Consider the following 72,089-nt stretch of genomic DNA (forward strand, 5'->3'; position numbering starts at 1 on the left):
ATCCTGCGCAGGGCCAGAGGCATGTTCATGGCCCACGACCTGCGCTAGGGGACTCCCCACAGTCATGCAGCCTCTCCCCAGGCTTGCCATCAGCCCTTCTCTAAGATTTGAGCCTCTGAGTTCCAATTCCCTGCCCCTTCCCGCTCCACTGAGAGGCTTGGTGAGGTGCTTCCAGGTTGCTGGAGCTCTGCCATTGAAATCAAGGCTGGTTAGGGTTTAAACAAAAAAAGAAAAAGAGAGGAGACACAAATTACTGGTATCAGAAATGAAAGAGGAATCAGCTCTCCTAATCCCATGGACAGTAAAATGATAATAGAATACAGTAGACCCTTGAACAACACAGGTTTGAACTACAGAAGTCCATTTATACACAGGTTTTTTTTTTTTCAATAAATACTACAACACTACATGATCCACAGTTGGTTGAGTCCTTGGATGCAGAACCATGGATACGGAGGGCCTACTATAAAGTTATGCGTGGATTTTTTACTGCACAAGGAGTCTGTGCCCCTAACCACCACATTGTTTAAGCGTCAACTGTATTTTGAACTCTACACCCACAAATTTGATAAAAGGTGAAATGGACCAATTCTTTGAAAGACACAATCTACCAAAACTCACACAAGGGGAAATAGGCAATCTGAATAGACTTACAACTATTAAAGAAATTGAAATCAATAATTAATAACCTTCCAAAATAGCAAGGACCAGGTCCAAATGGTTTCACTATTGAATTTCACCAAACATCTAAGAAACAAATGATACCAGTTCTCTACAATCTGTTCTAAAAAATAGATGCAGTGTGAACACCTCGTAACTCATTTTATGAGGTCAGCATTATCTAATACCAAACCCAGGCAAAGACATTACAGGAAAGGAAAACTACCAATCAATATCTCTCATGAACATAGATTCAAAAATCCTCAGCAAAATATTAGGAAATAAAATTCAATGATGTATAAAAAGGATTATACACCACAACCAAATGTGTATTCCAGGTATCCAAGGGTAGTTCAAAATTTTAAAGTCAATTAATGTAATTCATTACATCAACAGGCTGAAGCAGAAAAATCATACGATCATATTAGTGGATGCAATAAGAACATTCAACAAGATACAACACCCTTTCATGATAAACTCTCAGTAAACTAGAAATGGAGGGGAAATTTTTTCAACTTGATAAAGAACATCTTCAAAAAGACTACAATTAATATCATAATGGTGAAAAACTAGATACTTCCCCCCCCTAAGATGGGGAACAAGGCAAGGACGTCCCCTCTCACTACTCTTTATCAAAATTGTACAGTACAATTATAAATTGTACTGTAAACCCTATGTAATGTAATGAAAAAACACAAGAAAAGGAAGGAAAATTTAGAAGAGGGAGTAAAACTGTCTTTGTTTGCAGGTGATTTATTGTCTATATAGAAAAATCTCAAAAAATTGACCAAAAAACCCCTTCTGGAACTAATAAGCAATTATTGCACAGATGCAGGATTCAGGGTTAATATATGAAATTCTATTGTTTCCTATATATCGGCAGCGAACATTTGGAATTTGAGTATAAAAAGTAAAATACCATTTACATTAGAAGCAAAAAAAAATACTTAGGTATGAATCTAACAAAATTTTATAAGGTCTATATAAGGAGAACTACAAAACTGATGAAAGAAATCAAAGATCTAAATAAATGGAGAGATATTCCATGTTCTTGGATAGGAAGACTCGATATTGTTGAGATGTTAGTTATTCCTAACATAATCTATAGGTTCAACACAATCCCAGTGAAAATCCCAGAAGTTTATGTTGTGGATACCAACAAACTGGTTCTAAAGTTTATATGGAAAAGGAAAAGTTCCAGAGTAACCAATTCAGCACTGTAAAGGAACACAGTTGGGGGACTGGCAGTACTCTAGTTCAAGACTTACTCTAAAGCCACAGTAATCATGACAGTGTGGTGTGTTAAAAGAATAGACAAATCAACTTAATGGACCAAAAACCCCAGAAATAAACCCACACAAATATGAGCAACTAATTGTTGACAAAGGAGCAAAGGCAATCCAGTGGAAAAGGATAGTCTTTTCAACAAATGGGGCTTAACAACTGCCATTCATATTCAAGAAAATGAATCTAGACACTGACCTTATATCTTTTAAGAAAAGTGACTCAAAATCAATCATAGACCAAAATGTAAAATGCAAAAATATAAAACTTATTAAAATATAAAACGATAACAGAAGAGAAAATCTAGGTGACCTTGTGTTTGACAATGAGTTTTTAGATACAATACTAAAAGCATGCTCCATGAAAGAAAAAATAGCTAGGTTAGAGGTCATTGAAGTGAAAAACTTCTGCTCTACAAAAGACACTCTGTTAAGAGAATGCAAAGACAAGGCACAGCCAGGGAGAAAATATTTACAAAAGCATATCTGATAGAGGACTTGTATCCAAAACATATAAAGAGCACTTAAACCTCAACAACAACAACAACAAATGAACAACCCAATTTAAAAGCTGGCAGATCTAATCAGCTCACCAAAGTAGACATACAGATAGCAAATATGGCACATATGAAAAGATGCTGCACATCATACGTCATTAGAGAATTGTAAATTAAAACATCAATAAGATACTACTACACACCTATTAGAATGGCCAGAATCCAAAACTCTGACAGCATCAAATGCTGGTGAGGATATGGAGCAACGGGAGTTCTCACTCATTGCTGGTGGAGATATAAAATGGTACAGCCACTTTGGAAGATAGTTTGGAAATTTCTTACAAAGCTAAACATAGTCTTGCCATATTTTAGCATTCGTGCTCTTTGGGATTTATCCAAATGCATTGAAAATTGTGTCCACATAAAAACCTACACAGGAATGTTTATACAAGATTTATTCATAAATGTCAAAATTGGAAGGAACCAAGATGTCTTTCAGTAGGTGAATGGATAAATTGTGATGCAGTCATGCATGCAATAGAATATTATTCTGTGATAACAGGAAATGAGGTATCAAGCCATGAAAAAAAATGGCAGAAACAAGCATAGTGTTACCTGAAAGAAGCCAATCTGAGGGAATTTCCTGGTGGTCCAGTGGTTAAGACTCCGTGCTTCCACTGCAGGGAGTCCAGGTTCAATCCCTGGTCGAGGAAGTAATCCTGCAAGCCACACAGCGCAGCCAAACAAAACAAAACAAAGCAGAAGAAGCCAATCTGTAAAGGCTATATATACTGTATAATTCCACCTGCAGTTAAGTCCCCTACATATGAACAAGTTCCATTCCGAGAGCACGTTGTAAGTCCAGTTTGTTCCTAAGTCCAACAAAGTTGGCCTAGGTACCCAACTAACAGAATCGGCTATATAGTGCTGTACTGTAATAGGTTTATAATACGTTTGCATCTTTGGAAGTTCGCAACTTGAAGGTTCGTATGTAGGGGACTTACTGTATATGACATTCTGGAAAAGGCAAAACTATGGAAACAAAAAGATCAGTGGTTGCCAGGTGCTGAAGAAAGGGGGAAGGAGGAATAGTTGGAGCATAGGGAATTTTTTTAGAGCAGTGAAACGCTTCTGTATCAGAGAGAGAGAGGAAGGGGAGGGAGGAAGGAAGGAGAAACAATTTGTATAGATCAGCATTTTCTAATAGCATTTCCTACATTAATGGACATGTTCTATATCTGTGCTGTCCAGTATGAGAGCCACATGTGACTACTGAACATTCGAGATGTGGATAGTGCAGCTAAAGAACTGAATTTTAAATTTTATTTAATTTTTATTCATTTAAATTTAAATAGTCACATGTGGCTAATGGCTACTGTGTTGAACAGCACAAGTATATATACTTTTCTCAATTGAGAAAATTCAGTGTTGAAAAACATCTTTTGGGTAAGTCATTTTTGAGAGTCTACTACACTTAAAATACTAACTTTAAATATTCTGCATATTAAAAGAAGTAAAATCTGTGCTCCTCCTCCTGGAAATTTATTTGAGGGGAAATGCATGAACAATTAAGTAACAACAGAAATGTGACCTATGAAATGTAACCTCTACACATAACCTACAGACACTACTTTCTTTTTTTTTTTTTTTTTTTTTTTAGGTTGGCTGTTTTTTTTTTTTTTTAACATCTTTATTGGGGTATAATTGCTTTACAATGGTGTGTTAGTTTCTGCTTTATAACAAAGTGAATCAGCTATACATATACATATGCTCCCATGCAGACACTACTTTCAACTGTAAGTGTGAGGCTATAAAGAAACTTAATTATAAGGATAGAAGTGAAAAGAGGTTAATAAATAAATGAAGTCTTTAAAAGGAATGGAAGAAGAATATTATATGTGACCTAAAACCTGTTTTTATTCTCACCTACCAAAAAATTCTAGATATTAATAGTGCCCTAGGAGGGTTTCAAGTAACATTTTGAGACATTCTTATTTTATTCATCCTGTCACAATTTGGACAGTTTGAGGCCTGTATTTTAATAAATGTCCATAGCTAGCTTAAAAATGTTCATTACTGGAGGAAAACTCAGCACTTGAATATGATCATCAAAAAATTTCAGAGAAGTTCCAGAATATCTATAGACTTCCCATTAATATGTTTAAATTTAAATGAAAAACACCTCATCTTCTGGGAAAACCTTAATTTCTAAAAGTTTAACACTTCTTAATGAAGTGCTAACAAGACATCAGTGTGGGTAACAGTGTGGCTCCAAAGTCGGCTTCTCATCAGAATCACTTGAGGCTAAAAAAAATGGTTCTGAAGAACCTAGGGGCAGGACAGGAATAAAGACGCAGACATAGAGAATGGACTTGAGGACACGAGGTGGGAGAAGGGTAAGCTGAGACAAAGTGAGAGAGTGGCATGGACATATATACATTACGAAATGTAAAATAGACAGCTAGTGGGAAGCAGCCACATAGCACAAGGAGATCAGCTTGGTGCTTTGTGTCCACCTAGAGGGATGGGACAGGGAGGGTGGGAGGGAGACGCAAGAGAGAAGAGATATGGGGATATATGTATAGGTATAGCTGATTCACTTTGTTATACAGCAGAAACTAACACAAAAATGTAAAGCAATTATACTCCAATAAAGATGTTAAAAAAATAAAAAATAGGGCTTCCCTGGTGGCTCAGTGGTTGAGAGTCCGCCTGCCGATGCAGGGGACGCGGGTTTGTGCCCCGGTCTGGGAGGATCCCACATGCTGCGGAGCGGCTGGGCCCGTGAGCCATGGCCGCTGAGCCTGCACGTCCGGAGCCTGTGCTCCGCAATGGGAGAGGCCACAACAGTGAGAGGCCCGCATACCGCAAAAAATAAATAAATAAAATAAAAAATAACAAAAATTTTCTCTGTGAAGAAAAAAAAAAACAAAAAATCTCGATTCCAAGGCTGCTCTTGGGTTACAGTGGGCCTAGAAATCTGTATTCTCAGTAACTCACCAAGTGATTTCAATTATGGGGGTATGGTACCCATTCTTTTTAAGGGCTCACAATTTCTGTTGCCCATTGCTTTGCCTCAGCTAATGCTGAGAGACTGGAAAGAACCCACCGCTTCCCCAGTATCCTGTCATTTTGTTTTACTTCCAGTGTTCCCGTTTCCCATCCCACTCGCTGCAAAACACACAAATCCACTTTCCCCCTACATCACTTGTATGACTCTCAGCAGCATGATTGTGCATTCTAGATATGTGAATGGACTCTGAATTTAACAAAGATCTCCTTTAATTTAAACAGAGCTCTAATTTAAAACAGTGCTCTTTAATTTCAACAGCTATTCATTTATATTGTAATATCTTTGTACCTTTTATTTATCATTTGATATTGATCTGGATTTTGAATCCTTAGTGTTTTTTTGTCATTACTCTTAGTGTGGAGTCCATTTTGTTCTTTAAACAACTTACCTATGTCTTCACCTTCTGTGGAGTACTGAAAGCCAGGGAAGTCTTGGTTCTATCGATTTGGACTTGGATGCACATTTGATAAAATCCAGAACTTAAGGCCCCTTTTTTTAAGATCACAGACAGTTGATCTAGACTTCTAGCTTTCAGTCGCAAATGTCACATTAAGTCCAACTCATTAACCAAATATCTAACAAATGTAGGCCACTTGGTCATTGGGTGTTTAGTAGATATTAAAGTCTGGAGAAAAATTACATTCTACATTCTACACGTCAATCGCTGACGAAGCCTGAAATTCAAATCCTGACGGTGGATTTTTGTTTCCGTTTATTCTTGCTCTCTGAATATCCTATGCAATTTTTAAGCTATTTTCTCTGTAGGGTTCTTCTTTTAAAAGAAAAATCATTGTCAATGGCTTAAACAAAGTCCTGCAGTAATCAAAGCAGTATATAGTCATTCGATGAAGAAAAGTAGGGAGGAATAATTAAAAGAGCAGCATTCTTTTCTTGGGGCTGAGTTTCTTTACCCATCTGCAAACTGAAAAGAACTAACTAGGTGGTAGGAGTCTGCCATTGTTCACTAGGTGGTTTGTGTATGCCAAGCTGAGATTTTTTCAGAGTCTTCCAAAATTGCCTAGTAACTAATAGAAAGAATAGTTTGATAACAGCAGATGTCTCTGAGTAGTGGAGATTATATTGTTATTGTTGTTTTTCTTTGTGCTGTTCCTACTTCCCTCCCTCTCTGTAACGATCACTTTAAACATTAATATTTTTGAATAGATTTTTACAATGAAATGGAAAAACCAGTTAGAAGAAACATAAGAATGATTTTCTAAAACTAAACTGGAATTTTGAAAAACTGATAATCCTCTTAAACATTGATTGAGTTTTTAATTTTTTTTTGCGGTATGCGGGCCTCTCACTGTTGTGGCCTCTCCTGCTGCAGAGTTTTAGTTTATGCCAAATGTCTCTCAAAGGTGAACTCGCTAAACACCAGTACTTCTGACTCTATGTAATGTATTATCCTTAATTGACATTGATATTCTATAGAAGAGTTTTATGCTTTCATGATTTCCTGAAAATGAAAGTAAGTTTTTCACCTTTCTGTAAGCAAAAAGTTCTTCTAATTCCTTGGATTTTTAAAAGCTACCACCTAAAGAAAGCATAGAAGTTATCTTTTTTTTTTTTTTTTTTTTTTTGGTGGTACACGGGCCTCTCACTGCTGTGGCCTCTCCCGCTGCAGAGCACAGGCTCCGGACGCGCAGGCTCAGCGGCCGTGGCTCACGGGCCCAGCCGCTCCGCGGCATGTGGGATCTTCCCAGAACGGGGCACGCACGAACCCATGTCCCCTGCATCGGCAGGCAGACTCTCAACCACTGCACCACCAGGGAAGCCCCTGATGGAGATGTTTTTATTTTGACCTGGGTTTCTTGCTCTATAATGAAAGAATGGTATTTGGTAGCACCTAATTATAAAACTTGAAGTTGTCTCCCAATATCAGTGGGTACTCTAAAGGTGTGTTTTCAAATGAAAAGATTTTTAGTAAAGTCACAAAGCCCTGTTACAGTTCCCTGATGAATAATTTTATAATATTTTAAAATCATATACATATCCAAATATCATAGAGGGAAATATTTAAGTACTAAAATCCCATTGAAGAGGCATTGCTAAAATACATGCCGGAGGCACAGGTTTCAGAAATGGTTATATTTAATATCTTTATTAATTAGCTAGTACATGACTAAAACAGTATTTTAACGACAGTCATGAGTTTTGTTCCACTGAGAGATGAAGACACTAATGAATACTAAAATTACCCAGGAGATGCACTAATATAGCTCTAAATATGTTACTTATATGCTGTTTTTTTTTAATGTCCGCTATCTTGAGCCACCATCTTGTTTCTCTTTTATTTGAAATCCTTTGAAATACAGCATTTAAGAAAGTAACTTGCTCAGATCAACATACTTCTAATTATCTGTATACCCTAAGTCCAAATCACAAGATAAAGGCTGGGTTTGCATTATAGCTTTGCCTAGGAAATTGCTTTAGTTTTTAAATTTATTTGAACTATAAAGAGGAAAACGGATGTGTGTTTTTAGCTGTACTCCTCTAGACTTCTGCAGGCATCTCTGGGTCATTGCTCTCAGCCCCTGTCTCTATTCCCTGCCTTTGTCTTTCCCAGATCAACTATGTGTGTCTTCTGCAGGAACATGGCCTGCACCAGTTTCTGAACTAAACACTGTAAGGATAGCAGAAAGAATACCAATAACCTCAATCCTAACATCTGGAGAAGTCCAGAATCAGGTCTTTTGAAAGACACAGTACCCTGTACCACTTGGATGAATTGCAGGCACTTGTGTAGCTTCCTTATTACTGTGTTCCCCTGCCACTTCCACTATGTAAAACCAGTTTATAAGATAGAATTCTCCCTTGTGGTTTCCAAACATTCCCATTCTCCACTGAGCCTGAATACCTACCCTGTAGTCACACCTTTATTTATTTATTTTTTTTTAATTTTTATATTTTTGCGTTACGCAGGCCTCTTACTGTTGTGGCCTCTGCCGTTGCGGAGCACAGGCTCCGGACGCGCAGGCTCAGCGGCCATGGCTCACGGGCCTAGCTGCTCTGCGGCATGTGGGATCTTCCCGGACCGGGGCACGAACCCATGTGCCCTGCATCGGCAGGCGGACTCTCAACCACTGCACCACCAGGGAAGCCCCACACCTTTTTTGATTAGGTCCCCTACAGCTGGGCTAGCTCTAGCATATTTTCCCCCTGGAGGTTTGGGTACTTACAAAATATGCATCTACTCTCCTTTAAGTAGCTGTAACATAGTAGTATTCTTTGGGAAATTTAGGATGCCCTATATTTAACATGACCCTTAGAGTATGTCTCTCAATGATCCGGCATCTCAAGCAAGTTTTGGGTGTGGTTGCATCCTATTGACTCTAAATTGAAATTTTGGAAAAGTATCAAGAGTTGATATTTCATGTCACTTATTAAGGTCTTTGTGCTTTATATATCATCTTTATTGGCACTAAAGCAGCCATTTTGTTTTGAAAATGTGCCTGGCCAGTCTTCTTGCCCCAGGATGGGCCACTATACTGTAACTGAAAACATTCAGAAAAACATAAGCTGAGGATCTGCCAGGAACATCATAGACAGCATCTCCAAAATGTTCTGTGTTGAAGTCCTGAGATTCGATGTGAAAAAAAAAATGGCAGGAGGACATGCTTTTCATGGTCAAATATGTTAAGAAAACTCATCATGTTGTATTATCCCTCTTGGAGTTTCTCAGTGCATATTGGCATATTGAGGGCTTTGGGAAGTCTTGCAGTGAAAACAAAACCGGAAACTAAAACTTACTCAACTTTATTTAAATAATTTGCCTTTTTTGGAAGAGCACCTATTATTACTTCACAGGCCCTGTTTTTGAAAATACTGATGTAAACACCACTCCAGCACTGATTAGGGGGTATATTTGATTTCCTGTAACAATGTCTCAGCAAGACATGCAGGCACAGTCTGACGTTCCACCTGTCATTTTTGTCACTCTCTCCCCAATAGGTCCCTAGCACGCCCTCAAACTTGCTTTTCACTGAGTACCATGATTTCTCCAAATACCTCCCATATGAACTGAGAATAATATAACTCCAGAAGAGAGGAACCTCAGAGGCCTGCTGCACCCCTGCCCTGAGACCTGGGAGGCCCAGACAGTTTCAAGCTAAGGACCCTCACTTCGCCCTCAGGTAGGTTTGCCAGACATCCTGTTAATAAAAAAACAGGTCCTATATTTCTTTGTCCAGTGTTATTTTCTCCTCAGACGACTCAAGGAAGTGAGGCCTGAAGGGGGTGAATGACCCCAGTTAGGCAGAGGGAGGAATTCCATACTCTGTCAGGAGTCAAGGTGAAGAACCGGCATGAGCGGTGAGGGGACTACTTACCCCAGAAGAGAGGGTGTCCCCCAGAGTCAAGGCCCTGCTGTCAACCTTGGGAGGACCCAGACAGAGGTGACTCCTCCTTGTAGGAGTCTCAGAGAGATGAAGGCCTCGATCTGAAGGGAGATGGCCTCAGGTCAGTTGACTGAGTGTCCCAGGAACTGCTAGGAGTCACAGTGAGGACCCTGAGTGAGGACTGAGGGGAATACTCTAATACCAGTGCACCTAATAGAGCCCATTTCTCCCTGCCCTACTGTGAGCCCTGGGAGGTCTCCAACTGGGTTGGCCGGCTGAGCTGTGAAATGCCTTCTCAGTTCCTTCTTCAAGTACTTGTGGAACAAACAGGACAGGAGACTTGTGAGGCCCTAGAACACTGCCCTTAGGAAAAGTCTGGTGGAGTTGGCCTTCATCAGAGCAAATAAAATTGAGTTTACCAGCTGACACCACTTATATCTTCCTCCTCTTCCTTAGCCTGTGGTGGCCCATTGCCATGCCTCCTACCCACACTCCTGCCTACTGGTACCAACAAGAGCTGTCATGCCTCAGTATCAGAAGCAGTGGTGCTGCACGCATGAGCAGTGCTTTCAGGCCCTCAAGGAGACCCAAAGACTCAAAGTCAGGAGTGTTCATAGGCATCTCATCAAGCAGGACTCCAGTGGTCAAATAGAGGAACAAAGTCAGAGAACCATACACTTTGCCAGACACTAACAAGTTGCCCAACACACTCTTGACTAGAAAGTGGTTTTGGTGGTGAATTCCCTGGTTCTCAGTTATCAAGTTAAAGAGCCCATCACAAAGGCAGACCTGGTGAATAATGCCCTAAAAAATGATGAGGAGCACTTCACTTCCTGGGATCCTTAGGGGAGCCTCTGAGCACATGGAGCTGGTCTTTGAGGTTGATGTGAAAGAAGTGCACCACTCCTATGTCCGTCTCAGAAAACTGGACCTCACCTAAGATGAGAGGCTGAGTTATGTAAAGGGCATGCAGAAGATCAGCCCCCTTGTGACTGTTCTGAGCCTATTCATGAAGGACAAGTATATCACTGTGCGAGGGATGGGATGTGTCCTGTGCTCTTGTGCCAGAGCAGGAGAACACAGTATGCAAATTAAATGTTTCATTCACATCGTCTTCAGGGAGTTTCTGAGAAATAAGTGTAATTCTCCTTTGAGGCAAGATGGTAAGAAGCCAGTGGGCACCTTTGCACTGGGCTGGGAGGGTCAGAGCCCTCTCCATCAAAAGGGCATTCAAATTAAGTTATCATGTGTTTAATCTGATAAACTCTATACGAGTTCTGGGTTTTTGGTGATGGTTAAATTAATGAAAACAAGGGTAGTTTAGATGGAAGGGCTGCTTGTAGGGAGGGAAGTTGGTGATCCTTGACACAGACTTAGGGGGTTTGTGTTGTATCTAACTGGGAAAGTATATCTTGTACTCATATTGAATAATTTATCATGTAATAGGGAAATATTACTTAGTTTTTCTTGCTAATTGGCATTTTGGATGATTGGGTTTTCTTTGTTCTAGGTTGCCACATATTTTCTGGCTTCTCCTGGAGTTAAAAAAAAAAAAAACCAACCCCAGCAGAGTGGGTGGTATCATGGGGTCCAAATTAATCATAGTAATAAATGCAACGTTGAAGTCTCAACACAGGCCAGTCACTGTGCCAGACACTTAACACATATTAACCACCTTTCACTAGTTCTACAAGACTGAGCTTGCCAAACCCACTTCATAGATGCAGAGCCCGGTGCTCACAGAGTTTTAGTAATGCACCCAAATTCATATGGCTGTTAAGGGACAGGTTTGAAACTAGATCCTGGGTCTGGATTAATCAAGAACCCACACTATTCCAGTTCTCCAAGGCTGAGGCCCACCTTGTGTTTCTTATATTCAGTTTTCCTCTTTCTTCTTAAAAATGCATCTCAGGCAATAAGTAAAAGAAAAACTGTGCTCATGCTACTGGGTTGGAATACATTCCCAGAGCAATATGGATACCAAAGTAAATGACAGGCATGAATAAAGATCAGTGACTGATCATCTTCATGTGCAGTGTCAGATAACCTCAGGAGATCAGGGGCTCACAAAACCGTCCTGATCTACATCTGTCAAAATAGAATTTACACGAGTCTCTGAGTCTGGCTGGTGAAGAGAAGGAAAATATCAGTGTATTTTTCCCCTGATACAATACCACCTGTCTGGAACTCCTGCCTTATGCTTTAGCTTCCCCATCTCACATCGCTCCTAAGGCAGGGACCAAGGTTTGCAGAGGGGAAACTGCTCAGGTGTTTGCAAGGATGAGGTATTTCTCAGGAAACCTTTAATCCAAGAGCCAGGAGCCAAGCGGATTGCCTCAATATTAGAGGGCTTAGAAGACCAACACCCCAGAATACAGGGAGTCACACCTAGACAGGCTTCCACCTGCTGTCGGATTTAGAGAGCCTCAGATAGAGCTGTCAGGCTGAGCATGCCCTCACGTATTCTTCAGACTTCTCAGGGACTTAAGAGCCTTGGCCTAAAAACAATGGAAGGGGATAAGCAGAAAGAGTCCCAGTCTTTGATAGATATGAAGGTAGGGACCCTGAATGAGGAATGATGGAAGGAACCAGCCAGAACAGGGGGGTTTCTGTAAAGTCTGACTCAGGCCATCAACCCTTGGAAGTCCAGAACAGTCCTGGCTGGATGCGGCTCATCCTGGCTTCCAGCTGGAGGTCTCCAGAACAGGAGTACCTTGATTTGATGGGAGCAGCCTCAAGTTAGCAGACAGTGGAGTCCCTAGGCTGGGCAGGTATCTGACCAGACTTGGAATAAGAATGAGGGAACCACACACCCCAGAACAGAAAAGTCCCACAAATCCCCCGAATGCTGTCAGCCCCGGGATGCCCAGGACAGATGTTTGAGGTAGAAGAACCCCCTCAGTCTCCCTGAGGAGTCTCATGGAGTTGAGGACCCAACTCAACTCCAGTGGGACAGCCACTGATCTACAGAGAGAAAACTCAGGCCTAAACAAGAGTCAAAAAAATTACCTGGCTGTTATGAGGGAACCCCCAAAAGCAGAGGGGGCCAAAGAGAATTCTGTACAGGTCTTAGCCCTGGGAGACCCAGAAGAGCTACCGCTGAGTCATCCGCTCATTCCACCCGTGTGTTGTAGTTTACCTTATGACAGGGCCGAAAGTAAGCTCATCACACGAGATGAATTGTGCCGAAGTACAGCAGTAGAGGGCTGCCGCTCGCTCAGGCAAAACAGCGCCGTCTGTCCTGCTGTGGTAGCTTTTATTAAAGCATTATCTAGGTTTACACTTTAAGACTTGTTTTCTTAACGTTTCAGAAATGCCAAAGCAGCAACCTGTGTTTTTATTAATTATACAAGCAATAATTGGCTTTCTTGAGAACCTGCCGTGCTTCGTCCTTGAGCGCAAAAGCAGCACAAAGTTCCCACCATTATTTTGATTATACTGAAGTAGCACAAGGACATTTCCTTGTGTTCCCACCACTCTGATTATACTGAGGACATCTCATGGATTAGTGCCCAAAGCACTCAATGCTTCTTCGCAGGCCCCCGGTTTGCCGGGAGGGCGGGGGAGGGGGGCTCAAAGCATTCAGGACTGTTCACAGCTCTGGCTTATTCGCATGCCCCCGGTTTGCCGGGGGGGCTCAAAGCAATCAGCACTGTTTGCAGTTCTGGCTTATTCTCCAGTGCCCAGTTTGCTGGGGGCGGGCTCATGGGGCACGTCTCCTTTCCATGTCCTCAGTTATTCCACTACACCGTGTGATCTCAGGGAGGGGAGGGCCTCATCTAGCAGGATCGGACTCCAGTTCTGCAGAGGGGGACGTCTTGGCCATAACCAGAGTCAAGGTGAGGACCCTCATTGCTAATGAGGGGGTCTCTTCCCCAAGGAGGGAGGCTCACAGGGTGGCGCCCGTCTTCTCAGGCAGAGATGGTGGGAGCAGCGCCCTGACTTCCCCCAGCTAGGGCCTCGGGGAGGTGAGGGCTTGGTTCGGAGGCTGGAGGACCCGGGACCATAGAGGGAGGGGTCCCGGGCTCTGATAGACGGCACCGGCAGGACGCAGGGACCGCTGAACCCCGAACAGTGGCTGTCCCCGCAGAGTCCCGCCCCTACCGTCAGCCCTCGGAGACCCCACGCAGCGCCGGATGCGGCTCCCCCGACTTCCGCTTCGGAAGCTAGGAGCCCGAGCGGGAGCCGAGCGTGTGTTTTCAGGACTCGTCCGGAGCCACGGTGAGGACCTGAATGTAGCCTGCAGGGACCTTCCCTCCCCCCTCCCCCCATAACAAAGGTGACCCCCCGCCTCCCGCCCCTGCCTGCCATCAGCAGCGTGGGACCCTGATCTGACCTATATGCCAGAGGAGTTGCCGTCTGGAGGGCCTCAGAGAGTGGAGGGCCTTTGTCTAGAGGGGGCGGCTTCTTAGGCAAAGGGTGTAGTCTTGTCCCCAGCAGGTGAAAAGTGGGACCTTCAGAGCTGACGAGGGTCCCTCCTTCCGAAAGGCGTGACTGCACGGGGCCCCCTCCCGCCTTCACTCGTGCGATGCTCTAGAGGAATTCAGGCTGAGAGAACCCCTCATTTCTGCCTGGGGTGGGAAGTGGGGTTGGGGGCTAGGGGACGTTCGGGTAGAGAAAGGCCTTTATGGAAAGGGGGCAGGACTTCCCTGGCGGTCCAGTGGTTAAGACTCCTCGCTTCCACTGCAGGGGGCGCACCTTCGATCCCTGGTAGGGGAGCTAAGATCCCACATGCCACATGGTGCAGCCAAAAAGAAAGGGCGGGGGCGTGGACCAAGAGGGTGTTATGTACGCTAAGTGAAATAAGTCAGACAGAGAAAAACTGTATGATTACTGTATGATTTCACTTACACGTGGAAGCTGAAAAACAAAACAAATGAACAAACAACAGAACAGAGACAGTTATAGATACAGAGAGCAAACGTGGTTGGGGGGAGGAGAGAAATTAGGTGAGGACAATTAAGAGATACAAACTACCAGTTACAAGTAAATGCGTAATGGGTGTGAAATGTAAAACAACAGGTAGTTGGATGGATGGATGGATGGATGGATGGATGGATGGAGAGATAGATAAGGCAACCCCATTAAGCTTAGGGAGGAGACTTGGCCCTAAAAGAAGCAGAGGTAGGCCCATCAGTGTTAGTAAGCAGACCTCTCGTGAAAACAGGGAACTGCACAAGTCAGCAGCCCTGCTCTCAGACCTGGGAGTCCCCAGATAAGGTAGCCGGGATGAGGAGCCCCCGACTTCTCTTCTAGCTACTCAAGGAGGTGAGTGCTTCGGCCTGAGGCATGTAGGTTCGGGTCAGTGGAGGGAGGAATCCCAAACCCTACCCGGACTGGATGCCAGAGTCCTGAATGAGGACTGAGGGAGCCACCAACTCCAGAACAGTGGGGTCGGAGAGTCCCACCCTTGCTGTTACCAGGCGTAGCCGAGCCCCAGATCAGCTTTGGCAGAATGAGGCTCACTCTGACTGTAAGCTCAGGTCCCAGGAAGATGAGGACCTTTTCTGACGGTCATGGGCTCACGCCAGCAGAGGGCAAAGTCCCAGGCAGGGTGCAGAGTCAAGGTGAAGATCCTGAGTGAGGAAATGGAGACTGCTCCATACACAGTGGAGAGAGCTGCATCTCATGCCACCCCTGCCGTTAGCCCCGGGAGGCCCAGGGCAGAGCTGGCAGGCTCAGGTGCCCCCTAACTTCTGCCTGTGGGGTCTGAGGGAGATGAGGGCCTTGGTTTAAGGGCTGGCTGCCCGGTTCAGCAGAAGAAGAGGAGTCCCAGGCCACGATCGATGTCAAGGCACAAATTCTATGTGAGGAATGAGACAGCCGACTCGCCCAGAACAGAGGAGACCCCACAAAGTGCCACCTCTGCCTTCGCCCTGGGAAGCCAGGTTTAGAGCTCTCAGGCTGAATTGCCCTCTCAGTTCCTCCAAGGGTGGTCTCAGGGACGTCAGGGTTTGGGTCTAATGAGAGAGGCCTCATTCAACATAGGGAAGAAGCCTGGTTCCTAACGAGAGTCAAGGTGGTAACACCGAGTGAACATGAGGGAGCCCCACCCAGAAAGAAGTGAACCACATAGAATCTCATCCCTACTCTCAGACCTGGGAGGGAGACTCAGGCATGGTGACCTGATGAATATCACTCACGTTTTCCCGGACCATGGCAGGGAGGTGAGGAACCTCCTTGATGGGAGTATGGGCTCAGGTGAGCAGCCGGAGGATTTCCAGGTGATGCCAGGAAGCAAGGAGAGGACCCTGAGAATGGAGGGGACCACCTACACCACCATAGTGAGGGCCACAGAATCTCTTCCTGCCTGTCAGCATTGCAAGTCCACACACAGCTGTAGCTAGAGAGACAAAGTTTTCTTTCTAGCGGGTCTCGGGGAGTTGGGGGCCTTCGTATGAGGGGATAGACGTCAAGTCAAGACACAGAGGATGTCCAAGTCCTGCTGTGCGTCAGGGTGAGGACACTGAGGGATGATGTAGATGCACACCCACCCAAAGCAGTGGGGGCCCACAAACTCCCACCCCCCTCAGCCCTGGGAAACCCCAGGTAGAGGTAGCCTGATGTGTCACCCCTCACTTCGGGCCCCAGGGACCCAGGCAGATGTGGGCCTTGATCTGAGGCCAGAAGACTCGGGTGGGCTGAGGGAGGAGCGTAGATGCCGTCTGAGTGAGGGCGAAAGAGGCCAACGATGCCGCAACAGTGGGGTCCCGCGGAGTCCAGCCCCTGCTACCAACCCAGGGAGGGCATGGACGGGGGTGACTGGCAGTGGCTCACCCTTTCTTTCATCTCGGGGATCTCAGGAAGGTGAGGATCTTAATGTAATGCAAGCGAACTCAGATCAGCGGAGGGAGGATTTCCGGGATTTGCCAGGACTCAAGGAGAAGATGCTGAGGACTGTGGGGGGGAAGTCCACCCCGTGCCAGCGGGGTCGGCGCGGAGTCCCTCTCCATTGTCGTTCCTAGAGGCGCCCCCGGGCACAGATGTGAGGCAGAAGTGCCCATCAGTTCCCCACTCGGAACTCACAGGGAAGTCAGCATCTTGGTGTGATGGGTCAGCAGAGGGAGGAACCGTAGACCCTCCCCTGAGTGAGAAATGGGGACCGTGAGGGAGGACCACACGTTATAGGGCCTCAGCCTGCCTGTGCGGCTTTCAGCCTCTGGAGACTAGGGGCGCTGTGGCCAGGTAAGGCCATCCTCACTTCCACTGTTCGGTCTCAGGGAGCTGTGGGCCTTACTGGGAGGAAATGTCCTCAAGTCAAGAGAGAAAGGCGCCCCCAGATCCTCCCAGGAGACCCAGTGGGGACTGTGAATGACGACCCCCCTTCCACCGAATCAAAGGCATAATAAAGAGTCCTGCCCAGGCCTCTGCTCAGCCCTTGAAGGCCCAGAGCATGGTTGTCAGGTGGAGGCTCCTCATTTCTTTGTATCATTTCTAAGGGAGACGAGATCCTTCGTCTGAAGGTGCCACACCAGGGGCAGCAGGAGGGGTCCCAGACCCTTGGTATCGACAAGATGAGGACGCTGAATGGTTGAGGACCAACGAGTTCAGGACAGAGCAGGCCCCACACAACTGTCAGCGCTGTGCACCCCGACAGTGTCCATGACGCAGTTCCTTTTCGTGGGCCCCAGGGGGCTTTGAGGTGTCACCTTTAGAGCAGCACAGGAAAGAGGCCCCGGCCCTACCAAGAGTCGATGTGGCAATCCTGTTTGTGAACGAAAGGGACCCTTGGAACCCAGAGAGGGCCTACCCTACCAGGATCCGTGGTCACCGCCGTCAGCCACAGGCAGGGCTGGCAGGCTGTAGCCTGAGGCTCGCTCACTCTCGCTTCATACGCTGGGTTCTCAGGGGACAGGCTGACCAAGAACAAGAGCCTAGTGGTTCCTAGAGCAGTGCCCTCAAGGAAACGTGCAGAGCGGCGTTCTTCAAGTCAGGGTGGGACCTCCCTGCTGAAGGTGCTCACACCCTCTCACCTTCCCTCCTCCAGGTTCCAGCATCACCTGCTCTCCTGCCCACTCCCCCGCTTGCTGTCCCTGCCCATAGTCATGCCTCGGGGGCAGAAGAGTAAGCTCCATGCCCGTGAGAAGCGCCGCCAGGCCCGGAGGGAGACCCAGAATCACAGGGGTGCTCAGGTCACTGCAGCACAGAGAGAAGAGTCGCCCTCATCCCCTCTTCTCTTTCTCGGGGTATTCCCCCGAGCTCCCCTGCTCCTGGCACTCGCCAGGAGCCTCAGGGAGCCCAAGCCACTAGCTCTCGTGCTGCAGGGGTTTCAGGCCCAGGATCTGATGTGCATGCCAAGGGCCAGGTACAGGCGAGGAAAAGTTCCTGCCGGGCCTCAGCCTCCGGTGAGAGCTCTCAGAGAGATCCTCTAATGAAGACGGTGGGAACGTTGATAGAATTCCTGCTGGAGAAGTATACAATGGAAGAGCCCATTATAAAGGCAGACTTGCTGAAGCTTGTGAACAAAAGGTACAAGGGGAAGTTCCCTGAGATCCTCAGGAGAGCTGCTGAGTCCGTTCAGCTGGTCTTTGGTCTTGAGTTGAAGGAAGTCAAGCCGGGTGGTGATTCCTATGCCCTTGTCAGCAAGCTACATGTCAGCGATGATGGGTGTCAGAGCAGTGGCGGGAGGTTTCAGAAGAATGGGCTTCTGATGCTTCTCCTCGGTGTGATCTTCTTGCATGGCGACCGCGCCTCTGAGGAGGAGATCTGGAAATACCTGAATGTTTTGGGGGTTTATGTTGGAAGGTGTCACATAATCTTTGGGGAGCCCAGGAAGCTTATCACAGAAGATCTGGTGCAGGAAAATTACCTGGTGTATCGTCAGGTGCGTGACGGCGATCCCCCGCGCTATGAGTTCCTGTGGGGCCGGAGAGCCTGCGCTGAAACCACCAAGATGAAAGTCCTGGAGTTTGTGGCCAGGGTCACTGGTACCGTCCCCAGTGCCTTTCCAGCCCATTATGAAAAGGCTTTGAGAGATGACGAAGAGAGAGCCCAAGCCCAAGCCCGAGCCAGAGCTGCAGCCAGGGCTGGTACTCGTGTCAAGGCCAGTGCGCCTTCCAAGGTGATGTCTAGCAGTTCCTCCCACCCTTAGTGAGGTCTGAGGCAGCTTCTTCACTTTGTGTTTGACCAACGCTGCCAACCTTTTCAGTAGTGAGAGGCTAAGCTGGGGCTGGAAAGATCATAATATATATCTTCTTTGTGTTCCTGTTTTACACTAGTATCTTTCAAATGTTGTTTCTTTTACTAGAATGTTTCTTTAGATTCAGAATCCAAGTTTATAAATGACATGGATCACATATTTGTTGTTGTTTATCAGGTTTAAGCGTAAGAGTTTAGGTAGTGTGTAGTACGATGTGAAAACTCCTTGCATCTTTCTGGCGTTCCGGACTGAGATAATATGGCTTTGGAATAGGAATTTTCTTGGAAATGTGAAAGAATGCTGTGGTTTTAAAATGAAAAGTAAAGTTTAGTCAAATTTTGGTTTGTCTCATTCACCTTTGTCTTTCTCTTTGTAAAATTCAAAGATATACACCTAGATGTCCTTAGCTTATTCAAGAATGCCGACAAAATTAGATAGTAATAAATTACATTCCTCACCCAGTGCCTCATTGATTCCCATCTGTAATTGAGCATCTGCTCTTTGGAAGGTTCTGTGCTGGTAGTGATGATGCTAAGATAAAAAAGACCCTGCACCTGCCTGTAGATGTTGAGAGTATAAGAGCAGCTGTTATATAAGGAAGGTGGTGTGATGAAAAAACCCAGTGAGGATGGTGGGGAGAGAGTCCAGATGAGAGCAGTGAAGTATAAATTCTCTTAGCCAGAGCACTTTGAGGTTTGGTTATTTTGCAAATCCCTCCTTGGGAGGTAATTTTAAGTTGGCTGCATGGCGGGCTAGATGAGGCTGTGATAATGGTGAGCAGGGGTCCAGTGCTTTTGCCCCGGTGCAGGTGAACACAGTGCCCAAACAAACCAGGTGTTTTATGCATATTGTCTCCTTTGGGGTGGGATGCTGAGAAGCCCCTGTGCTGGCACGCTGTGCCCTGGGCTGGAGGAGCCCCAGCCCGCTCCATTAATTAGTTATCGGGGTTTTTTAATTGGAGTGTAACTGCTTTACAATGTTGTGTTAGTTTCTGCTGTGCAACGAAGTGAATCAGCTCCACGTATACATATATCCCCTCCCTGCTGGACTTCCCCCCACCCATCTAGGTGGTCACAGAGCACCAAGCTGAGCTCCCTGTGCTGTACAGCACGTTCCCACTAGCTATCTATTTGTCACATGGTAGTGTACATAGGTCAATCCTAATCTCCCAATTCATCCCACCCCCCCTTCCCCCGTGTCCACGTGTCCGTTCTCTATGTCTGCGTCTCTGTTCCCACCCTGCAAAGAGGTTCAACTGTACCAGTTATCTAGATTCCACATATATGCGTTAATATATGAGATTTGTTTGTCTTGAGTGTAATCTGGCAGAACTCCTAAATGGGCCCAGATTTTGGTGGTGATGAAACACGTGAAAATCGGTGGGGGGGGGGCGCGGGTTTGGGAGGCAGGGGAATTATTGGTCCTTGACACAGATTCTATAAGGTTTGATTTGCATCCTGGTGAAACCCCTGCCTCCACAAATGAAACAACATACTCTCTGATAGGGAAAATGTGCTCAGGGTTACTTGCTAAGGACCACTTTGGTTAATTCAGCTTTCTTTGTCCTAGAGGCCCGCATAGTCTCTGACATCTCCTGGATAAAATGAAAAATTCCTAGAGATGAGGGTATCTCTAGGACAGAGAAGACCAGTCTCTTCTGGTATGAAAACAAGCATCGTAATAACTGCCATGCACGAAAGACCCAGACATCGCCAGCCACTGTGCCAGGTGCTTTACATATATCACATATGTTCCGACAGTTCTATAAGATGAGGCTTATCAAACCCACTTGGCAGACAAAGAACTTGCAGTATTCTCCGGACTGGTAAAGTGACAGAACCGGGAGTACAGCCCGGTCTGAATTCCTCCAGAGCCCGTACTGTTCCACTCCTCCCAGCCTGAGGCAGCCCTTCTGTCTCTTAATCCATTTCTCCTTTCACTGCTCCGTGACGTCTCTCAGGCAATAAGAAAGAGGAACTTGTAGCCAAAATATTAAGAGCAGGCCTAAAGAAGGAAGGTGAACACGAGAATCATACACCATCTGGGGATTGTCTGTGGGCTTCGTTTACCTAGGATCCTCCTGCCCCTCGCCCCAGGCTTCCCTGAGAGCTGATTGCCCCGGTCCCGGCACAGGGGTCTAGTCCCAGCACTTTCCGGCATCACAGCGCCCTGCCCCTGGGTCTTCCCCAGTGTGCCCTCGTGTCCAGACTGGAAGCTGACCTGCTGGCCAGCTCTCCTCTGCATCTTCCGCTGGAGGCTGCACTCAGCTCCCGGAGGGACAGACAGCCCATATGCCCTGCCCTCCCCTGAGTCGGAGCATCCCGACTCCCCGCAGATCCCGTTCGTCACCGTGGACCCCTGGGACAGCAGCTGCCCTTTCCATGTATCTGTTCACTTCAGACAGTGACGTTTACACACCTCCTCATCCCCACTGGGTGCCTCCACCACATTCTCGGTGTTTGCAAGCCTGCTGGTGACGAGACTCTGATTTGGTGTGGACTCTACAGGGCCTTGGCTTATAACCCCAAGGCTAGGGAGGCCTTGTTTGAAACAACGTGATATTTGCAGTAAGATTTTAATGAAATGTCTTCTTTGAATCTGGCCACTGAGTCCATACACTGATGAGTGAACTTAATTAAGGGGTCCAAAACCAAAGCCTTCTTCCTAAGTGGTAAAGGAGGAGGGACCAAGGAAATCACTGTGTAAACAAACATCTGCTGAGGCTGAATTCCTAAAATCCCATCTTGGAGTCCTTCTTGGAGGTGGAAAATGGTTCTTTGGCAGACATGCTAGCTTTGAACAACAAGGAAAAATAATTCACCATCCTCCCAGTAATTCTTGTCTGTATCTGTCCCAGGGGAGATGCTGTTTGTTCAGTATGCTTAATGGCACCTGTTCGGGTGTTCAGGTATGTTCTGTCAGGTGGTGGGTGGGTATGATTTTGACCGTGCAACCAAAAGTTAGGAGAAAATTTCCAGCCTACTGAGATTACACAGGTTATTGCAATTGGCAATGCAGAAAGGTACTGGTGAAAGCCCTCTCTGCTGAGATGTACAGGGTACTTTTGGAAATTAGATGGGATCCTATATTTGAAAACACGTCTTACATAGTATGCACAAGAAAAAAATTGGTGAATTTCAAGGTAAATTTGGCCTTCTCAGAAACTCCTCCAACTAACTAAGAGGGTTGTTGTCATAAGCAATTGCAATAGTCGCTCTTTATTGAGCACATACTATACACCAGTTTATGGGAGACTGCAAACCTCATCCACATCCTGTCTTGCTCTCCCTGGGTTCCTGGGGAGACTATATTCCCAGTCCACTTGTAATTAGGAAGGGTCACCTCCAGACCAAGGCACGAGGGAGTCAGTATGGCACCTCTGTGCTTTCTCTTCCATTCAGCAGCAAACAGAGAGAGCCCGTGTTGAGGTGTGGAGCCACGTGATGTACATAGCCGGGATCTCGGAGTCATCTGTGAGCGGTGAGCCTCTGCCAACCTTCATCAGATTTTATGTGCACAAGAAACAGACTTTTGTTGTGTTAAGTCATTCAGATATCAGGTTTTCTCTGTTGCATCAGTTAGCAGTTACTTAATCCGAGTGATACACAACTACTATTTCTACTCTTAGGCTCATTTAAATGTTTTAATGACAGAGCTAATCATAGCATATATACTCTTCTTATAAAAACTTCTTACACACCTAAATCACAAACTCCCCCCTTACAACATTGCTCGAAAATTCAGCCCCCTTTTCAGAAGTAACCACAATTAACTGTCTGGTGTGTGTCATTCTAAAGCTGATTTGAGGCTTCTTTGTACATAGATGTGCTACAAAAATGTGTTGAATTTTTAACACACAGGGGCCACAGTGTACATGTTGTTCTGTGACTTGCTCTTGTAACTTAATGGAAGTGAATGCAAGATCTTTCTGTGACAGCACTTATAAGACCCACCTCACTTTTTAAAGCTGTCATCACCGTTAGAAAAGGTCCCAGCCAGCCCTCTGGTCCTAAGCTACAGCGTGAAGTAGAGCCCCTCAGCCAACCTGTAGATCTGTGAGAACAAACAGTTGTTGTGTTAGGATGCTAAGTTTTGTGGCTCTTCATTGGGCAGTGGAAGTTTACTAATAAGTACATCAAGGGCTAGCAGTTCATATTTTAATTTTTTATGTTCTTTGTCTTCCACAGGGAGCACATACTATTCCTAAAAATACTTTTAAGGTTAAGAAAAATAAACTTCAAAAGGCATGGGAAATTCTAATTACAGACGTTAGGGAAGCCTTTAAAATGGGAAAAATAAGCAAATAATTTACAAAAGAAGAGTGAAGTGACGCATGATTATTTCTCCTACAGAATGAAAACAAAAAGATTACCTATAGACTGTTCTCTCTCCAGCTGGTGGATTGATAAAGAGAAATTTTATATCAGAGGATAAGTTCCTGATAGTTCATGAGTTTCAACATAGTTCTGGAGCATGTTTATCTCACACCACCTAGAAAGGCAATATGTAGTTCGTAAGAGCATGAGATTCTGGAGCCAGACACCCGGTCTTTCAATCCCAGCGCTACCATTTACTAGTTGTGTAATCTTGGGTAAATTCCGTAACCTCTTTGTGCCTCTTTTCTTATCTGTAAAATTGTGATGATAGTAATACCTAACTATAAGATTATTCTGAGAATTAAGTGTAGGGCATTCAGCACGGTGCCCACGAATTCATAAGCGTTATATATGTGTTAACTATTATTTTATTATCAAAGCATTTTGCTGAGTTTTCATTGAAGGATTAATTGACATTTAATACAGGAAGAATATGGGCCCTATAGATAACCTTAACACTTAAAAACTACAATGTAGAAATACTAACCTTCTGAGAGGGAATCTGTCACATCTGTAGGCCCTAAAGCACTATCGGATGATTTCCATTAATATTAATTAGGTCAATAAAAAGTATTAATGTTTAAATACAAGCCATGGTTATCAGAAAAATTTATTAGCCTTAATACTTCACTCCCCATTTGTATAGGATAAATGAGGTAATTCAAAAGAGAGAGATTTTATGTTTTATCATTAGTAAATAGCTAAGCAGTGAAGAACTGAGGAACTCAGCTTTGACCACATCTTGGACTAAGTGAGATTTAAGGATTGTTTGGTATCCAAGGATACCTCTTAATGTAATTTCTATAAATCTGAGAAGAAAAGAGATTGTGATGATCTCATTTGAGAGTAATATGTGGAAGAAGGACCGTAATACATTGGAAATGCTGCCTAATCAAAGCATTGTTTTCATGTATATTTTATAGTTTTTAAGTGATTTTTTTAGCTTAATGTTTTCTAGCTGGAACATTTTATGTCATAATTACTAGTCTCATCAGAGATTTCATTTTTATTTATACAGATATGTGGAATCTATGATTAGATGTGTGCATTTAGGCCAGTTGGACCTCCTTTAGTTTACATCAACGTACTTTTGGAATTTGGTATTCTCCTTTTTCAAGTATAATGCATATATATCTGGCACAGCTTCCTGCTTGACTCTATTGTTGTGCCTTATGTAAAATGACATTTAGTTTGCTTCTCATTGAGTAGAATCAATAACATAAGTCATAATTATGTCCTGGAATAATGTGCATTTCTAGTCTGGCTGCACTGTAGGTGGTGGGATATGGCCTGGGAAGCTAATCATCCTTTATCGTTTCTTTCCACTTGGGAGAGGGCACCCAGAACGCTAAACAATCAACTTCGTAACTAAATATATAGGAGAAAGTTGTTTATAAATTGGGGTCTCTTGTACGAAGGGGAAATACTAAGAACACTCTTTTTGCAAAACATAAATGGAGAACTAAGGCAAAGATAATTCAATCAGAATTTATGTCATCACCTCAAGAGTTCAAGCCAAACCACAAGACTAGTCCACTGTAATGTGTATATGTGTTGTGATGTCAATGTCCAATTCAAGTTAACTCTACATTTTATTGACCTGATGAGCACATTTGTTTGCTAAAGCCAAAAGACAATGCAGGTTCCCTGTCAGACTGTTATGATTGAGAGACCCCCTAAATTGTTTGGACTTATTGGCTTAATTATTCCACATTTGGGAATCCATGGAAGGGTCTCTTTTCAGGAACACTGATGCGTGTGAGACTGTTGTGACTGTTCTCTCCTTTGCAGAATATTCTACTGCCTTGGCTTCTGTATTAGTCAAGATAAGCTAGGTTATGTTAGAGTGTCAAATTAATCCTGAAATCTCAGTGTTTTACCACAACAAAGGTTTATTTCTCAACCACACTACATGTTCAGTGGGTATGGGGGAGGGAGGGGCATTTGGGGGTTTTCTCTGGGGCTTACCTATTCACTGAGGCAGGGGAGAGTGGACAGAGAGTCTCTAAAGGGCTCTTCTCTGATTCAGCCAAACCCATCACTGCTTCTCCCATTTCATTGGCTGAAACCGGTCATAAATCCTCGGTTAGCCTCAAGGGGTCTGAAAAATGGAGCTTTCCGTGTGCCTGAGAAGAAGGAATATAGAATTGGGTTTGGCGAGCACAGCACTGTCTGCTACAGTTTTTAAGACACTGCCCTGTCCTGGTTCTTCTACCTCTCAACCTGTTTTTTCTCTGCCTCCTCAATGGACTTCTTTTCCGTCACCCCTTGGGGAACTGGTGCTCCCCAAGTTACCATATCTGGTCCACTATTTTTTTTCCTCCCCACCACTATCCCCAGGTAACTTCATCCACTCCTCCAGTTCTAACTGCAAACTATCTGCTGCTAACTTCCAGATCTATTATCCCAAGCCCTGACCTACCCACGAAGCTTTAAACATAAATCCAACGATGACTGATTCAAGGATATCTCAAAGTCAGTGTGAAAAAATATAAACACATGATTTTTTTCCCCAACCTCATTCGTCCTCTTCCTGTATTCTTTGTCCCAGTTAGTGGCAGCATCGTATTTCCAAGTCTAGATTCCTCCCTATCATTCCCACCTCTTAATTTTGTATGCCATCTTAGCTCGGCTGTGCTGCACAGTTGTTTAGTCAGTTATCAGTCTGGATGTCCACTGTGAAGGTATTTTTTAGATGCGATTAATAGTTCCATCTGTAGGCTTTGAGTAAAGCAGATTACCACCCATAGTGTGACTGGGCCTCGTGCAATCAGTGGAGGGCCCCAAGACCAAGGACTGAGGTTTCCTGAAGGATTTCAGCCTCAAGACTGCAACACAGGGACTTCCCTGGTGGTCCAGTGGCTAAGACTCCGTGCTCCCAATTCCGGGGGCCCCGGTTCGATCCCTGGTCAGGGAACTAGATCCCGCATGCATGCTGCAAGTAAGAGTTCCCATGCCGCGACTAAAGATCCCGCATGCCACAACGAGGACCCGGCGCAGCCAAAATAAATATATAAATATTAAAAAAAAAGGACTGCAACACAGAAACCCCGCCTGAGTTTCCAGTATGCCTGCCCTGCTATACAGACCTTGGACTCAAGACTATAACATCTGAGTTTCTAACCTACTGGCTTGCTCTATGAATTTCAGCTCCCTGACTTCCCCCAGCTAGGGCCTCGGGGAGGTGAGGGCTTTGTTTGGAGGCTGGAGGACTCGGGACCATAGAGGGAGGGGTTCCCAGGCTCTGATAGACGGCACCAGCAGGACGCAGGGACCGCTGACCCCTGACCCCTGACCAGTGGGTGTCCCCGCAGAGTCCTGCCCCTGCCGTCACCCCTCGGAGACCCCACGCCGCGCCGGATGCGGCTCCCCCCCGACTTCCGCTTCAGAAGCGAGGAGCCTGACCGGGAGCCGCGGCGGTTGTTCAGCCAAGCGTGGGTTTTCAGGACTCGTCCGGAGCCACGGTGAGGACCTGAGTGTAGCCTGCGGGACCTTCCCTCCCCCCTCCCCCCATAACAAAGGTGACCCACCTGCATCCCACCCCTGCGATCTTGTTCTTGGAGGCCCCAGCAGAGCTATCGGGCTGAATTCGGCCTAGGATGTCTCAGGCAGAAGGCCTTGGTCTGTGAGAGTAGCGCTGATTCTACAAATGGAGAAGATCTAAGTCCTAGATGAGGGCCTTGAGTGCTAGTGAGCAGACCTCGGCCCCCAAAGCGGGCCACACTGAGCAGTGCCCCTGCTCTCAGCTCTAGGAGGCCCTAGCAAGGTAGACAGATGTTGAGTGACCTAAATTCCCCTCCAGTGACGGAGGGAAATGAGGGCTACCTCATGACTCCCAAACTCAGGAGAGGAGGTTCCGGGCGGAGCTGGCAGGCTGTGGTGCCCCCTCATCTCCTCTGGAGATGGTCTCAGGGAGGTGAGAGCCTTGGTCTAATGGAATAAGCCCAATTCAGCAAAGGGACCTAGTCCTCAACAGCATTCATGGTTGTGACACCGAGTGAGGATGGGGGCCCCTCCCACAAGAAACGGGGCAGCATAACGCACCAGCCCTGTTTTCAGGCTTGGGAGAATTGGGTATTTTGACATGAGTTGCATTCACTTATTCCCAGGACATCTCAGGGAGGTGAGAGACCAGGTCAAAGGGGGCAGCCTCGGGTCGGCAAGGGAGGATTTCAGGTTATGCCAGGTGTCATGGTGAGAGCCTTGAGGACTGTGGGGATGTCCCACATGAAAGCATTCAGGCCACAAAGAATCCTCACTATTAGCATCCCTGGGAGACCTCAAGCATAGATGTCAGGCAGAAATGCCCATCAGTTCCCACTACAGGCGAACAGGGAAATAAGGGTCTTGGTCTGAGGAGAGTGGTCCCATGTCAGCAGAGGGAGAAATCTTAGACCCTATCAGGAGGCACATTTAGACCTTGAATTGGGATCTTGTGTGGGACCACAAGGACTTCAACCTGCCTGCAACAGCTTTCATTCTTGGGAGACCACGTTTAGTTAGATACGGTCATCTTCACTTCCTCCTATTGGGACACAGGCTGGTTGGCTCTTACTATCATATAGGCATCATTCAGGCAAAAGTTGAGCTTCTCTACCAGGAGCCCAACTGAGGAACCCGAGTGAGGACTCAAAGTGTCCAGCCCAACCCTTGGATTTCAGCCCAAGACATCTCTGGGAAGGACTGTCAGGTAGAGCGTCTGCTCACTTCTTTATATCACGTCTAAGAGAGGTGAGGTCCTCAGTCTGAAGGTGCATCCACCAGTCAGCAAATGGAGAGTGGTTCCAAGCCTTTTAAGGAGCCAAGGTGAGGACCTCGAATGATGATCGCAACGAACTCAGGATAGGAGGGACCCTACTGAGCTCGCAGCTCTGGTGTCCCCTGGCAGGGAGGTGGACTGAGGCACCCCTTCACTTCCTTCTCCTGGATCGCAGGGAGGTTTGAGGTGTCAGCTGAAGAGTAGCAGCGGGGAGGGTGCCCAGGCTCTGCCGAGACCTGACATGATAATATTGAAGATGAACCGAGAGGACCCCACTGCCAGCACCTGTTGTCACCTGAGTAAATCCAAGGCAGGGCTGATAGGATGCAGAGTAAAACTCTTAAGGCCTCTGTGGTTCCTCTATGGGATTCTGGGAGGACAGGCTGACCGGGAAAACAGGAGCCTTGTGGGTTCCCAGAGCAGTGCCCTCAAGGAAACTTGCAGAGGCAGCCTTTGATAAAGCCAAGGTGGAATCTCCCCACTTTAAGGTGCTCACGTCATCTCATTCTCCAGCCTCCAGGTGTCCAAATCACCTGTCATTGGCCCACACTCCTGTCTGCTGTCCCTGACCATAGCCACCATGCCTCGTGGTCAGAAGAGTAAGCTCCGTGCTCGTGAGGAACGCCGCCGTAACAGAGGTGAGACCCAAGGTCTTAATGCTCAGGCCACCACAGCAGGGGTAGAAGAGACCACTTCCTCACCCGCTTCTGTTTCTCAGGGTACTCCCCAGAGCTCCGCTGCTGCTGGCACTCGCCAGGAGCCTCAGGGAGCCCCAGCCACTAGCTCTCGTGCTGCAGGGGTTTCATGCCCAGGATATGATGTACGTGCCAAGGGCCAAGTTGAGGAAAGTAAAAATTCCTCCCAGGCCTCAACCTCCAGTGATCCTGGAAAGGATCTTGTAACCAGGAAGGCAGGGATGTTGGTGCAGTTCATGCTGTATAAATATAAGATAAAGCAGCCCATTAAAAAGGGAGAAAAGCTGAAGATTGTCAACAAAAGGTATAGGGAGCACTTCCCTGAGATCCCCAGGAGAGCCTCCGAGTGCATGGAGCTGGTCTTTGGCCTAGAATTGAAGGAAGTCAAGCCCAACAGTCATTCCTATGCCCTGGTCGGCAAGCTAGATCTCACCGATGATGGGCGTCGGAGCAGTGGCGGGCGGTTTCGGAAGAATGGGCCCCTGATGCCTCTCCTCGGTGTGATCTTCTTGCATGGCGACCGCGCCTCTGAGGAGGAGATCTGGGAATTCCTGAATATTTTGGGTGTTTTTGATGGAAGGAGGCACTTCATCTTGGTAGAGCCCAGGAAGCTTATCACAGAAGATTTGGTGCAGGAAAATACCTGGTGTATCATCAGATGCGCGACAGCGATCGAGAGCCCAAGCTGAAACCGGCAAGATGAGAGTCCTGGAGTTTTTGGCCAAGGTCGATGATAGGGTCCCCACTGCCTTCCCAGCCTGGTATGAAGAGGCTTTGAGAGATGAGGGAGAGAGAGCCCGAGCCAGGGCTGCAGTCAGGGCTGGCACTACTGCCACGGCCAGTGCACATTCCAGGGCCACATCCAGTCGCTCCTGTCACCCCGAGTGAGGTAGAGGCCAATTCTTCACTTTGTGGTTGGAAAAGCCTGTTAACCAGTGTTCCTGATATGCATAAATTCCTGTTGACTTATTTTTTTGGTAATTTTCAAGTGATTTTCTTTTCAAAAGAAAGTTTGTTTAGATTCAAACCAAGCTTATGAATGACATGGGTCACACACTTATTGCTCTTTAATCAGATTTAGAAGTAAGAATTTTCTTTTTTGAAATACAAATTGAAAATTTTTAAATCATCTATGGGATCCAGAGCAAGACTGCATGGAATTGGAATAGGGATATCCCTGGTAATGTGAAAGAACTCCACAGTAAAATAGGATAAGAAGATAGAGAAAACAAATTAAAATTGTTCACCTATGGGTTTGGCATACTCCATCAGTCTTTCTTTTCCAAATTTAAAAGATATACACCTTTTAAAGTCAGGAAAAGATATATACCTTTTGCATTTAGGATGCGCTTAAATTATTCAAGAAAATATGAGTTTATGGGACTGTAAATTGATGCAGCCACTATGGAAAACAGTATCGAGGTTCATCAAAATATTGAAAATAGAACTACCGTGTGATCCAGCAATTCCACTCCCGGAAATTTATCTGAAGGAAAAGAGAACAACAACTTTTTTGAAAAGATATCTGCAACCCCCATATTCATTTATTTACCATAACCAAGACATGAAAACAACGTAAGTGTTCATTGATGGATGAATGGATAAAGGAAATGTGATACACACACACTCACACACACAGTCATACTCTCTTCTCCCTCGGATATTATTCAGCCATTTAAGAAAAAAAAAAAGGAAATCCTGCCATTTGCAATAACACAGAGGGACAGACAAAGACAAATACTATATGATCTCCCTTATATGTGGAAATTAAAAAAAAAAACACACCCAGAGAACAGATTGGTGGTTCCCACAGGTGTGGGGTGGAGGATGGATAAAATGGGTGTAAATGGCCAAACGGTACAAACCATTTACAAAATAAGAAGTCCTGGGGATGTAATGTACAGCATGGCGACTATAGTTAATAATACTGTATTGTATATTTGAAAGTTGTTAAGAGAGTAGATCATTTTTAATTGAGGTATAGTTGATGTACAATATTTTATAAGTTTCATGTACACAACAGAGTGATTCACAATTTTTAAAAGTTATATTCCATTTACAGTTATTATAAAATATTGGCTATATACCCTTGGTTGTGCAATATATCCTTGTAGCTTATTTATTTTTAATTTTTATTTATTTTTAATATTTTTGCGGTATGCCGGCCTCTCACTGTTGTGGCCTCTCCCGTTGCGGAGCACAGGCTCCGGACGCGCAGGCTCAGCGGCCACGGCTCACGGGCCCAGCCGCTCCGCGGCATGTGGGATCTTCCCAGACCGGGGCATGAACCCGTGTCCCCTGCATCAGCAGGCGGACTCTGAACCACTGCGCCACCAGGGAAGCCCGCTTATTTATTTTATACATAGTATTTTGTATCTCTTAATCCCCTATCCTTCCCCTGCCCCTCCCCCTTCCCTCTTCCCACCGGTAACCACTAGTTTGTTCTCTATATCTGTGAGTCTGTCATATTTCCCTAGTTTGCTTTATTTTTGAAATTCTCCATATAAGTGGTATCATACAGTGTTTTTCTTCCTCTACCTCACTTATTTCACTTAGCATAATACCCTCCAACTCCATCCATGTTGTTGCAAAATGGCAAAAGTTCATTCTTTTTTTATGGCTGACTAGTATTCCATTGTGTGTGTGTGTGTGTGTGTGTGTGTGTGTGTGTGTGTAAAGAGATGTGGTATATACATCTTGGCAATTGTCGGTAATGTTGCTATGAACATTGGGGTGCGTGCATCTTTCGAATTAGTGTTTTTTTCCTTTTTTAACAGTAATTTAAAGTTTATTCTGGCTATAATGCAGGTTATTCTGACTTTAAGGTATCATACCTGGCATACTTCTGAGTCCGTTCCTGAGAAATTCTTTTGTACTTCTCTCTCTCTCTGTTTTTATAGATCCATGCAGTCTATGGCACTGGGGGGGGGGGTCATCTGGGTTTGGATCATATAGCAGTGAACAAATGGATGAAGGAACGTTAGAAACAATTAAAGGAGGAGACCACTGTGATCTTAGAATATTGAGAGAAATGCTGCCATTAGTGTTAATGTCTGAATGATAAATTCTTGTTGCAAATGCAACCTTAGGTAGTTTGAAGGGGTAGTTTGTAGGAAAATGAATGGTCAAAAGGAATACACCACCTTGATATGGGTTTTCATTAGCTTCCATAATTGTGGCTTGCCAGTGAAACATATTATCCCCAGCTGGACCTGCAGAGCAGCGTGCTGGAGGGTCACGGGCCAAATCACTAAGTTCCTTATTAATCCCTTTCAGCACCATAGTCTGTGCTTTTCCTCTGGCCCCTCACAGTCCTGGTGTGTGCTCAAAGATCCGGTCAAAACTCTTGATTATCCGGGCGGCTGGGAAGGACTGTCTCTTCATCGTATCCTGGCTCTGCCAGACACAGGCACCTTCTTACTAAACAGAGAGGTTGGACTGGGAGGGTGGGGTCAGAGGCATGTAGACGAAGCTGGAGGGAAGGGTAGATGAGCGGTGGAAACCCTCAGGCTCAGAGAACCATCGAGAACCTGAAGGAGACCATCCAACTTAGTGAGGGGGTGGGGTTGTTGTTTTTTGTTTGTTTGTTTGTTTCTTTTGGATACATACCCGGGAGTGGAATTGCTGGGTCATATGGTAGCTCTATTTTTAGTTTCTGGAGGAACCTCCATACTGTTTTCCACGGTGGCTACACCTATTTACATTCCCACCAACAGTGTACAGATCTCCACGCGCTTGCCAGCATTTGTTATTTCTGTTCTTTTTGATGATGGCCATTCTGATAGGTGTGAGTTAATACCTCATGGTAGTTTTAATTTGCATTTATCTGATGATTAATGATGTTGACCATCTTTTCATTTGCCTGTTGGCCATCTGTATGTCTCCTTTGGAAAAATGTCTGTTTAGGTCTTCTGCCCATTTTTTCGATTGGGTTATTTGTTGTTGTTTTTTTTTAAACTGTTGAGTTATATGAGCTGTTTATATATTTTGGATGTTAACCTCTTATTGAGCATATCATTTTCAGATATTTTCTCCCATTCCACAGGTTGTCTTTTCATTTTGTCAGTGGTTTCCTTTGCTGTGCAAAAGCTTTTAACTTTAATTATATTCCACTTGTTTATTTCTGCTTTTATTTCCTTTGCTTTAGGAGACAGATCCAAAAAAATATTGCTATGATTTATGTCAAAGCGTGTTTCCACCCATGTTATCTTCTAGGCGCATTATGGTTTCCACTCGTATATTTAGGTCTTTAATTGGTTTTGAGTATATTTTTGTATGTAATGTTACAGAATGTTCTAATCTCATTCTTTGACGTGTAGCTGGACAGCTACTCGTCAAAGAATGAGATTAGAACATAAACAGAATTTGGCGATACAACAAAAGGAAATATGCATTTACATTTGAGCCAGTAACTCCAATTTTTCAGAAATTAACCCCGAAGACACATCCACAACGATGTGAAAATACTGCAATGTCCGTGAATATATTAATTGATAAAAACGTGGTATATTCGCAGAGTGGAGCACTATACTGTGTAGCTATAAAAAAGAATGAGCATGATCTTTGTAAACTAGTATGGGGTGCTTGCAGGATGGTTATGGATATAGATATATAAAAGAATGTGTGAGTTTGGGGCTAATGTCAATGATACCAAGCCCAGTGCCTTCCCATCCTGGTATGAAGAGGCTTTGAGAGATGAGGAAGAGAGAGCCTGAGCCAGAGCTGCAGCCAGGGCTCATACTGCTACGCTGGCCAGTGGGTGTTCCAGGGCATGTCCCAAGGCTCCTCCGGTCCCTAGTGAAGGCTGAGCAGATACTTCACATTGTATTTAAAGAAAGCAGTCAGTCTTCCGACTAGTGGAGGGCCAAGGTGTGGCTCCTGGGAACACAACATATAATATATTTGTGTTCCTAGACGATATGCACAAATCGGAGATTTTTCTTTTTTCTATTTTTAAATGTTGTTCCTTTCAATTAAAGATGTGTTTAGCTTCAGAGTTTAAGTTTATTAATGACATGACTCACGCATTTAGTGCAGCTTATCAGGTTGAAAAATAAGAATTTTGGTATTATGTAACGCAAACTGGAAATCCTTGAATCATTTCTTGTCATTCGGAACATTGGAATGTGGATTTTTTGTGAAAAAGGAAATTATTCCACAGTAAAGTCTGTGTGATCATGAGATACAGAAAAAAAAATCTGAAAAGGTATTCACTTCTTGTTTGTTTTACTCCTTTTAGTCTTTCTTTGTAAAATTGAAGTATATATACCTGGATTCGCTTATTTAAGAATGTGGGAGAAGTGAAATCACAGTATTACGCCTTCTTGCACACGTGCTCTTTTTTTTTTAATTTATTAATTTTTAGCTGCGTTGGGTCTTGGTTGCTGCAAGGGCTTTCTTTAGTTGCGGCGAGTGGGTCTACTCTTCATTGCGGTGCGTGGGCTTCTCACTGCGGTGGCTTCTCTTGTTGCAGAGCACGGGCTCTAGGCACGTGGGCTTCAGTAGTTGTGGCACGTGGGCTTCAGCAGTTGTGGCTCGCGGGCTCTAGAGCGCAGGCTCGGTAGCTGTGGCGCACGGGCTTAGTTGCTCCGCGGTATGTGGGATCTTCCCGGACCAGGGCTCGAACCCGTGTCCCCTGCATTGGCAGGCGGATTCTTAACCACTGTGCCACCAGGGAAGCCCTGATCTTTAATTGTTCAAACATCAATTTAGCGTCTGCTCTTCAGAAGGCTTTTGGGTGGTACTGGGGGTGCTAAGAAACATAGACCCAACCCCCTGCCTGTAGAATTCTAGAGTCTAAGAGCAGCATTCATAGAAAGCAGCTGGTGAACAAAGATCTAAAGGCCCAATAAAAATAAGGGGTAAGAAGTGGGGGCTGAGGGGTTCCTCATGAGGAGTCTAGTGTAAATGTCCTGATGCAAGGCACTTTGAGACTTTAGGACAATATAAAAGTCCTGCAGTGGGAGATAATTTTAAGTTAGGCCGTATGGTGAGCCAGCCAGTGAGGCTGTGGAAACACGGAACAGGGGCCAGACCCTCAGATGGTGGGTCTCAGAGTTGAGAGACTTAAGCCTGGAATGGAAAAGTGCCCTTAACAGTTACTTTGAAGTCATGAGTAAACCAGAGAAAAATCTCCACCCGGGGCAGGGATGGAACGTGCCCCGTGCTCCTGTCCCAGTGCAGGTGAACACAGTGCACAACCTAGGTGTTTTATGCACGTCATCTCCAAGGAGTGTCTTTGAAATAAAGGTGACAGGAGTCTGAAACTGGAAACTCAGAAGCCAGTGGGCTGTTACTCTTTGCTGGGGGACAAGGAGTCAGAGCCCATTCTATTAAAAGGGCATTCGCATTCAGTTTTTCTTTTTTTTTTTTTTTTTTGATTGTAATTCCGCAAAGTCTACGAGAGGTGTAGATTTTCGGTGACGGTAAAATTAATGACGATAGGGGTTGTTTAGTTTAGATGAAAGGGCAGCTTGGAAGGAAGAAAGAGTTAGTCTTGGAAGCAAATTCTAGAATATTTGAATTTCATTCAGTTGGAAGGAAAATATAATTTTCATATTTGATTTATTGGGGAAATTAAAGATTCTTTGTAAACAGCATTTTGGACTGATTTGGTGTTCCATGTCCTAGAATGCCACATATTCTCTGATATCTCCTGGATTTAAAAATTCCTTCAGGGTGGGTGGTATCGTCTGCAGCCAAAATAATCATAATCGTGGTAAAAACAGACATTGTGTAAAGTCTCAATGTGGTCCAGGCGCTGTGCCAGGTGTTTTACATACATTACCTGCATGCCACTAGCCCTGCAAAATAGGGCTTAACAAAGCCACTTCACCTGAGGCTCACAGAGCTTGGTGATGGACCTGAGTTCACACAGCTAATAGGTCACATGGCTGGGACTGGACCTCTGGTCTGAATTTGTCCAGAGCTCGCGCCATTCCACTCCTCCCAGCCTGAGGCTGATCATGAGTCAGTTAATTCACTGTCTTGTACCACTTCAAAATGTATCTTGAGTGATGAGAAGAAGGACTCTGTGACCAAAACACTGGACTGGAATACATACCCACAGCAGTACGAATACCGAAATAAACAAGAGATATGAATAAAGGAGAGAAAGAGATAATGCTCGGTAGCAATATGATCATCTGCATGTGCAAAATCAGATACCCTCAAATGATCAGGGGCTTACAAGATTATCTGGCTCTATCCTTCTATGTAGAAAGTAAATATTTTAGAACTACCCTAAGTCTGGCTGGTGAAGAGAAGGAATATATCAGCTCTTTTTCTCTGACAGCGTAACGTCTGTCCTGAGTTCCTTAATTTGTGCTGTATTTTCCTAATCTTACATCACTTTCGGGACAGAGACCCATTTTCTCCCAAGATTTGCAATAGGGTAACCGGTCAAATGTTTGTAGGCATATGCGTTTCCCAGGAAGCCTTTAATCAAGAGACAGAAGCTGATATAAGAACCCCCATGAATGAGGACAGAGGAGACAATCACCCCTGAATATAGGAGTTATCCAAAGACTAAGGAGAGTGACCTCAGTTCCGTAGAAGGAGGAGTGCCAGGCTTTGTTAGATGTAGTGAGCATGTTGAGTGAGGAATCATGGAAGGACCCAGCCAGAACAGTGAGGTCCTATAGAGTTGCATCCCTGCTGCCTGTTCTTGGAGGCCCCAATGGACTATGGTCATATGAGGATCACCCTGACTTTCCACTTGGAATTCTTAGGAGAGTAGGACCTTGATGTAAGACAAGCAGCTTCAGGAAAGCAGAGAGTGGAGTTACAGGATCGATCATGTGTCAAGGTGAGGATCTGAATGTGGACTGAGGGTAGCACGCACAGCATAAAAGGAGGCCCCGGAAAAATCTCTGATGCTGTCATCCCCAGGAAGCTCTGGCCATAGACGTCAGGTTGATTTCAGTCTGGAAAGTCTCGGTGAGGTGAGGATCTCTGTCTAATGGGGTTGGCCTCAGTTTTGCAGAGAGAGAGATAGAGACCTGAGCCCTAACAAGAATTCATGTGACGATGCTGAGTGTTATGAGGGGACCCCCCAAAAGCAGAGGGGGCCAAATAGAATTCTGTACAGTTCTTAGCCCTGGGAGACCCCGAAGAGCTACTGCTGAGTCATCCCCTCATTCCACCCGTGTGATCTCAGGGAGGGAAGGGCCTCATCTAGCAGGATCAGACTCCAGTTCTGCAGAGGGGGACGTCTTGGCCATAACCAGAGTCAAGGTGAGGACCCTCAGTGCTAATGAGGGGTTCTCTCCCCCAAGGAGGGAGGCTCACAGGGTGGCGCCCGTCTTGTCAGGCAGAGGTGGTCGGAGCAGCGCCCTGACTTCCCCCCACTAGGGCCTCGGGGAGGTGAGGGCTTGGTTCGGAGGCTGGAGGACCCGGGACCATAGAGGGAGGGGTCCCGGGCTCTGATAGACGGCACCGGCAGGACGCAGGGACCGCTGATCCCTGAACAGTGGGCGTTCCCTCAGAGTCCCGCCCCTGCCGTCAGCCCTCAGAGACCCCACGCAGCGCCGGATGCGGCTCCCCCCGACTTCCGCTTCGGAAGCGAGCAGCCCGATCGAGAGCCGCGGCGTCTGTTCGTCCGAGCGTGGGTTTTCAGGACTCGTCCGGAGCCACGGTGAGGACCTGAATGTAGCCTGCAGGGACCTTCCCTCCCCCCTCCCCCCATAACAAAGGTGACACCCCGCCTCCCGCCCCTGCCTGCCATCAGCAGCGTGGGACCCTGATCTGACCTATATGCCAGAGGAGTTGCCGTCTGGAGGGCCTCAGAGAGTGGAGGGCCTTTGTCTAGAGGGGGCGGCTTCTTAGGCAAAGGGTGTAGTCTTGTCCCCAGCAGGTGAAAAGTGGGACCTTCAGAGCTGACGAGGGTCCCTCCTTCCGAAAGGCGTGACTGCACGGGGCCCCCTCCCGCCTTCACTCGTGCGATGCTCTAGAGGAATTCAGGCTGAGAGAACCCCTCATTTCTGCCTGGGGTGGGAAGTGGGGTTGGGGGCTAGGGGACGTTCGGGTAGAGAAAGGCCTTTACGGAAAGGGGGCAGGACTTCCCTGGCGGTCCAGTGGTTAAGACTCCTCGCTTCCACTGCAGGGGGCGCACCTTCGATCCCTGGTAGGGGAACTAAGATCCCACATGCCACATGGTGCGGCCAAAAAGAAAGGGCGGGGGCGTGGACCAAGAGGGTGTTATGTACGCTAAGTGAAATAAGTCAGACAGAGAAAAACTGTATGATTACTGTATGATTTCACTTACACGTGGAAGCTGAAAAACAAAACAAATGAACAAACAACAGAACAGAAACAGTTATAGATACAGAGAGCAAACGTGGTTGGGGGGAGGAGAGAAATTAGGTGAGGACAATTAAGAGATACAAACTACCAGTTACGAAGTAAATGCGTAATGGGTGTGAAATGTAAAACAACAGGTAGTTGGATGGATGGATGGATGGATGGATGGATGGATGGAGAGATAGATAGATAAGGCAACCCCATTAAGCTTAGGGAGGAGACTTGGCCCTAAACGAAGCAGAGGTAGGCCCATCAGTGTTAGTAAGCAGACCTCTCGTGAAAACAGGGAACTGCACAAATCAGCAGCCCTGCTCTCAGACCTGGGAGTCCCCAGATAAGGTAGCCGGGATGTGGAGCCCCCGACTTCTCTTCTAGCTACTCAAGGAGGTGAGAGCTGCGGCCTGAGGCATGTAGATTCGGGTCAGTGGAGGGAGGAATCCCAAACCCTACCCGGACTGGACGCCAGAGTCCTGAATGAGGACTGAGGGAGCCACCAACTCCAGAACAGTGGGGTCGGAGAGTCCCACCCTTGCTGTTACCAGGCGTAGCCGAGCCCCAGATCAGCTTTGGCAGAATGAGGCTCACTCTGACTGTAAGCTCAGGTCCCAGGAAGATGAGGACCTTTTCTGACGGTCATGGGCTCACGCCAGCAGAGGGCAAAGTCCCAGGCAGGGTGCAGAGTCAAGGTGAAGATCCTGAGTGAGGAAATGGAGACTGCTCCATACACAGTGGAGAGAGCTGCTTCTCTTGCCTCCCCTGCCGTTAGCCCCGGGAGGCCCGGGGCAGAGCTGGCAGGCTCAGGTGCCCCCTAACTTCTGCCTGTGGGGTCTGAGGGAGATGAGGGCCTTGGTTTAAGGGCTGGCTGCCCGGCTCAGCAGAAGAAGAGGAGTCCCAGGCCACGATCGATGTCAAGGCACAAATTCTATGTGAGGAATGAGACAGCCGACTCGCCCAGAACAGAGGAGACCCCACAAAGTGCCACCTCTGCCTTCGCCCTTGAAGCCAGGTTTAGAGCTCTCAGGTTGAATTGCCCTCTCAGTTCCTCCAAGGGTGGTCTCAGGGACGTCAGGGTTTGGGTCTAATGGGAGAGGCCTCATTCAACATAGGGAAGAAGCCTGGTTCCTAACGAGAGTCAAGGTGGTAACACCGAGTGAACATGAGGGAGCCCCACCCAGAAAGAAGTGAACCACATAGAATCTCATCCCTACTCTCAGACCTGGGAGGGAGACTCAGGCATGGTGACCTGATGAATATCACTCACGTTTTCCCAGACCATGGCAGGGAGGTAAGGAACCTCCTTGATGGGAGTATGGGCTCAGGTGAGCAGCCGGAGGATTTCCAGGTAGTGCCAGGAACCAAGGAGAGGACCCTGAGAATTGAGGGGACTACCTATACCACCATAGTGAGGGCCACAGAATCTCTTCCTGCCTGTCAGCATTGCAAGTCCACACACAGTTGTAGCTAGAGAGGCAAGAAAATTTTCTTTCTAGCGGGTCTCGGGGAGTTGGGGGCCTTCGTATGAGGGGATAGACGTCAAGTCAAGACACAGAGGATGTCCAAGTCCTGCTGTGCGTTAGGGTGAGGACACTGAGGGATGATGTAGATGCACACCCACCCAAAGCAGTGGGGGCCCACAAACTCCCTCCCCCCTCAGCCCTGGGAAACCCCAGGTAGAGGTAGCCTGATGTGTCACCCCTCACTTCGGGCCCCAGGGACCCAGGCAGATGTGGGCCTTGATCTGAGGCCAGAAGACTCAGGTGGGCTCAGGGAGGAGCGTAGATGCCGTCTGAGTGAGGGCGAAAGAGGCCAACGATGCCGCAGCAGTGGGGTCCCGCGGAGTCCAGCCCCTGCTACCAACCCAGGGAGGGCATGGACAGGGGTGACTGGCAGTGGCTCACCCTTTCTTTCATCTCGGGGATCTCAGGAAGGTGAGAATCTTAATGTAATGCAAGCGAACTCAGATCAGCGGAGGGAGGATTTCCGGGATTTGCCAGGACTCACGGAGAAGATGCTGAGGACTGTGGGGGGGAAGTCCACCCCGTGCCAGTGGGGACGGCGCGGAGTCCCTCTCCATTGTCGTTCCTAGAGGCGCCCCCGGGCACAGATGTGAGGCAGAAGTGCCCATCAGTTCCCCACTCGGAACTCACAGGGAAGTCAGCATCTTGGTGTGATGGGTCAGCAGAGGGAGGAACCGTAGACCCTCCCCTGAGTGAGAAATGGGGACCGTGAGGGAGGACCACACGTTATAGGGCCTCAGCCTGCCTGCTGCGGCTTTCAGCCTCTGGAGACTAGGGGCGCTGTGGCCAGGTAAGGCCATCCTCACTTCCACTGTTCGGTCTCAGGGAGCTGTGGGCCTTACTGGGAGGAAATGTCCTCAAGTCAAGAGAGAAAGGCGCCCCCAGATCCTCCCAGGAGACCCAGTGGGGACTGTGAATGACGACCCCCCTTCCACCGAATCAAAGGCATAATAAAGAGTCCTGCCCAGGCCTCTGCTCAGCCCTTGAAGGCCCAGAGCATGGTTGTCAGGTGGAGGCTCCTCATTTCTTTGTATCATTTCTAAGGGAGACGAGATCCTTCGTCTGAAGGTGCCACACCAGGGGCAGCAGGAGGGGTCCCAGACCCTTGGTGTCGACAAGATGGGGACGCTGAATGGTTGAGGACCAACGAGTTCAGGACAGAGCAGGCCCCACACAACTGTCAGCGCTGTGCACCCCGACAGTGTCCATGACGCAGTTCCTTCTCGTGGGCCCCAGGGAGCTTTGAGGTGTCACCTTTAGAGCAGCACAGGAAAGAGGTCCCGGCCCTACCAAGAGTCGATGTGGCAGTCCTGTGGTAGTCGATGTGGTAGTCGATGAGGGCCTACCCTACCAGGATCTGTGGTCACCGCCGTCAGCCACAGGCAGGGCTGGCAGGCTGTAGCCTGAGGCTCGCTCACTCTCGCTTCATACGCTGGGTTCTCAGGGGACAGGCTGACCAAGAACAAGAGCCTAGTGGTTCCTAGAGCAGTGCCCTCAAGGAAACGTGCAGAGCGGCGTTCTTCAAGTCAGGGTGGGACCTCCCTGCTGAAGGTGCTCACACCCTCTCACCTTCCCTCCTCCAGGTTCCAGCATCACCTGCTCTCCTGCCCACTCCCCCGCTTGCTGTCCCTGCCCATAGTCATGCCTCGGGGGCAGAAGAGTAAGCTCCGTGCCCGTGAGAAGCGCCGCCAGGTCCGGAGGGAGACCCAGAATCTCGGGGGTGCTCAGGCCACTGCAGCACAGAGAGAAGAGTCGCCCTCGTCCCCCACTTCTCTTTCTCGGGGTACTCCCCCGAGCTCCCCTGCTCCTGGCACTCACCAGGAGCCTCAGGGAGCCCAAGCCACTAGCTCTCGTGCTGCAGGGGTTTCAGGCCCAGGATCTGATGTGCATGCCAAGGGCCAGGTACAGGCGAGGAAAAGTTCCTGCCGGGCCTCAGCCTCCGGTGAGAGCTCTCAGAGAGATCCTCTAATGAAGACGGTGGGAATGTTGATAGAATTCCTGCTGGAGAAGTATACAATGGAAGAGCCCATTATAAAGGCAGACTTGCTGAAGCTTGTGAACAAAAGGTACAAGGGGAAGTTCCCTGAGATCCTCAGGAGAGCTGCTGAGTCCGTTCAGCTGATCTTTGGTCTTGAGTTGAAGGAAGTCAAGCCGGGTGGTGATTCCTATGCCCTTGTCAGCAAGCTACATGTCAGCGATGATGGGTGTCAGAGCAGTGGCGGGAGGTTTCAGAAGAATGGGCTTCTGATGCTTCTCCTCGGTGTGATCTTCTTGCGTGGCGACCGCGCCTATGAGGAGGAGATCTGGAAATACCTGAATGTTTTGGGGGTTTATGTTGGAAGGTGTCACATAATCTTTGGGGAGCCCAGGAAGCTTATCACAGAAGATCTGGTGCAGGAAAATTACCTGGTGTATCGTCAGGTGCGTGACAGCGATCCCCCGCGCTATGAGTTCCTGTGGGGCCGGAGAGCCTGCGCTGAAACCACCAAGATGAAAGTCCTGGAGTTTGTGGCCAGGGTCACTGGTACCGTCCCCAGTGCCTTTCCAGCCCATTATGAAAAGGCTTTGAGAGATGACGAAGAGAGAGCCCAAGCCCAAGCCCGAGCCAGAGCTGCAGCCAGGGCTGGTACTCGTGTCAAGGCCAGTGCGCCTTCCAAGGTGATGTCTAGCAGTTCCTCCCACCCTTAGTGAGGTCTGAGGCAGCTTCTTCACTTTGTGTTTGACCAACGCTGCCAACCTTTTCAGTAGTGAGAGGCTAAGCTGGGGCTGGAAAGATCATAATATATATCTTCTTTGTGTTCCTGTTTTACACTAGTATCTTTCAAATGTTGTTTCTTTTACTAGAATGTTTCTTTAGATTCAGAATCCAAGTTTATAAATGACATGGATCACATATTTGTTGTTGTTTATCAGGTTTAAGCGTAAGAGTTTAGGTAGTGTGTAGTACGATGTGAAAACTCCTTGCATCTTTCTGGCGTTCCGGACTGAGATAATATGGCTTTGGAATAGGAATTTTCTTGGAAATGTGAAAGAATGCTGTGGTTTTAAAATGAAAAGTAAAGTTTAGTCAAATTTTGGTTTGTCTCATTCACCTTTGTCTTTCTCTTTGTAAAATTCAAAGATATACACCTAGATGTCCTTAGCTTATTCAAGAATGCCGACAAAATTAGATAGTAATAAATTACATTCCTCACCCAGTGCCTCATTGATTCCCATCTGTAATTGAGCATCTGCTCTTTGGAAGGTTCTGTGCTGGTAGTGATGATGCTAAGATAAAAAAGACCCTGCACCTGCCTGTAGATGTTGAGAGTATAAGAGCAGCTGTTATATAAGGAAGGTGGTGTGATGAAAAAACCCAGTGAGGATGGTGGGGAGAGAGTCCAGATGAGAGCAGTGAAGTATAAATTCTCTTAGCCAGAGCACTTTGAGGTTTGGTTATTTTGCAAATCCCTCCTTGGGAGGTAATTTTAAGTTGGCTGCATGGCGGGCTAGATGAGGCTGTGATAATGGTGAGCAGGGGTCCAGTGCTTTTGCCCCGGTGCAGGTGAACACAGTGCCCAAACAAACCAGGTGTCTTATGCATATTGTCTCCTTTGGGGTGGGATGCTGAGAAGCCCCTGTGCTGGCACGCTGTGCCCTGGGCTGGAGGAGCCCCAGCCCGCTCCATTAATTAGTTATCGGGGTTTTTTAATTGGAGTGTAACTGCTTTACAATGTTGTGTTAGTTTCTGCTGTGCAACGAAGTGAATCAGCTCCACGTATACATATATCCCCTCCCTGCTGGACTTCCCCCCACCCATCTAGGTGGTCACAGAGCACCAAGCTGAGCTCCCTGTGCTGTACAGCACGTTCCCACTAGCTATCTATTTGTCACATGGTAGTGTACATAGGTCAATCCTAATCTCCCAATTCATCCCACCCCCCCTTCCCCCGTGTCCACGTGTCCGTTCTCTATGTCTGCGTCTCTGTTCCCACCCTGCAAAGAGGTTCAACTGTACCAGTTATCTAGATTCCACATATATGCGTTAATATATGAGATTTGTTTGTCTTGAGTGTAATCTGGCAGAACTCCTAAATGGGCCCAGATTTTGGTGGTGATGAAACACGTGAAAATCGGTGGGGGGGGGGGCGCGGGTTTGGGAGGCAGGGGAATTATTGGTCCTTGACACAGATTCTATAAGGTTTGATTTGCATCCTGGTGAAACCCCTGCCTCCACAAATGAAACAACATACTCTCTGATAGGGAAAATGTGCTCAGGGTTACTTGCTAAGGACCACTTTGGTTAATTCAGCTTTCTTTGTCCTAGAGGCCCGCATAGTCTCTGACATCTCCTGGATAAAATGAAAAATTCCTAGAGATGAGGGTATCTCTAGGACAGAGAAGACCAGTCTCTTCTGGTATGAAAACAAGCATCGTAATAACTGCCATGCACGAAAGACCCAGACATCGCCAGCCACTGTGCCAGGTGCTTTACATATATCACATATGTTCCGACAGTTCTATAAGATGAGGCTTATCAAACCCACTTGGCAGACAAAGAACTTGCAGTATTCTCCGGACTGGTAAAGTGACAGAACCGGGAGTACAGCCCGGTCTGAATTCCTCCAGAGCCCGTACTGTTCCACTCCTCCCAGCCTGAGGCAGCCCTTCTGTCTCTTAATCCATTTCTCCTTTCACTGCTCCGTGACGTCTCTCAGGCAATAAGAAAGAGGAACTTGTAGCCAAAATATTAAGAGCAGGCCTAAAGAAGGAAGGTGAACACGAGAATCAGACACCATCTGGGGATTGTCTGTGGGCTTCGTTTACCTAGGATCCTCCTGCCCCTCGCCCCAGGCTTCCCTGAGAGCTGATTGCCCCGGTCCCGGCACGGGTGTCCAGTCCCAGCACTTTCCGGCATCACAGCGCCCTGCCCCTGGGTCTTCCCCAGTGTGCCCTTGTGTCCAGACTGGAAGCTGACCTGCTGGCCAGCTCTCCTCTGCATCTTCCGCTGGAGGCTGCACTCAGCTCCCGGAGGGACAGACAGCCCATATGCCCTGCCCTCCCCTGAGTCGGAGCATCCCGACTCCCCGCAGATCCCGTTCGTCACCGTGGACCCCTGGGACAGCAGCTGCCCTTTCCATGTATCTGTTCACTTCAGACAGTGACGTTTACACACCTCCTCATCCCCACTGGGTGCCTCCACCACATTCTCGGTGTTTGCAAGCCTGCTGGTGACGAGACTCTGATTTGGTGTGGACTCTACAGGGCCTTGGCTTATAATCCCAAGGCTAGGGAGGCCTTGTTTGAAACAACGTGATATTTGCAGTAAGATTTTAATGAAATGTCTTCTTTGAATCTGGCCACTGAGTCCATACACTGATGAGTGAACTTAATTAAGGGGTCCAAAACCAAAGCCTTCTTCCTAAGTGGTAAAGGAGGAGGGACCAAGGAAATCACTGTGTAAACAAACATCTGCTGAGGCTGAATTCCTAAAATCCCATCTTGGAGTCCTTGGAGGTGGAAAATGGTTCTTTGGCAGACATGCTAGCTTTGAACAACAAGGAAAAATAATTCACCATCCTCCCAGTAATTCTTGTCTGTATCTGTCCCAGGGGAGATGCTGTTTGTTCAGTATGCTTAATGGCACCTGTTCGGGTGTTCAGGTATGTTCTGTCAGGTGGTGGGTGGGTATGATTTTGACCGTGCAACCAAAAGTTAGGAGAAAATTTCCAGCCTACTGAGATTACACAGGTTATTGCAATTGGCAATGCAGAAAGGTACTGGTGAAAGCCCTCTCTGCTGAGATGTACAGGGTACTTTTGGAAATTAGATGGGATCCTATATTTGAAAACACGTCTTACATAGTATGCACAAGAAAAAAATTGGTGAATTTCAAGGTAAATTTGGCCTTCTCAGAAACTCCTCCAACTAACTAAGAGGGTTGTTGTCATAAGCAATTGCAATAGTCGCTCTTTATTGAGCACATACTATACACCAGTTTATGGGAGACTGCAAACCTCATCCACATCCTGTCTTGCTCTCCCTGGGTTCCTGGGGAGACTATATTCCCAGTCCACTTGTAATTAGGAAGGGTCACCTCCAGACCAAGGCACGAGGGAGTCAGTATGGCACCTCTGTGCTTTCTCTTCCATTCAGCAGCAAACAGAGAGAGCCCGTGTTGAGGTGTGGAGCCACGTGATGTACATAGCCGGGATCTCGGAGTCATCTGTGAGCGGTGAGCCTCTGCCAACCTTCATCAGATTTTATGTGCACAAGAAACAGACTTTTGTTGTGTTAAGTCATTCAGATATCAGGTTTTCTCTGTTGCATCAGTTAGCAGTTACTTAATCCGAGTGATACACAACTACTATTTCTACTCTTAGGCTCATTTAAATGTTTTAATGACAGAGCTAATCATAGCATATATACTCTTCTTATAAAAACTTCTTACACACCTAAATCACAAACTCCCCCCTTACAACATTGCTCGAAAATTCAGCCCCCTTTTCAGAAGTAACCACAATTAACTGTCTGGTGTGTGTCATTCTAAAGCTGATTTGAGGCTTCTTTGTACATAGATGTGCTACAAAAATGTGTTGAATTTTTAACACACAGGGGCCACAGTGTACATGTTGTTCTGTGACTTGCTCTTGTAACTTAATGGAAGTGAATGCAAGATCTTTCTGTGACAGCACTTATAAGACCCACCTCACTTTTTAAAGCTGTCATCACCGTTAGAAAAGGTCCCAGCCAGCCCTCTGGTCCTAAGCTACAGCGTGAAGTAGAGCCCCTCAGCCAACCTGTAGATCTGTGAGAACAAACAGTTGTTGTGTTAGGATGCTAAGTTTTGTGGCTCTTCATTGGGCAGTGGAAGTTTACTAATAAGTACATCAAGGGCTAGCAGTTCATATTTTAATTTTTTATGTTCTTTGTCTTCCACAGGGAGCACATACTATTCCTAAAAATACTTTTAAGGTTAAGAAAAATAAACTTCAAAAGGCATGGGAAATTCTAATTACAGACGTTAGGGAAGCCTTTAAAATGGGAAAAATAAGCAAATAATTTACAAAAGAAGAGTGAAGTGACGCATGATTATTTCTCCTACAGAATGAAAACAAAAAGATTACCTATAGACTGTTCTCTCTCCAGCTGGTGGATTGATAAAGAGAAATTTTATATCAGAGGATAAGTTCCTGATAGTTCATGAGTTTCAACATAGTTCTGGAGCATGTTTATCTCACACCACCTAGAAAGGCAATATGTAGTTCGTAAGAGCATGAGATTCTGGAGCCAGACACCCGGTCTTTCAATCCCAGCGCTACCATTTACTAGTTGTGTAATCTTGGGTAAATTCCGTAACCTCTTTGTGCCTCTTTTCTTATCTGTAAAATTGTGATGATAGTAATACCTAACTATAAGATTATTCTGAGAATTAAGTGTAGGGCATTCAGCACGGTGCCCACGAATTCATAAGCGTTATATATGTGTTAACTATTATTTTATTATCAAAGCATTTTGCTGAGTTTTCATTGAAGGATTAATTGACATTTAATACAGGAAGAATATGGGCCCTATAGATAACCTTAACACTTAAAAACTACAATGTAGAAATACTAACCTTCTGAGAGGGAATCTGTCACATCTGTAGGCCCTAAAGCACTATCGGATGATTTCCATTAATATTAATTAGGTCAATAAAAAGTATTAATGTTTAAATACAAGCCATGGTTATCAGAAAAATTTATTAGCCTTAATACTTCACTCCCCATTTGTATAGGATAAATGAGGTAATTCAAAAGAGAGAGATTTTATGTTTTATCATTAGTAAATAGCTAAGCAGTGAAGAACTGAGGAACTCAGCTTTGACCACATCTTGGACTAAGTGAGATTTAAGGATTGTTTGGTATCCAAGGATACCTCTTAATGTAATTTCTATAAATCTGAGAAGAAAAGAGATTGTGATGATCTCATTTGAGAGTAATATGTGGAAGAAGGACCGTAATACATTGGAAATGCTGCCTAATCAAAGCATTGTTTTCATGTATATTTTATAGTTTTTAAGTGATTTTTTTAGCTTAATGTTTTCTAGCTGGAACATTTTATGTCATAATTACTAGTCTCATCAGAGATTTCATTTTTATTTATACAGATATGTGGAATCTATGATTAGATGTGTGCATTTAGGCCAGTTGGACCTCCTTTAGTTTACATCAACGTACTTTTGGAATTTGGTATTCTCCTTTTTCAAGTATAATGCATATATATCTGGCACAGCTTCCTGCTTGACTCTATTGTTGTGCCTTATGTAAAATGACATTTAGTTTGCTTCTCATTGAGTAGAATCAATAACATAAGTCATAATTATGTCCTGGAATAATATGCATTTCTAGTCTGGCTGCACTGTAGGTGGTGGGATATGGCCTGGGAAGCTAATCATCCTTTATCGTTTCTTTCCACTTGGGAGAGGGCACCCAGAACGCTAAACAATCAACTTCGTAACTAAATATATAGGAGAAAGTTGTTTATAAATTGGGGTCTCTTGTACGAAGGGGAAATACTAAGAACACTCTTTTTGCAAAACATAAATGGAGAACTAAGGCAAAGATAATTCAATCAGAATTTATGTCATCACCTCAAGAGTTCAAGCCAAACCACAAGACTAGTCCACTGTAATGTGTATATGTGTTGTGATGTCAATGTCCAATTCAAGTTAACTCTACATTTTATTGACCTGATGAGCACATTTGTTTGCTAAAGCCAAAAGACAATGCAGGTTCCCTGTCAGACTGTTATGATTGAGAGACCCCCTAAATTGTTTGGACTTATTGGCTTAATTATTCCACATTTGGGAATCCATGGAAGGGTCTCTTTTCAGGAACACTGATGCGTGTGAGACTGTTGTGACTGTTCTCTCCTTTGCAGAATATTCTACTGCCTTGGCTTCTGTATTAGTCAAGATAAGCTAGGTTATGTTAGAGTGTCAAATTAATCCTGAAATCTCAGTGTTTTACCACAACAAAGGTTTATTTCTCAACCACACTACATGTTCAGTGGGTATGGGGGAGGGAGGGGGCATTTGGGGGTTTTCTCTGGGGCTTACCTATTCACTGAGGCAGGGGAGAGTGGACAGAGAGTCTCTAAAGGGCTCTTCTCTGATTCAGCCAAACCCATCACTGCTTCTCCCATTTCATTGGCTGAAACCGGTCATAAATCCTCGGTTAGCCTCAAGGGGTCTGAAAAATGGAGCTTTCCGTGTGCCTGAGAAGAAGGAATATAGAATTGGGTTTGGCGAGCACAGCACTGTCTGCTACAGTTTTTAAGACACTGCCCTGTCCTGGTTCTTCTACCTCTCAACCTGTTTTTTCTCTGCCTCCTCAATGGACTTCTTTTCCGTCACCCCTTGGGGAACTGGTGCTCCCCAAGTTACCATATCTGGTCCACTATTTTTTTCCTCCCCACCACTATCCCCAGGTAATTTCATCTACTCCTCCAGTTCTAACTGCAAACTATCTGCTGCTAACTTCCAGATCTATTATCCCAAGCCCTGACCTACCCACGAAGCTTTAAACATAAATCCAACGATGACTGATTCAAGGATATCTCAAACTCAATGTGAAAAAATATAAACACATGATTTTTTTTCCCAACCTCATTCGTCCTCTTCCTGTATTCTTTGTCCCAGTTAGTGGCAGCATCGTATTTCCAAGTCTAGATTCCTCCCTATCATTCCCACCTCCTAATTTTGTACGCCATCTTAGCTCGGCTGTGCTGCACAGTTGTTTAGTCAGTTATCAGTCTAGATGTCCACTGTAAGGTATTTTTTAGATTCGATTAATAGATACATCTGTAGGCTTTGAGTAAAGCAGATTACCACCCGTAGTGTGACTGGGCCTTGTGCAATCAGTTGAGGGCCCCAAGACCAAGGACTGAGGTTTCCTGAAGGATTTCAGCCTCAAGACTGCAACACAGGGACTTCCCTGGTGGTCCAGTGGCTAAGACTCCGTGCTCCCAATTCCGGGGGCTCCGGTTCGATCCCTGGTCAGGGAACTAGATCCCGCATGCATGCTGCAAGTAAGAGTTCCCATGCCGCGACTAAAGATCCCGCATGCCACAACGAGGACCCGGAGCAGCCAAAATAAATATATAAATATTTTTTTAAAAAAAACAAAAACAAAAGACTGCAACACAGAAACCCCGCCTGAGTTTCCAGTATGCCTGCCCTACTATACAGACCTTGGACTCAAGACTGTAACATGTGAGTTTCTAACCTGCTGGCTTGCTCTATGAATTTCAGACTTGCCATATACTTATGTATATATGATCTCTTATTGGTCTGTTTCTTTGAAGAACCCTAACTAATAAACCACCATACACAAATGGAAGAGTCCCACCAAATATACTTCCTAAACACTTCTTCATCCTCTCTGTCCCTATTTACCAATGCTCTTATTCAGAGCTCTGCCGTTTCCATCCTAGTTAATTGAACTTACAGCTCTGATATTGACCAGCATCAATATCTTGAAGTTACTTATTTCTTTTCCTGATAGTCATAGTTCTTTGTCCCCTTACTTATTGTTAAACTTTGTTTCTCACAATTCTAGGAGTTCCTTCCTGTGTGCTACTTCTAAGTGATCAGCAAATCTGATTTTTTAGTTATCCAGATTTTTTTAGAAGCATATCAAATTAAAATCAAGAGTTTTCTTGTGAATCACCTGAATGGTTGTCCTGTGAGTTGAGTGCATTTGTTTTTATACAGGGACACTGGCTGCTCAAAGACCTTGCCTAATTACCTGATCTACTGTAATAGTCCAGCTAGAACTTTGAGACAAATAGAATGCTATTACATTTACTCTTGACCATGCCACGAAATTTTTTAAGTTTATTTTTAACCAGGTGGCCAAGTTACGTTAAAATCAGTGGTCTACACTGATCTATCAATTCCTTCACTTTTACTTCTCAACACATTTGTCCATCTTTCTTACTTCTCCACTGAAACTCCTTTCACCACCACCACTAGGGATCTCCTGGGTGATAAATTCATTAAAATATAATGTTTATTTTTTTCAGCTTTATTAAGGTATAATTGACACATAAGAATTGTATATATTTAAGGTGTACGATGTTTTGTTATATGTAAAATGTCAAAACACTGTGAAATAATGATTACAATCAATCTAATTAACACACTCACCACCTCACATAGCTACTATTTTCTATTTTTAATAAAAGTGATATATGTCCACTACAGTACATATGAAATTTTTTAAAAGTTTAATACAGAAATTGAACTATCACCTATAATTCCATCACCTAAAGATAACAATTAAGTACTAACAGTTCAGTTGAATCGTTATTAATAATTTGATGCATTTTCTTTCAGAAATACATATATTTATGACAATAATATATATTATGGAATTGCAATAAAGTGCCTGCCATAAAACAGATAGGTATCTTTCTTTTTAAAATAATACTTTGCAAATATATTACCATGTATTATTCTTCTAATATAAGTGATTACTCTGTACATTGATTTGTGCATTTAAAAATTTTATTTATTTATTTATTTGGCTGTGCCGGGTGTTGGTTGTGGCATGCGGGATCTTCATTGCGGCATGCAGGATCTTTAGTTGTAGCATATGGGTTCTTAGTTGTGGCATGTTGGATCTAGTTCCCTGACCAGGGATTGAACCCGGGCCCCCTGCATTGGGAGTGCAGAATCTTAGCCAAGGGACCACCAGAGAAGTCCCTGATTTGTGCATTTTATATGTAACTTTATGAGTGCAGCCATTTCTCTAACTTAAAATTTTTATACAAATTAGAGTCTGTTTTATTGATATGTCTATTGTGACACCAATATAATACTGTTTTAATATTAAACACTTAAAATACATTTCAAAATGCAGCAGCTATTTGCTATATTTATTCTTTCAGTTGGCTTTAAAATTTCTTTGCCAAATTCGAACTGAAAATTCACTTGGATTTAGAGTAGGTTTAAGTTAATCCTACATGTTTTTTTTTTTTTTTTTTTTTTTTTTTATGCGTTACGCGGGCCTCTCACTGTTGTGGCCTCTCCCGTTGCGGAGGACAGGCTCCGGACGCGCAGGCTCAGCGGCCATGGCTCACGGGCCCAGCCGCTCCGCGGCATGTGGGATCTTCCCAGACCGGGGCACGAACCCGTGTCCCCTGCATCGGCAGGCGGACTCCCAACCACTGCGCCACCAGGGAAGCCCAATCCTACATGTTTTAAAAATGACTTCTTTATGCTATTTAGTCTTTTTAACTCCAAGCACATTTTGATCTTTATCCTACTTTAGAGCATTTGACATGGTTGGCTACCCTTTTATGCTTGAAATACTCTTCCAGGTTGCTTTTGGAATTCTACTCACCATCAGTTTTACTCTCATCTTTCTGATCTTTCTTCTTATTCTTCTTGTGGTCTTCCATTTTGGGGTCTCATCCTTAAGTATTAATGTCTTTGTCTCTCCTCTGCTTTCATCGTATAAACACTCCTGGAAGACCTCATTCTTTCCCATGGCTTCAACCACTGTCTGGGTGCTGATGTCTCTCAATTCAAAATTTCCAGACTTTCTAGACCTCACGTCCTATGAGACAAGTCCTGTAGTACAGGGATCTTGGTTGCTTAAATGCCTCACATAATTATCTCCTCAACTGTGATGTTCTGGCAGAATCCTATAAGACACATCCACTTAGATGTCTGTCAGGTACTTAAAATGAAATCTGTCACAAATCTAGACTCATAATTTTATCTTCACTAACCTGCTCCTCCTCTTTGCTTTCCCCTAGGAGAATCCCACCACAATACTATCAGTTACCCATTCCAGAAAGCTGGGAATCACCATTAATCCCCTACATCTCCCTCAGACATTTTAGTCTTTTACTGAGATCTAGCCTATCTCTATATGTCTTAGTAATCTATCACCAAAATAATGCTGTGTAATAAACCACCCCAAAATGTATTGGCATCCAACAATAAACATATTCTCCAAATCACAGGTCTGTGGGGTTTGTGGACAACTCTGCTTCAGGCTGCGGTCTGTAGATTTGGTTTAGATCTACCCCACATGTGTTCATTCTGAGGCCCAGGATGAAGTAACAGCAACTTTCCAGGGTTTAGTTTTTCTCATGGCAGATCACTGGAGCCCAAGAGGACTAAGCCAAATACAGCAAGTACATGCCAAGGCTCTGCTCACGTAATATCCACTAACATTATATTGGCCAAAGCAAGTCACATGTCAAGCTTAATGTCAGTGGCATCAAAGTACACGCTGCCCAACATGAAGCCATAGGATAGGTGCATATATGTAATTATTTCAGGGAAGTGAAGAACTGAGACCAATTATTCAACCTATCACAGCCTGATAATATTACTCAAATTTACCCCATCCTCCACATTCCACTGTTACTGCCTTAATATGTATCTCTTAATTTCTCCCCCACGTTAGTGAATAACCTCAACTATTGTCTGTGATTCCATCCTTGCCCTCATTGAACGCATCTTTCACACACACAGTAGAGTCATCTTTATACAGCACAAGTTAGATTGTGACTCTTATGCTTAACATCACTAACTGTGAATCAGGACAATGTATATGTTCCTTTGCATGTCATATAAGACCACTCTTGTCCTGGCCCTAGCCTCCTTTCCACAACTATGAACCCACCAGCACCATCTAGTCGTAATGAAATACTTGCCATTCACTAAACAAATTCGAGAAAGAATTCTGCACTTGGAAGATCATACTGCCAGTGCCTCAAAATGTCTGACATACAGTTGATGCCAAAAATAAATGTTTGGTAAAATAATAATTGTAAAAGACCTTAGTCCTGGCAACATCATTTTCTCACTCACTAGACTTTGCTAGCCTAATTAATTAATTAATTAATTTAAGTAACAAATTGTGACCAGCTTTGCCGCTGAGCTCTTTCTGAAACCCTGACAAAATATCATTTTTTCTTATGTGGCCTTTCCTGTCTGTATGTCATAGCTCTTCTCGTGTAGTTTTTATCTTATTTCTAATATTTTGCATCATTTATACTCAGGTTATGATCCTGAAAATTTCATCCCAGGTGACCTTTTAAATTAGAACAAACTCAAAGGGAATGAAAATGGATGTTTCTATCATCACATAATAATGAATATACATACCTTTTGGAAGAAAAAAGGTTTAAAAACCCTAAAACAACTTTGGGAGCCAACTATACATTAGGAAATTTACGGAGATAGAAGTGAAACAGTACAATGTATATCTGTGGTTTAGCATGATAGAGTGGAAAGAACATCAGTTTTGGAGACAGTCTGGCATCTGCATACCAGCTTTAACACTTTCATTCATTTAATAAATAGTTTGGAGTACCTACTACATGCCAGTCGATATACTAGTGGATACCAAGGTGAGCAAAACATGCTCTTATAGTCCAATGGGAAAGTTGAGTATGCTAGAAATTATTATTTGCCAATATTCGTTTTCTCTACTTTGTGCAAATAGGACAATTTCACTTCCCTTCTCCCTTTAAAGTTGGATTTTGCCCTGTGACTTGCTTTGTTTAGATGAAATATAGATATATGTCACTTACATGAAGAGGCAATTAGTTGCCAGTACTCAACTCTCAAGCCATAACTTCCCCCAGTGTAGCAATCATGGAAATATTAATACATATTGAGAAAGCAACACCATAAGTTATTGGAACTACTGTCGGCATGAATCCATCAGTAACGCCCATGAGCAGGACCTTCCTGCTGCTCTGCTTTGAATACACAGTGTGAGAAAAAAATTCTGTTTAAAGCCTCTAATATTTGGGGAATGTTTGTTACAACACTGTAACTTATACTAACCTGACAGGTACAATAAATATAGAACAATTAATAAGTAGATGCATATAATAAAGGGGGGACTCAGGGTGCCATTGAAGTTAATGACAGAAGAATGATCATTGTATAGTGGTTAAAGATGACTTTCCTGAAGAAATGATGTTAGACTCTGGGATGGATGAAATAATAGTTAACCAAGTAGAGAATGTTAAATGGAGAAATAGTGCCTGTCTTCTAGGGCTAAGGATTAAAATGATCTAACATATTAACTGTGCTGAGCAATTGGCCTATAGCAAAAGCTTAATAAATGCTAGTTTCCTTTTCTCATAGTCTCCTAATTGGTTTCTGCCAAAATATTCCTTTGCCATTCACTAGACGCATCCTAGACTTCTGTCCATCCTTCTTAGTCTCTTCCAGCAGCCACCTTAGCCTTGGATCAGAAGATAATGCCGTGTCCTTTCACTGACTACAGGAAAATAATTCACTTCTACCATAGCTGAAAACTGACCTTAACTAATTTTAAACTGATCATTTTTAAGACCTTCTAGACAGACTGTCAAAGAACAGTCTCCTCGAATCACGACAGGCACTTGAAACCCAATATGTCAGAACAACTTCGGGGCTCTCCCCCAAACCAGAGTTTCTTTCAAGGCTCATTTCAGTAAATGGCCCTAGTATCTACCCTGTTGCTAATATCAGAAACCTAAGCATCATTCCTCTTCTTCATTACCCTCCCAAACTATAACCAAGAATCAAGATCTGTTGATTCTACTGTTAAATATTAGTTTAAAAATCTTCCTAGTTAAAAAAAAAAATCTTCCTAGTTGTCTTAATTTTCAGTAAACTGTCCTCACCATCATCTCTCTTTGATTGCTTCCTTTGCCTTCTAACTACTGATTTCCCTGCATTTGCTTTTATGCACCCTTTCCAATCTTTTCTTCCTCAAGTTTTAAGACCTGTAGTACCTTTTGGATTCAATTTTGAGCTTTGTTTTCATGAATTTTAAATGGTACTTTAGATGGACCTTGAGATATTTTCCAGTTATCCCACTCTGATTTGTGCCGTAGCACGTTGTATTCTCGGGGTTACTATAGGAATCTTCCAGAGTCCTACTTAGAGAATCCTGAAGTAGATTGAATGTCTGGAGGATTTGGTTAGAAAAGGAAAGCATCAGCATCGTTTCTCGATCTTACACAGCCAGGTGACAGTGTTGCTTCTTGGAAGATAATCATCAGAGGTTTGTAGGTTTGGAACTGGGTTTAGGGCTTGACTCTTAGCATTTATTTTATTATTCTTTTGAATCCGATCTACTGGCACCTTATTTCTCCCCAGTCATGTCACTGGAGCAGCAACACGAGCCTGATTCCTTAACTTCTTCAGGTATCCTTCTTTTTTTTTAAACACCTCTGATCTCCTAGATGAAATATATTTACCTGAAAGAAAGATTGTATGAGGAAGAATTAAAATACAGTTCCTGGCTGTTCTTCCTATGGAAAGACTCATTATCAGGGAAGAAATTGTAGTTTCATTGCAACAGATTCTATGAAAACTGCAGCACAGGAATACTTTAAACAGTTTAGTCCATTCCATGTGACTGCAGGGTAATTAGTGAAATCCAGATTAATCAGAAACTTGCTAGGCAGCAGGGTGATTTGACTAACAGCCTGGGAAGGTACAAAATAACTGGGTAATGAAGTGGATCCGGTGATAATGTGCAAGACTTCTCCTGGGATTGTACAGAAATACATTATTTAGACAGATGCTGTATCTTGTGGACAAGAGATCTTTAAAACTGGAAATATTGTGTCTTTCCTATCTGATTCTGCTTCATGCCCCCATGGACTAAAGATTGAAAAGCAGCATTAGAGAGGGGAATATTTTAGGAAACTCTTTCCAGATCCAATCTGATATCTGTCATCAAAGGTGGAGGATGTGTTCTGTGTTACTCTAGGGCTTTGTCACACATCTTATCTGACCCTCATAAAAAATAAACACTGTCTCAAGTAGGAAGAACAGTTATCGCTCTCACTTTTTTCATAGGTGATGAACTTGAAACTCCAAATGTGAAATGTGACAATGGAATGTAGTTACTCACAGCATGCAAAGACAAGCTTTCTTTCATTAGTGATGCTATGGGAGTTGCCAGGTATCCATACCCAGGCTGCAGCTGAAAAATCCTCTTTAATTTTGCTCAGGCAGAGTGGAAAACTCCATGCACACATTATTGGGCAAATCATCAGCTTCATGGATGATATGAGCACATTTTTGCCCAGGTGAAGTTCTCAGGGATAAGTAAGTGCAAACAGCACCCACTGCTTATTAACTCTAACAAGAAGAGTTGGCCTTAGGCATAAAGGAAATAGGTGTCTGCCTATGTGGCAAGATTCAGGAAGCAGCCGAATGGCTTCTTGCCTTTCCCTGATACAAATAGATCTTTGTCCCTACCATTGCCATTCTCCCAAGTGGGACCGCATCCACAGGACCAAAGGTAGATGGTACGGTCCTTAGAGGGCAGCATGGAGATGCTAGACGAAATGCATGGCTGGGACATTTGGCAAAAGGAGAAACAAAGAGACAGCAAATTTCTAGGCTTTGAGAGTTGAAACATAAGCAGAGTTTAGTTCAACTTCCCCGTGAGGAATTAGCAAGTAGAAAAAAATCAACAACAATAATAAAGTTTATTCCTTAGGAATTGCAAGGCATTATACTGGGTGACATGAGCAATAAAAATGAAAAATATATATATATAAACGTTGTGCCCTCAAGAAGTTTAGAATTTACGTTGAAAGATAACACATGTGCATGTAAAATCCCACCTAACTGTTTAAGGCAACACACTACAGGTGTGAAATGTCTGACAGGGCAGAGGGGTGCTTGAGCTCAGTAATACAAAAGAATGCTGTTTGCCTTTTTTTCTTAATGTTTAGTTTGTGATTTGGGAGCACATGGGCATTGTTCTGGGGTTAGAATTTAATGTTTCAGAAGAGGCTGGATAAAAGTTGAAAGGTGTTATTTATTTCTTAAAACCAAAACAAAGATATAAAGATAATCTGACTCTGCTCTCATCTCTCCAGTTCTAACTATAAACCACATAATTCAGTCAGCGAGAAGTGATTGAATGCTAGTCATGGGGGAGATGCCCTATATTTGTGTAGCATTTAATAAGTTATAAAATCACATGCATGTTTATACTTTCTATGCATCCTCATAACTTCTCTGCAAAGTAAGTGGGGCAGAAAGTACTCTGGAAATTTATGGTTGAGACCCCTGAACACACTGCCAAACTCAAAGGTCGATTTAACTACACTGATGCTCAGTGGATGGTTCTGCCAAAGGCCCTGGCCCCAGTAGGGGTGGAGACATAAGTCACACACATGAGAAGAAAAAGAAACTACAGAGAGATAGTAAAATTAAAAGGCATTGGACTATTAATCAGAATATTTTGATTTATACCCTGATGCTGTTGATTACACTGAGTGAACCGAAAGAAGTTACTTGATGTCTTGCGATGCCTATTTTTTCATCCATAAAACTAGGCAATAGCTTGCTTCAAGGGGTTGCACACATACTGGATAGGCTTTAGAAACAGGTTCTACATAAATCTGTGACATTAAAAGGGAAGAAAGAATGAAGAAGTATGAAGAGAAATTTTTGTATATTTATAAAAATATATAAGATTTTGGTTAATCTCTACAAGAACTTTTGAAGTAGGTATTATACCTTTTTTTAAAATTTTTTTTATTTTTTGCGGTATGCAGGCCTCTCACTGTTGTGGCCTCTCCCATTGCAGAGCACAGGCTCCAGACACGCAGGCTCAGCGGCCATGGCTCACGGGCCTAGCCGCTCCGCGGCATGTGGGATCTTCCCGGACCGGGGCACGCACCCGTGTCCCCTGCACTGGCAGGCGGACTCTCAACCACTGAGCCACCAGGGAAGCCCGATATTATCCCATTTTATAGATGGGGAAAACTGAGGTTTGAAGATGTTTAATCAGTCACTCCTGTTTACTTACTAGTAAATTGCAGGGCCTGGATTCAAACTAAGACATTTTTACTTGCAATTTTCCATGTTTCCTCATGTACCTATGCTTCCCTTTAAAACATATTGTAATTATCATAGTAGTTTGGGGGAAACTAGAACAAGTCACAGGCAATCAGGAAGCCTACATTCCAGCCCCAACCCTGTCACAAAATCACTTAACCAGTTAACTTACTTTGTTTAGTCATTTAGATACTCTGTTTTCAGGTCAGTAAATTGAGAAGGTTGATCTAGATAATTTCTGGGATCTATTCTAGCTCTTCAGTGACTGACTTGTCTCAGTTTCCCTGGATTGTCTCAGTTGTAGCACTGAAATTCCCACATTTCTGGATATCCCACAGTACTGAGATTTTTCTGTTAACATTCTGTGCTTCTGTGTTCAGGGAAAAAGCTTTGTGGAAGAGGGAGTATGAGCTGAGCCCTGCAGGTTGGGCAGTATTTAAATAGGCAGAAAATGAATTATTCCCATCGAAATAGATGTAAGACCAGCAATGTACAGAGGCAGCAATTAATCAGTCACAATGGACAAAAGGATGTGAGAGATAACATAGGAAACATAGGCGGCACAGGCCCATTTTATGGGGAGTTAAACATCAGAATTTTGACTCCATGTGGATCTCAATGTAGAGTTTGCATAGATCTAAGGATTCTTTGTAATAGCAGTAGTGATAATAGCAAATATTTGCTGAGTGCTTACTGTATACCAGGTACTAAGCTAAACCGTTAACATATATTCTCACTTTTAATTCTCCTTATAAGCCTACACAGCAGTACAATTATTAACTCCATTTTCATGATGAAAAAGGTAAGGACTATAGAATTTAAGGGAACTGCTAAAGCTTATACAGATAGTATGTTGCAGGGCTAGGATTTGGACTCTGTTCATTTCAGGCAAAGCCCTTAACATTTATTCTCCACTCATTCAATATCTGCATTTTCCTGTTATGCTTGCTTGAATAATGACTCACTCATTCCTCAACATATTTATTTCTAATTTTTAGCAACTTGCACTATTCCTTGAGCTGACCACAGTGCTATGGCAATTGATGGCAACATGAATTAAGAGTTTTGAGTCAAAATGGGAATTGGCAGTCTCTAGCAGGTGGATGTGCCCCACGTTGCCCTCTGGAAGGGTCACCACCAGCCACTGTACCATTTGCAAATGATAGCACCCAGTTATGCTCTCCCCAATTCTCCTAACTCCTCTATCTAAAACCAAAGAAGAGATGGTTTTCCTGGTTTGAAAATTGTTTCAATATTGAGGATATAATTTTATGTTTCTCCATCTTTGTCCAAGAAATAAAGGATCAAGAGACCCAATGTGTCTCCTTCTGGCTGTTGATGATAACCCACAGAATCAGGAAGATGGCCAGATTTAGGAGATGTGATAAAGTTATAAAACACGATAGAGACAAAATGAATGTAATTTAATTCAAATATATATATATTTATTTATATCTTTATTGGAGTATAATTGCTTTACAATGGTGTGTTAGTTTCTGCTTTATAACAAAGTGAATCAGCTATACATATACATATATCCCCATATCTCCTCCCTCTTGCGTCTCCCTCCCACCCTCCCTACCCCACCCCTCTAGGTGGACACAAAGCACCAAGCTGATCTCCCTGTGCTATGCGGCTGCTTCCCACTTAATTCACATATTAATTCAAACATTTGTCTTTCTGGGAAAGGGGCTGTGTATTCCATTGCAGATACCTCTATTGCAATACCATTTCAAAGAGGGGAAAAAGAATGTAAAAAAAAAAGATGCCTTTAAAAATATGTTTAATTTCACAATGGTAGGATAACATATGAAGTTACAAATAAATGTGATAATCGTAATGAGGCTTAAGAAGTTATCATTTTTTACAATGGATGAACTGGTATTTTTTTTCCCTATTGTGACATTAGCATAGGAAAGTTAGACATTTAAAAGTAGGCCATACTTTATATTGCACATTCCTTTCGGAAAGTTAATATATATTATTTTTTATTTTTCTCTCTGCTAACCACTCACTTGTGGAGAGACGATAAGGTGAAGTAATTGATGGTTTGAAGTCATTCTATTTCTACATTTAAATATATCTGATACTAAAAGAGGGAAAAAATAACTATACACTGGAGCAATTTGCCAAAAAATACCCACAAAACTATGCCCTTATAGTAAGCAGCATTATAGAAACCACTGTGGAAATGAAATAATGTGCTTCAGTAACTGAATTCCTTTCTACCAGTTACATTTAGTTCACATAGAAATATTGAAGTGATGGAATTAACTTTAGCCATTTATGCTGAAGATGGTTATAATTAAAAGTATATTTTTGAGGTCAGGCTCTGGCTTTTTCTTTCAGTTTTTTCCCTCTTGCGTCTCCCTCCCTCCAACCCTCCCTATCCCACCCCTCCAGGCGGTCACAGAGCACCGAGCTGATCTCTCTGTGCTATGCAGCTGCTTCCCACTAGCTATCTACCTTACGTTTGGTAGTGTATATATGTCCATGCCTCTCTCTCGCTTTGTCACAGCTCACCGTTCCCCCTCCCCATATCCTCAAGTCCATTCTCCAGTAGGTCTGTGTCTTTATTCCCATCTTACCCCTAGGTTCTTCATGACCTTTTTTTCCCCCTTAGATTCCATATATATGTGTTAGCATACGGTATTTGTTTTTCTCTTTCTGACTTATTTCACTCTGTATGACAGACTCTAGGTCTATCCACCTCATTACAAATAGCTCAATTTCATTTCTTTTTATGGCTGAGTAATACTCCATTGTATATATGTGCCACATCTTCTTTATCCATTCATCCGATGGTGAACACTTAGGTTGTTTCCATCTCCGGGCTATTGTAAATAGAGCTGCAAGGAACATTTTGGTACATGACTCTTTTTGAATTATGGTTTGCTCAGGGTATATGCCCAGTAGTGGGATTGCTGGGTCATATGGTAGTTCTATTTGTAGTTTTTTAAGGAACCTCCATACTGTTCTCCACAGTGGTTGTATCAATTTACATTCCCACCAGCAGTGCAAGAGGGTTCCCTTTTCTCCACACCCTCTCCAGCATTTATTGTTTCTAGATTTTTTGATGATGGCCATTCTGACTGGTGTGAGATGATATCTCATTGTAGTTTTGATTTCCATTTCTCTAACGATTAATGATATTGAGCATTCTTTCATGTGTTTGTTGGCAGTCTGTATATCTTCTCTGGAGAAATGTCTGTTTAGGTCTTCTGCCCATTTTTGCATCGGGTTGTTTGGTTTTTTGTTATTGAGCTGCATGCGCTGCTTATAAATTTTAAAGATTAATCCTTTGTCAGTTGCTTCATTTGCAAAAATTTTATCCCATTCTGAGGGTTGTCTTTTGGTCTTGTTTATGGTTTCCTTTGCTGTGCAAAAGCTTTGAAGTTTCATTAGGTCCCATGTGTTTATTTTTGTTTTCATTTCCATTTCTCTAAGAGATGGGTCAAAAAGAATCTTGCTGTAATTTATGTCATAGAGTGTTCTGCCTATGTTTTCCTCTAAGAGTTTGATAGTTTCTGGCCTTACATTTAGGTCTTTAATCCATTTTGAGCTTATTTTTGTGTATGGTGTTAGGGAGTGATCTAATCTCATACTTTTACATGTACCTGTCCAGTTTTCCCAGCACCACTTATTGAAGAGGCTGTCCTTTCTCCACTGTACATTCTTGCCTCCTTAATCAAAGATAAGGTGACCATATGTGCGTGGGTTTATCTCTGGGCTTTCTATCCTGTTCCATTGATGTATCTTTCTGTTTTTGTGCCAGTACCATACTGTCTTGATTACTGTGGCTTTGTAGTATAGTCTGAAGTCAGGGAGCCTGATTCCTCCAGCTCCGTTTCTCGTTCTCAAGATTGCTTTGGCTATTCGGAGTCTTTTGTGTTTCCATACAAATTGTGAAATTTTTTGTTCTAGTTCTGTGAAAAATGCCAGTGGTAGTTTGATAGGGATTGCATTGAATCTGTAGATTGCTTTAGGTAGTAGAGTCATTTTCACAATGTTGATTCTTCCAATCCAAGAACATGGTATATCTCTCCATCTATTTGTATCATCTTTAATTTCTCTCATCAGTGTCTTATAATTTTCTGCATACAGGTCTTTTGTCTCCTTGGGTAGGTTTATTCCTAGATATTTTATTCTTTTGGTTGCAATGGTAAATGGGAGTGTTTTCTTGATTTCACTTTCAGATTTTTCATCATTAGTGTATAGGAATGCCAGAGATTTCTGTGCATTAATTTTGTATCCTGCTACTTTACCAAATTCATTGATCAGCTCTAGTAATTTTCTGGTAGCATCTTTAGGATTCTCTATGTATAGTATCATGTCATCTGCAAACAGTGACAGCTTTACTTCTTCTTTTCCAGTTTGGATTCCTTTTATTTCCTTTACTTCTCTGATTGCTGTGGCTAAAACTTCCAAAACTATGTTGAATAAGAGTGGTGAGAGTGGGCAACCTTGTCGTGTTCCTGATCTTAGTGGAAATGCTTTCAGTTTTTCATCATTGAGGACGATGTTGGCTGTGGGTTTGTCATATATGGCCTTTATTATGTTGAGGAATGTTCTCTCTGTGCCTACTTTCTGCAGGGTTTTTATCATAAATGGGTGTTGAATTTTGTCAAAAGCTTTCTCTGCATCTGTTGAGATGACCATATGGTTTTTCTCCTTCAGTTTGTTAATATGGCGTATCACATTGATTGATTTGCGTATACTGAAGAATCCTTGCATTCCTGGAATAAACCCCACTTGATCATGGTGTATGATCCGTTAAATGTGTTGTTGGATTCTGTTTGGTAGTATTTTGTTGAGAATTTTTGCATCTGTGTTCATCAGTGATACTGGCCTGTAGTTTTCTTTCTTTGTGACATCCTTGTCTGGCTTTGGTATCAGGGTGATGGTAGCCTCGTAGAATGAGTTTGGGAGTGTTCCTCCCTCTGCTATATTTTGGAAGAGTTTGAGAAGGATAGGTGTTAGCTCTTCTCTAAATGTTTGATACAATTCGCCTTTGAAGCCATCTGGTCCTGGGCTTTTGTTTGTTGGAAGATTTTTAATCACAGTTTCAATTTTAGTGCTTGTGATTGGTCTGTTCATATTTTGTATTTCTTCCTGGTTCTGTCTCGCAAGGTTGCACATTTCTAAGAATTTGTCCATTTCTTCCAGGTTGTCTACCTTATTGGCATAGAGTTGCTTGTAATAATCTCTCATGATCTTTTGTATTTCTGCAGTGTCAGTTGTTACTTCTCCTTTTTCATTTTTAATTCTATTGATTTGAGTCTTCTCCCTTTTTTTCTTGATGAGTCTGGCTAATGGTTTATCTATCTTGTTTATCTTCTCAAAGAACCAGCTTTTAGTTTTATTGCTCTTTGCTATCGTTTCCTTCATTTCTTTATCATTTATTTCTGATCTGACCTGTATTTCTTTCCTTCTGCTAACTTTGGGGTGTTTTTGTTCTTCTTTCTCTAATTACTTTAGGTGCAAGGTTAGGTTGTTTATTCGAGATGTTTCCTGTTTTGTAAGGTAGGATTGTATTGCTATAAACTTCCCTCTTAGAACTGCTTTTGCTGCATCCCATAGATTTTGGGTCATCGTGTCTCCATTGTCATTTGTTTCTAGGTATTTGTTTATTTCCTCTTTGATTTCTTCAGTGATCACTTCATTATAAAGTAGGGTATTGTTTAGCCTGCATGTGTTTGTATTTTTTATAGATCTTTTCCTGTAATTGATATCTAGTCTCATAGGATTGTGGTCGGAAAAGATATTTGATACAATTTCATTTTTCTTAAATTTTCCAACGCTTGATTTGTGACCCAAGATATGATCTATCCTGGAGAATGTTCCATGAGCACTTGAGAAAAATGTGTATTCTGTTGTTTTTGGATGGAGTGTCCTATAAATATCAATTAAGTCCATCTTGTTTAATGTATAATTTAAAGCTTGTGTCTCCTTATTTATTTTCATTTTGGACGATCTGTCCATGGGTGAAAGTGGGCTGTGAGAGTCCCCTACTATGAATGTGTTACTGTCGATTTCTCCTTTTATGGCTGTTAGTATTTGCCTTATGTCTTGAGGTTCTCCTATGTTGGGTGCATAAATACTTACAATTGTTATATCTTCTTCTTGGATCGATCCCATGATCATTATGTAGTGTCCTTCTTTGTCTCTTCTAATAGTCTTTATTTTAGAGTCTATTTTGTCTGATATGAGAATTGCTACTCCAGCTTTCTTTTGGTTTCCATTTGCATGGAATATCTTTTTCCATCCCCTTACTTTCAGTCTGTATGTGTCTCTAGGTCTGAAGTGGGTCTCTTGTAGACAGCATATATATGGGTCTTGTTTTTGTATCCATTCAGCCAATCTGTGTCTTTTGGTGGGAGCATTTAGTCCATTTACATTTAAGGTAATTATCGATATGTATGTTCCTGTTCCCATTTTCTTAATTGTTTTGGGTTCATTATTGTAGGTCTTTTCCTTCTCTTGTGTTTCTTGCCTAGCGAAGTTCCTTTAGCATTTGTTGTAAAGCTGGTTTGGTGGTGCTGAACTCTCTCAGCTTTTGCTTGTCTGTAAAGGTTTTGATTTCTCCATCAAATCTGAATGAGATCCTTGCTGGGTAGAGTAATCTTGGTTGCAGGTTTTTCTCCTTCATCACTTTAAATATGTTCTGCCAGTCCTTTCTGGCTTGCAGCCTTTCTGCTGAAAGATCAGCTGTTAACCTTATGGGGATTCCCTTGTGTGTTATTTGTTTTCCCCTTGCTGCTTTTAATATGTTTTCTTTGTATTTAATTTTTGACAGTTTGATTAATATGTGTCTTGGTGTATTTCTCCTTGGATTTATCCTGTATGGGACTCTCTGTGCTTCCTGGACTTGATTAACTATTTCCTTTCCCATATTAGGGAAGTTTTCAGCTATAATCTCTTCAAATATTTTCTCAGTCCCTTTCTTTTTCTCTTCTTCTTCTGGAACCCCTATAATTCAAATGTTGGTGCGTTTAATGTTGTCCCAGAGGTCTCTGAGACTGTCCTCAGTTCTTTTCATTCTTTTTTCTTTATTCTGCTCTGCAGTGGTTATTTCCACTATTTTATCTTCCAGGTCACTTATCCATTCTTCTGCCTCAGTTATTCGCTATTGATCCCATCTAGAGTCTTTTTAATTTCATTTATTGTGTTGTTCATCATTGTTTGTTTCATCTTTAGTTCTTCTAGGTCCTTGTTAAGTGTTTCTTGCATTTTGTCTATTCTATTTCCAAGATTTTGGATCATCTTTACTATCATTATTCTGAATTCTTTTTCAGGTAAACTGCCTATTTCCTCTTCATTTGTTACGTCTGGTGGGTTTTTATCTTGCTCCTTCTTCTGTGGTGTTTTTTTCTGTCTTCTCATTTTGCTTAACTTACTGTACTTGGGGTCTCCTTTTTGCAGGCTGCAGGTTCGTAGTTCCCGTTGTTTCTGGTGTCTGTTCCCAGTGGCTAAGGTTGGTTCAGTGGGTTGTGTAGGCTTCCTGGTGGTGGGGACTAGTGCCTGTGTTCTGGTGGATGAGGCTGGATCTTGTCTTTCTGGTGGGCAGGTCCACGTCTGGTGGTGTGTTTTGGGGTGTCTGTGGACTTATTATGATTTTAGGCAGCCTCTCTGCTAATGGGTGGGGTTGTGTTCCTGTCTTGCTAGTTGTTTGGCATAGGATGTCCAGCACTGTAGCTTGCTGGTCATTGAGTGAAGCTGGGTGCTGGTGTTGAGATGGAGATCTCTGGGAGATATTTGCCATTTGATATTATGTGGAGCTGGGAGGTCTCTTGTTGAGCAGTGTCCTGAAGTTGGCTCTCCCTCCTCCTTGGCACAGCACTGACTCCTGACTGCAGCACCAAGAGCCTTTCATCCACACGGCTCAGAATAAAAGGGAGAAAAGGTAGAAAGAAAGAATTAGTACAAGTAGAAAGAGAGATAGAAAGAAAGAAATAAAGGAGGGAGGGAGGGAGGAAGGAAGGAAGGAGGGAAGGAAGGAAAAAAGAGAGGAGATAAAGTAAAATAAAATAGAGTAAGATAAAATGTAATAAAGTTATTAAAATAAAAAAATAATTATTAAGAGAAAAAAAAGAAAAAAATCTAAAAAACAAAAATAAAACGGGTGGATAGAACAAATGGTAGAAGCAAAGCTATACAGACAAAATAGGACACAGAAGCATACACATACACACTCACCAAAAAAGGAAAAGGGGAAAAAATCATAAATCTTGCTCTCAAAGTCCACCTCCTCAATTTGGGATGATTCGTTGTCTATTCAGGTGTTCCACAGGTGCAGGGTACATCAAGTTGATTGTGGAGCTTTAATCCGCTGCTTCTGAGGCTGCTGGGAGAGGTTTCCCTTTCTCTTCTTTGTTCTCAGAGTTCCCAAGGTCTCAGCTTTGGATTTGGCCCCGCCGCTGCATGTAGGTCGCCGGAGGGTATCTGTTCTTCACTCAGACAGGACGGGGTTGAAGGAGCCGCTGATTCGGGGGCTCTGGCTCACTCAGGCTGGGGGGAGGGATGGGCACGGAGGGCGAGGCAAGCCTGCGGTGGCAGAGGTCAGAGTAATATTGCACCAGCCTGAGGCACGCCGTGCGTTCTACCGGGGAAGTTGTCCCTGGATCCCGGGACCCTGGCAGTGGCGGGCTGCACAGTCTTCTCGGACGGGGGGTGTGGATAGTGACCTGTGCTCACACACAGGCTTCTTGGTGGCGGCAGCAGCAGTCTTAGCGTCTCATGCCCGTCTCTGGGGTCCGCGCTTTTAGCCGCGGCTCACGCCCGTCTCTGGAGTTCCTTTAAGCGGCGCTCTTAATCCCCTCTCCTCGCGCACCAGGAAACAAAGAGGTAAGGAACAGTCTCTTGCCTCTTCGGCAGGTCCAGGCTTTCTTCCGGGCTCCCTCCTGGCTAGCCGTGGTGCACTAACCCCCTGCAGGCTGTGTTCACGCCACCAACCCCAGTCCTCTCCCTGTGCTCCGACCGAAGCCTGAGCCTCAACTCCCAGCTCCGCCCGCCCCGGCGGATGAGCAGACAAGCCTCTCCGGCTGGTTAGTGCTGATCGGCACCGATCCTCTGTGCGGGAATCTCTACGTTTTGTCCTCCGCACCCCTGTGGCTGCGCTCTCCTCCGTGGCCCCGAAGCTTTCCCCCTCCGCCTCCCACAGTCTCGGCCCGCGAAAGGCTTTCCTAGTGTGTGGAAACCTTTTCTCCTTCACAGCTCCCTCCCACTGGTGCAGGTCCTGTCCCTATTCTTTTGTCTGTGTTTATTCTTTTTTCTTTTGCCCTACCCAGGTACGTGGGGAGTTTCTTGCCTTTTGGGAGGTCTGAGGTCTTCTGCCAGCGTTCAGTAGGTGTTCTGTAGGAGTTGTTCCATGTGTAGATGTATTTCTGGTGTATCTGTGAGGAGGAAGGTGATCTCTGCATCTTACTCTTATGCCCTCTTAAATTAATTATCAGGCTGTGGCTTTTTATCTTATTTAGAAGTTTAGATTTCTCTTAGAAATTTTAGCTTTAAAAAGCTAGCTTCTATCACCAAAATAGGTTTGGTAAAAACTACTAAAATCAAGTGTCTCATCCCTGAACTTAAGGGTGTATATTCTTTGGAATTTCTTTGCGATTTATGGTCCCTAAGCCCCACTGACATTGTCTATTCCTCTCTGTTCAACACGTCTCGTGGCTTCTAGCCAGTTTCAACTTGGTTTCTGCTTGGATTGATATACACAGAGGATTTAGCTTTTGCCTTTTGGCAGGAGCCCCTCACCTTCAGAATATTCTGAAATCTCCTGCCACGTGGTCCCTCATCCCCTGTCATAGCTCTTCCTCCGTAGCTTCTGCCTGATCTCAGCTGCTTTTGTGAGCCTTTAATTTTGTAATTTATGGATTACATTTGTTTCCTGGTTTTACTGCAAATGTTTCTGTTATTGTTTTGTGTGACTTCAAGGAAAAAAAATAGAAGACAGTGAAGTATGGTACTGTGCTTTTTGTACTGAAGGTACCTATTTAGTTATTTAATGTGAGATGTGGTTGAATATGTTATCATGAAAAAATTATTAATAAAAATAATGTAATAAATATAATCAAATTTTAGCCCTATGAAAACTGATATGTTTTTGAAATAATATATTTCCAATAAGAAATGGGTTAACTAGAACATGTTGAGAAAATAGTCTATTTATTAAGACAGATGTTTATAACTAAAAAAAACATATAGGCAATTTCTTGAATGAGTTGGATTTAATGGGGTAAAATTATGAAATAACTTTATTTTTCCCATGTATGTGTCTTTCAAAAATCCTGTACTATATCATTCTTGCTTGAATTTCAGGGTTTTTCCCACTTGAGCACATCTCAAAAGTTTTTTCAGTTACTCTTACTTATGAACAGTCTCAATTTCAGGCATTAGAAGTCCGTTCCAATCTAAAATAAAAATCTGAGCCTCTCACTCAATTTATAGTTCTCCTTGTTCTCCAAGTTGGGCTGAAAAAGAAGATTGAGGAGGAAGAGGGGAGGGGTAGTGGGGAGGGGGAGGGAGGCCAAGTAACAGCACTAGAACCACCAGTAGCAGCATGTAAGGCGTCTTGATGTCTAGGCTTGAAACTGGCACACTGTCACTTATACTGAATTCTATTGACGAAAGCAAGTCATAAGGCCAGCTGTATTCAAGGGATGAGAAAGTCAGTGCTTCTCTCTTGCTGCAATATTGCGTTGCAAATGGATTGGATTCTTGGAGGATAAGGAATTGAGAACATTACTACAATTGCTTTTGCTGCTTCTTTGATGATGAGTCCCCCAAATCCACCTCAATATTTCTTAGTATGGGAGATGCCCCTTCCAGCTGGCAGTTTACCGCTCTCTCTTCAACTCCTGCTTCTAGTGGTATCTCACACTTGCATCTAGCCATGGCAGCCAGACCTTTGAGGGTCAGGCCTTTCAGAATATCCAAGTCCAGCTCTATTTTGTGTGTCTCTTCTGGTCCATGGGACACTTGCTTTTTTGTATCACCATCAATGGAAATATAGTTTTACTCCCTGGAGCCCTCTCTCCCCAGCTAGAAAGAGATGCTTTCAGTCTCTTATTTCTATACTTTTTCAGATCAAAGTTTTTGTTCTAACTTCAGGGAAAACATTTCAAGATTCTCTGACTCATCTCTAACCACCCTCCCTCTTCCTTGGCTTGAGTTGTGGAGATGAAAATAGAAATGACAGCGGGAGCAGAGAAATGCCCAGTGCCCCATCAACCCTCTCCAAAGAAATCCCCACTGATCATTTATCTCTCTTCCCACTCCCACTTCTTGTACATCCTTGAAGTGGGAGATAGCTATAGGACCATTGGACTGTTTTTTGCTCCCACTTCTGCAGCAAGTCTGATATAGATGGTCTGTTCTCACATGCAAAGTATTATAGCAGGAAAATCTCCATTTAATAGTTCTATATTAAAATTTTAATTAGGCTAGTACTTTAATTGTGCAAATTCAGAAATTAAGTGATTGGGATTGTAAAGAGTCTTAGTATGGTTCAGGGACCTGGAGATCTTTGATTTATAGAGAAGATTCAAGGAGGATGCAAAATTTATCTTCTGGAATGTGAATAGCTGTCAAGTCAAAAGAGAGAGAGAAAGAAATGTGTCTTATTCATCGTTGTATGCCAGCACCTACCTCAGTCCCTGGCAGAGCTATTCTATGATATTTATTAATTGAACTGATTTGAATTAAGCTATTTATTTGAAACTTCAGAGAGCAAAACTCGGATCAAAAAATAAAAGTCACAGGCAACTTCTAGTTAAGCAGAAGGTGAAGCTCCCCATGAATTACAGCTGTACAAAATAGACTTCTTAGAGAAACAGTGAGATAGCACACCTGTTCAAGCAGAAGGTATCTGACCATCTGTGAGCGATACTATAAAAACAATTCTTACACTGCATGGGAATAGGGAATAATCCGTAAATGTTTCCTCTCTGCTAGTTCTAAGATGCTGTAGTTATTTTATATGTACTCTAGTTATATTTTTAAAAATCAATAAGTTTGTCTGTTGGATTGTTTGGTTGTCATTACTATAGGTCACGTATATTATATACAGCTAGAATTGTATTTGTAATTTTCCATGTATAATTTCTAAAATTTAAATCAAATGCACTTAGTCATAGAAACCTACTCATTTTCCTCATTTTCTCATAATTATTAGGGAAGTAAGTCTCCAAAACAGTGGTAGTATATGTGTCTTGAAGTACTTTGAATTGTCGACTTTGTGAATATTTGCCTCATACTCAGTTTCTACTAGTGCATCAAAATGGTAAATGTGATCTCCACGGGCTATTGCATTTTATAAGTTTTTGCCAAATTAGTATAACTGTTTCATTTACCCTTGTACTGCTTTTATTTATTTATTTTTTGCTACCACTTTCACTTTTGAGGATTTACATACTTGATACATTACCTCAAAGACCAGGAGATAAAGTGTGTTTTATTATTTATGCTTAGCAAGTATTGCATCAAAATTTAGGTAAACTTAATATCAAACTTTAGCTAATCTTTGTTTTTATCCAAAAGCAGATGCATCAAATAACAAGTTCCAGGGAAATGTAATAATGAGTTGTAGTGCCTAAGATATTATTATTAAATTACATGAGGATTAAAAGATGCCTTCAGCATGCTCCAGAAAACTCTTCCCCTCTTCAGTCATAATCAAAATTTACAAGTTTATGAATGGTGTGTGTAGAATTCCAAATCCAAATCATACTCAAAATGATTACTGGGATTCTAGTACGTACTCCTTTCCTTCCTATATTCACACATTCTGCAGCATCTTCAAGACTCTCACCAAGGTCTACTTTTTCCATAATGCCATCCCTGATGGGCCCAGATCTCATATATGAAGGTCCTACTGTAATATCTACTGTTTTGATAGTTTTTGCACAGTTAGCAATTATTGAATAATTATTTAATCATAATCAAATACAAATTATTAATAAATAACACCTTGTACTCTAGCTAAACTATATAGTGTGTTGTGTTATTCTCTCATTGCTTCATGTATCTCATCAGTGCATGAGGGTGGGGCGGGGTAGGTGAGATTCATGTATCTCCTGAGAATTAAGATGTAAGAAAACCTTAATGTTCTGCCTCAGCATACATCATTTCAGCATGTTTTAAGAAGTATTAATACAACAGGAACACATTTTCTCTCTAACTGAGCATTGAAAGAACTAGGAACCATTTCCAGGCAGAGTTTTGATCTTGAAATCCATTGAGACAAGTGCCAGTGCTGAATTATACAATCTTTTATCTTCTTTGCGGAGTTTTGCTTCTCGTGTCTCCTAGGCAGCAGCTCTCATTACAGAGCAGGTATCTCAGAGAATGAATGAAGTGAAACATTTTCCTTCATTACAGCATTCTGTGTATTTACTCTTCGTGTGTAACTCCTGTCCTCAAGATTCTGCATCTCAGTGCTCACCGTTGTCACATACTCACCACATGTGCATCTATATCGATTATGGTCCATTAATTATTGGTATTTGTTGGACTCTTTTATTTTTGTCTAATTCTTAGTGATCTTTTTTTCCCTTAGTGCTCTTTGCCCATCTCTGTTTTCACAGCATTTATTTTG

The 72,089-nt window shown here is 43.8% G+C and overlaps 1 protein-coding gene and 4 pseudogenes across 1 annotated transcript; 4 read left to right on the forward strand and 1 right to left on the reverse strand.

Annotated features, from left to right (window-relative positions):
• LOC116747955 overlaps nucleotides 1-48 on the forward strand; it is a 359-nt pseudogene extending 311 nt beyond the window's left edge.
• Nucleotides 49-17,898: 17,850 nt separating this feature from the next.
• LOC116747034 lies at nucleotides 17,899-28,584 on the forward strand (annotated as a pseudogene).
• Nucleotides 28,585-28,707: 123 nt separating this feature from the next.
• Nucleotides 28,708-29,710, forward strand: LOC116747035 (annotated as a pseudogene).
• Nucleotides 29,711-31,631: 1,921 nt separating this feature from the next.
• Nucleotides 31,632-32,104, reverse strand: LOC116747036 (annotated as a pseudogene).
• Nucleotides 32,105-41,280: 9,176 nt separating this feature from the next.
• LOC116747897 (melanoma-associated antigen B1-like) lies at nucleotides 41,281-42,327 on the forward strand. The gene has a single exon (XM_032620536.1). It carries the CDS (start codon nucleotides 41,281-41,283, stop codon nucleotides 42,325-42,327), a length of 1,047 nt encoding a protein of 348 aa, XP_032476427.1.
• The last annotated feature ends 29,762 nt before the right edge of the window (nucleotides 42,328-72,089 follow it).

The sequence above is a fragment of the Phocoena sinus genome, chromosome X, assembly GCF_008692025.1.
Source record: "Phocoena sinus isolate mPhoSin1 chromosome X, mPhoSin1.pri, whole genome shotgun sequence".
NCBI lineage: Eukaryota > Metazoa > Chordata > Mammalia > Artiodactyla > Phocoenidae > Phocoena > Phocoena sinus.

Bases quoted from the DNA above. Each gene is read 5' to 3' on its own strand.
- LOC116747897 (XM_032620536.1), top strand. From the start codon at position 41,281: ATGCCTCGGGGGCAGAAGAGTAAGCTCCGTGCCCGTGAGAAGCGCCGC.